Source organism: Hemitrygon akajei, chromosome 12 (genome assembly GCF_048418815.1).
Source record: "Hemitrygon akajei chromosome 12, sHemAka1.3, whole genome shotgun sequence".
Lineage (NCBI taxonomy): Eukaryota > Metazoa > Chordata > Chondrichthyes > Myliobatiformes > Dasyatidae > Hemitrygon > Hemitrygon akajei.
This window is the reverse complement of record NC_133135.1, coordinates 105,218,137-105,290,225: the sequence shown is the minus strand read 5'-3', so window position 1 is coordinate 105,290,225 and position 72,089 is coordinate 105,218,137. Positions and strand designations below refer to the sequence as shown.

Genomic DNA, 72,089 nt, shown 5'->3' with positions numbered 1-72,089 from the left:
TCAGATAGTATCCCTCTGGTTCTTTATCAATCTCTACTTCAGAAAGAGCTGATTCTTTCAACACCACAAGCTCCTCATCACGACTCTGTTCCTTTATAAAATCCCTCCTTGCTAATGGTAGATCTACCTCCTCTCCTTCACTCTCCTTAGATCCACTATCCTTTTCCTTCTCCTCCAGTAACCCCTTTTCATACAAGGTTGGCAAAAATGTCTCCGCTAAATCAACCCTGGACTTATTTAAACTGTCTCCTTTCTCAGCCACCTTTCTAGACATGCTGCGAGTTATTGCGCATGCGGGATAAATCTTGGAATCTATGGGCGGGTCCTCAGCAATTACAGGCTTACTTGTTAATTTCACTGCCGAATACACGTCACCACCTGCCAGATCGTTACCAAGTAGGACATCTACGCCGTCCATCGGTAGTTTCGACCGCACCCCTATTTCGACTGGTCCAGATACCAGGTCACATTTCAGAAATATCCTGTGCAAAGGTACGGCCTTGGTCCCTTTCCCGATACCTCTTAACACAACCTCCCCAGTCTCAGTCTCAGGACCGAAGTCTAACACCTTCCTTAGAATCAATGACTGATCAGCCCCAGTATCTCTCCAGATCCGCACTGGAACTGGGGTTTCTCCTTCCTTCACAGATACTGTCCCTTCCGAGATAAACTTCTCACGCCCCTCTTGTGCTCTATCTACCTTTGCCTTCCTCATCGATCAGCTGACCGACTCAATGCAACCTGTAGGGACTGCTGTTTTCCCTTTTCCCGTCTCCTTCTTTGGAGCAAAGCACTTAGATGCTATATGACCAGCTTTCCCACAATTATAACACGTAAAGTTGGGAACCTTCCTGCCAGCCTGTTTTTCTTCCTCCTTACCTTTTCCACTAGCTCCCGGTTTATTCTCTGCCTTAGCCAGTGGGTTTTCTCTACCGTCCCTACTGCCTCTCTGGTAGCTCTTATTTGAGGAAAACTTTGACTTGTGGGTTAAAGCATACTCGTCTGTTAACTTGGCAGTCACAGACAGAGTCTCTGTCTCCTTCTCATCCAAGTACGTCTTCATACTCTCAGGGATACAACCTTTGAACTGCTCCATCAGTATTAACTGTAATAGTTTATCATAATCTCCAACAACCCCTTTTGAGGTGCACCAATGCTCACAATACGTTTGCATCTCACGGGCAAACTCTAAATACACGTGGTTCCACAGCTTTCTCAAGTTCCGGAACTTCTGCCGGTATGCCTCTGGCACCAACTCGTAACTCCTCAATACAGCCCTTTTTACTTCCTCATAATCCTTAGACTCATCCATGGACAATGCTGAATACACTTGCTGAGCCTTCCCCCTAAGTACGCTCTGTACCAGAACAGCCCATTTCCCCTCAGGCCAGTTCTGATTCACAGCCACTTTCTCAAAATGGAGGAAGAACTTATCGACATCCATCTCCTCGAATGGAGGTACCAACTGGATCTCCTGAACAATCTTGAACCCCTCATTTGGGTCTGCCACCCGGTCTCTTCCCTGCGATGCCTTTAACTTCTCCATTTCTAGTTCACGCTGTCTCTCTTTCTCTCTGTCCTCCCTCTGCCTTTCAGCTTCTGCTCTCTGCCTTACAACCTCCAACTCCTTTATCTGGAACTCATGCTCCCTTTTCTCCTTCTCTGCAGCCAACCTTAATCTTTCCATCTGTAACTGAACCTCACTCTCGACTGGTTTCCTCTCAGGGAACAGGTCCAATGCCCCCGATGGAAACACACCTTGGGATACATAATACTCAGCTATTTCTCTCTGTATTTCCAATTTGCTCATCGACAATTTCACTGCCGAGAGATTTAATCGTTTTGCAACGCTCACCAAATCCACCTTCCTGGCATCCTCTAATACCCCCGAAGTTGGGTCTTTTAAAAAATTGTCAATTTCCATCTCTGCTGGTTTCCCTTCTGGTTATCCACACAACCAGATCAGATAAGGGACTTTTATCCCGATTCACTGCCCCCCCCCCCCAAATTTGGTAATCAAATCCCGGATGAGCCCCCAATTTGTTACGTAACCCGTAACTGGGTGCCTAACCAGCAAAGACGGAAGTATCCATTGGAGTCTGGTGGTACTATATTCAAAAGTGTTTATTAGTAAAGTAAGCAAAAAAGTACCAATAATGCAAATATACATATAACACAAGTTAGCAGTAATAAACCTAAAAGTGTAGGAATAATCATAAGCAATAATAAACAAGCTCTATCGATGTCTAGGGGTAAATGAATTGTCATAGAAAAGTATAAAGTTCAGTTCATAAATGCTGAAGTAGTTATGGTTGTTGTGTTGAAATCGTTGGAGAGAGAGAGAGAGCGAGCGAGAGGTAACAGCAACAGCAGCCAAACCTTCCTTTGCTTTCTTAATCCGTCGTATCGTTGTGGTCATTCAGTTATGACCCCTCTGTCCTTCAGCTAGACCGTTCTCCTGTGGTGGACTCGTCACTCTGGCATGAGTGGACACACACACAAGCCCCCACTGGCCCTGCTGTAACACTGTGAGCTTTACTGACCGATCTCCTGGTTCGGTCTCCGAAGCCCCCACCTTCCTGTGGGTTCCCAACACTCAATCAGTGTCCACTGGTGTGTCTGAAGGGTGTCTCTCCAGACCTGTCTTTTATCCCCACTCACGGGGTCTCAGCTATCCATCAACTCTGAATGATCGTGTCCATCAAATCAGGCCATTCCTGCTATCTCCTGAGGAATGTTAATGAGCAAAGTAAAGTCCTTATAGTGGAAGGTAAATAATCCTTGTAGAAGTCATAATACAATACATCAGCAGTCTCTCCCCCTCTTATCTGTAGCAAATGTTCTTGTCTGGGCTTTATCTCTCTCTCTCATGAGCAGCATAGTAACAGTAATAGTTCGTAGTTCTCAGGAGGGGGGTTGGGAATAGTTAACTCTGCACCCCATTGACCATCAGGTCTGTTCATCACTCATAACAGGAGAAGGCGAAGGAATACAAGCTGACAGGTGATCGGTAAGGCATCCACCTTCCCCCTCACCTGGTCTGACCAATCACCTGCCAGTTTGTATTCCTTACTCTCTGCGCACCACCACCCCCTACTCCACCTACATATTCTGGCTTCTACCCCCTTCTTCTCCATTCCTGTTGAAGGATCTCAAATTGAAAGCTCGTCCTTAGGTGCTGCCTGAATTGCAGAGGGGTGTGTGTGTGTGTGTGTGTGTGTGTGTGTGTGTGTGTGTGTGTGTGTGTGTGTGTGTGTGTGTGTGTGTGTGTGTGTGTGTGTGTGTGTGTGTGTGTGCGTGTGTGTGCGTGTGTGCATGTGTGTGTCTGTGCGTGTGTGTGTGCGTGTGCGTGTGTGCATGTGTGTGCGTGTGTGTGTTTTATGACTGTCTGTGGGATGATGAATCTCAGGGTTGTGTACTGCATACATACTTTGATTATAAATGTACTTTGAATCTTGTAAAGCTCCTGAGGCATTGGGCCAGGATCAGACAAGTTAAATCATCTAAAGCACAGATACTTTTACACGAGTAAAGCCAGGGGAATATTCAATGGATTATACAACATTACAAGGAAAACACTGCTCACAAATTGGCTCATTGGGTCCAGTCCAGAGGATCCCATCAACCAAACATAACACATCGATGGAGCTACAGAGAAGGCATGACAACGGCTATGCCATTGGGAGCTTGAAGTATTTAGTACACCAACAAAGACACTCGAAGATTTCTGCAGATGTACCATGGAGAGTATTTTAACTGGCTGCATCTCCATCTGGTATAGGGGGGCAGGCTACAGCGCAGGATCAAAATTAGCTGCAGAGAGTTGTAAACTCAGTCATCTCCATCATGGGTACTAGCCTCTGTAGTATCCAAGACATCTTCAAGGAGCGATGCCTCCATCTATCCCCATCACCCAGGTCATGCCTTATTCTCATCGCTACCATCAGGGAGGAGGTACAGGAGCCTGAAGACACACACTCAGTGATTCAGGAACAGCTTCTTCCCCTCTGCCATCAGGGAGGAGGTACAGGAGCCTGAAGACACACACTCAATGATTCAGGAACAGCTTCTTCCCCTCTGCCATCAGGGAGGAGGTACAGGAGCCTGAAGACACACACTCAATGATTCAGGAACAGCCGCTTCCCCTCTGCCATCAGGGAGGAGGTACAGGAGCCTGAAGACACACACTCAGTGATTCAGGAACAGCTTCTTCCCCTCTGCCATCAGGGAGGAGGTACAGGAGCCTGAAAGCACACACTCAATGATTCAGGAACAGCTTCTTCCCGTCTACCATCCAATTTCTGAATGGACGTTGAACCCACGAACACTAGCTCACTACATTTTTTCCTGTTTTTGCACTATTTATTTAATTCAACTGATATATGCTGTATATATATCTCTATGTATACATAGTGACTATAATTCACGTTTTTGTTATTATGTATTGCAATGTACTGCGGCCACAAAGACAACAAATTTCATGACATATGCCAGTGGCATTAAACCTGATTCTGATATTCTCCTCCTTTCCTGCTGCCCTTCATCTAACTCGGTTCCTTAAGGTTGTGATAGTCGGTGGGGGAGATGGGGTGGTAATGAGGACAAGCTCCCTTGACCTATTAAATGCTCCCAGTGGTGTGCACCTCAAACAGCCTCTGACAACCAAGTCCAGCTCCGGGCCTTCACATGTGGCTTAGCAACTAAGTCCGTTTCTGCTGGCAGGAGAGGGGGCAAAGATGGGTGACTGACACTTCAAAACCATTCACTCTGGGCAGATGGGGCTCGTCAGCCGAGGTTGGCAGTTCGCCTGAGATAAGGAAAACTCTGATCTCAAACCTCCACCGCCTGATGAATATGCCCACTCAGGGGGGAAGGCTTTAGGAGTAAATCCCTGAAGGAAGAATTCAAACCTGGAGACCCTGAGGAATTCGAGGCTGACTAGCACCTCCTGTGATGCCACTGGTACGCGATACTTTACAGTACGGGCAACGAGGTTCATTTCCCACTACAGTCTGTAAGAAGCTTGTCCGTTCTCCCCATCTCCACTTGGGTTTCCTCCGGGTGCTCTGGCTTCATCCCACAGTCCATACCCGCCGGTTGCTCGGTTAATTGGTCAGTGTAAACTGCCCTGTGATTAGGCGAGGGTTAAATCAGAGGACTGCTGGGTGGCACAGCTTGAGGGCCAGAAGGGCCTATTCCACATGTATCTCAATAATAAAAAATTAACTATCGCGAGATAGTGTTCTTGGGTCCGTGGGCTGTTCGGAAATTTGATGGTGAAGCTGTGACTAACACACTTTTTTACACATTCTCCTATTTCCCTTTGCACTAGCTCACGGTACTACCTCAGAGGCTGAGGAGCCTCGTGGAGGCCTTAGTAATGATCATTCAAGAACGAGGCATTGATCGTGTGGATAGCCAGAGGCTTTTTCCCAGGGCTGAAATGGCTAACACGAGGGGGCATAGTTTTAAGGCTCTTGGAAACAGGTACCGAGGGGATGTCAGGGGCAAGTTTTTCACACTGAGAGTGGCGGGCACGTGGGATGTACCGCCGGTGCCGGTGGTGGAACCGGGTACAATAGGGTCTTTTAAGTTACTCTTAGATAGGCACATGGAGCTTAGAAAAATAGAGGGCTATGCAGTAGGGAAATCCTAGGCAGTTTCTAGAGTAGGTTACACGGTCGGCATGACATTGTGGGCCGAAGGGCCTGTAATGTGCTGCTGATTTCTAAGTTTCTATGTTCTAAGAATCACTCGATTCTGGAAGGGTTCTGAGGGACTGAAGATTGCAAATGTCACTCCACTCTTCAAGAAGGGAGGTAGGCAGAAGAAAGGGCAGTCAGCCTGCTCTCAGTGGTTGGGAAGGTGGTGGTTAACAATGTGGTTTTGGGGTACTGGGAGGCACATGAAAAAGTAGCCAAAGTCAGCAAGGTTCCCTTGAGATGAAATCTTGCCTGACAAATCTGTTGGAATTCTTTGAGGAGGATAGACAAAGGAGAATCAGTGGATGTTGTGTATTTGGATTTTCAGAAGACCTTTGACAAGGTGCTTAACAAGATAAGAGCCCATGGTATTACAGGAAAGATCCCAGCATGGATAAAGCAGTGGCTGATTGGCAGGAGGCAAAGAGTGAGAATGAAGGGGTCTTTTCTGGTTGGCTGCCAGTGACCAGTGGTGTACCACGGAGATCGTTGTTGCAACCACTTCTTTTTACGTTATACGTCAATGATTTGGATGATGGAACTGATGGCTTTGTGGCCTCATTTGCAGATGATATGAAAATAGCGGAGGGGCAGGTAGGGTTGAGGAAGCAGAGAGGCGACAGAAGAACTTACACAGGTTAGGAGAATGGACAAAGAAATGGCAGATGGAATATAGTGTCGGGAAGTGCTTGGTCATGTGCTTTGGTAGAAGAAATAAAAGCATAGACTATTTTCTAAATGGTAATAAAATTCAAAAGGAATTGGGAGTCCTCGTGCAGGGTTCCCTAAGATTAACTTGCAGGTTGGGTCAGTGGTGAGGAAGGCAAATACAATGTTAGCATTCATTGCGGGAGGACTTGGGTATAAAAGCGAGGAGCACTGTGTACAGCTTTGGACTGGTTATCTAAGAAAGAATGTGCTGACATTGGCGAGGAAGTTCAGAAAAGTGGTTCTGGGAACGAAAGGCTTGTCATCGGTGGAGCGTTTGATGGCTCCGGGCCGATACTCACTGAAATTCAGAAGAATGAGGGGGAGGATTTCATTGAAGCCTGTTAAATGTTGAAAGGTCTCGATAGAATGGATATGGAGAGAATGTTCCCAATGGTGGGGGAGTCTAGGACTAGCAGACGCAGCCTTAGAATAGAGGGGCGTCCTTTTAGAACTGAGATGAGGAGGAATTTCTTCAGCCGGAGGGTGGTGAATCTGTGGAATTCTTTGCCACAGGCGGCTGTGGAGGCCAAGTCACTGGGTGTATTTAAGGCTGAAGTTGACAGATTCGTGATTGGTCAGGGCACGAAGGGATACGGGGAGAAGGCAGGAGATTGGGGCTGAGAGGGAAATGGATCAGCCGTGACTGGCAGAACAGAGCAAAGCTATAAGATTACTGTAAATCCCATAGTGCAAAAAAGAGTTAGTGTTCATGGATTTGCGGACCACTAAGGAAGCTGGTGACGGAGCAGAGCGGAAGAAGCAGTTGCTGAACTGTTGAATAGTGAGCGGCCTCCTCCTGCACTCTATCTGGGTCGGTGGTCACAACCCGGCTACAACAGAGCTTTTTCCCTGAAGGGCGTCAGGGAGCCAGGCAGGTCTTTGTGGCCGACTGCTGAGATCATGATAGAGTCACATGTCACAGGGACAGAGCCTTCAGCCCATCGATCTAGTCCCTGCTGCCTGCGTTTGGCAACCCATACAGCTAGCTATGAAGACGAGATTCTGCAGATGTTTACTGCTGGATTCCCTGATGTTTACTCTGCTCCGTGCTGAACCGAGGCCCAGGCTGTGGCCTGCTCCACTGCTCCAGCCTCCGTGTCTGTGGACCCAGTCTCGTTCTGAATGCTATTTGCTTAATTTTATTGTTTGCACAATTTGATTTATTTCCCTCTCTGCTCAATGTTTGCCAGTCTTTTTTTTTTATGGGTTCTTTTGTGTTTCTTGTTTTGTGGCTGCCTGTAAGGAGATGAATTCCAAGGTTACATAATGTATACATGCTTTGATAATAAATGTACCTTGAACTTCGAGAAGCCGAAATTCCAGAGCAGCACACACAAAATGCTGGAGGAACTCAGCAGGCCAGGCAGCATCTGTGGAAATGAATAAACTGTCAATGATTGGGGCTGAGACCCTTCTTCAGGATTGAAAAGGAAGGGGGAAGATGCCAGAATAAAAAGACAGGGGAAGTAGTGGAAGAAAAATGGTAATAGGTGAAGCCAGGAGGGTGGGAAAGGTCATGGGCTGGAGAGGAAGGGATCTGATAGGACAGGAGAGTGGACCATGGGAGAAAGGGAAGGAGGAGGGGCCCCAGAGGAAAGTGGCAGGAGGTCAGAGTGGGGAACAGAATGGGAGGGTGAGGGATGTAGTTATCTAGTAATCCTTTAAACGTTGCTAATGTTGGAAGTTCAAAGTAAATTTTATTATAAGAGTACATATTCAACCCCAAGAGTCATTTTCTTATGGGCATTCACAGTAACTACAAGGAAACGATAGAATCGATGAAAGACTATACAACAGGACGGACAAACAACCAATGTGCAAAAGACAAAAAACTGTGCAAATGCAAATAATAATAATAATAATAAATAAATAAGCAATAAATATTGAGAACAGGAGATGGAGAGTTCTTAGGTGAATCCATTTCAGGGATGGGGGCGAGTGAAGTTATCCCCTTTGGTTCAGGAGCCTGATGGATGCGGGTAGTAACTGCTCCTCAACCATTATTTCTGGCAGCTCGTTCCTTTGTGTGAAGAAACTTTGCCTGATCTCCCTTTATCATCTTTCTCCTCTGATCTTAAACCAACGTCTTTTTATTTGTAAGTAGCCTCCTCCCTGTGAAAAAGCCAGAGAGCTTCGGCCCTCTCTGTGACCCTCGTGATCTTGTACACCTCTATCAGGTCACCCACAGCCTCCTAGTTCCAGGGAATGAAGCCCGAGTCTCTCCTTATAACTCAGGCCCCAAGCCCAGGTAACATCCTGGTAAATATTTTCTGCACTCTTTCTGGTTTGGAATGTAGAATACAGGCCTTTCAGCCTACAATGTTGTGCTGATCCTTTAACCTACTCTAAGATCTAACCCTTCCCTTAGCTCCTCCATTTTCCATCATCCACATGCCTATCGAAGAATTTCTCAGAGGTCTCTGTCGTATCTGCCTCTACCACCACCAGCTACCCACGCACCCACCACTCTCTGTGTACAGAACTTACCTCTGACATCCCCCTATACTTTTCTTCCGATCACCTTAACATTATGCTCTCTTGTATAAGTCATTTCCTCTCTGGGAAAAAGTCTTTGGCTGTCCTCTCTACTCTATCTATGCCTCTTGTCATCTTGAATTGAATTGACTTTATTACTTACATCCTTCATATACATGAGGAGTTAAAATCCATCTAAATGTGCAATGTGCAATTTCTAGTAACTTACAATAAATTGTATGTACAAAACGATAGTCGATATAACATAGAAATACGGTTGTGTCAGCAACAGTTGATCAGTCTGACGGCCTGGTGGAAGAAGCTGTCCCGGAGCCTGTTGGTCCTGGCTTTCATGCTGCGGTACCGTTTCCCGGATGGTAGCAGCTGGAACAGTTTTTTGGTTGGGGTGACTCGGGTCCCCAATGATCCTTTGGGCCCTTTTTACACACCTGTCTTTGTAAATCTCCTGAATCATGGGAAGTTCACAACTACAGATGTGCTGGGCTGTCCGCAACACTCTCTGCAGAGTCCTGCGATTGAGGGAGGTACAGTTCCCAAACCAGGCAGTGATGCAGCCAGTCAGGATGCTCTCGATCATGCCCCTGTAGAAAGTTCTTAGGATTTGGGGGCCCACACCAAACTTCTTCAACCGTCTGAGGTGAAAGAGGCGCTTTAAGTTGTCCACCCTCTCTACCCCAGATCCATTGATGTCCATAGGGGTTAGCCTGTCTCCATTCCTCCTGTAGTCCACAACCAGATCCTTTGTTTGATGGAGTGAGCTTGTACACTCTATCAGGTCACCTCTCCTCCTCCTCCGCTCCAGATCTGTCTGTCTGTCTCTCTATCTGTCTACCTCTCTACCTGTCCATCTCTCTATCTCTATATCTATTATCTGTCCATCTGTCTGTCTGTCTATCTTTCTATCTGTCCATCTATCTACATGTCTGTCTATCTACCTATCTGTCTGTCTATTTATCTACCAATCCATCTATCTGTCTATCTTTCTAACTATCTATTCATCTTCGAATCTAGATGAGTATGCTGCAGTTGTTACCGACTTCATTAAAACCTGTGTGGATGAGTGTGTGCCTACAAAGACTTACTGTGCATTCCCAAACCAAAACCCATGGATGAACCAGGAGGTATGTTGTCTGCTGAAGGCTGGATCTGTGGCATTCAAATCTGGCAACCCAGGCCTGTACTAGAAAACCAGGTATGATTTGCGGAGGGCTATTTCAAGGGTGAAGAGACAATTTCAAACGAGGTTGGAGGTGACATCCGATGCACGGCAACTTTGGCAGGGTCTGCAAGGCATGACTTCCTACAAAGCAAAACCCAATAGTATGAATGGCAGCGATGCTTCACTACTGGATGAACTCAACGCCTTCTATGCCCACTTTGAAAGGGAGAATACAACTACAGTTGTGAAGATCCCTGCTGCACCCGATGACCCTGTGATCTCCGTCTCAGAGACCAGTGTTAGACTGTCTTTAAAGAGAGTGAACCCTCGCAAGACAGAAGGTCCCGATGGAGTACCTGGTAAGGCTCTGAAAACCTGTGAAGGTATGAGACGTGAATTAGCTAAGATAGACTGGCAAATGATACTTAAGGGGTTGACGGTGGATATGCAATGGCAAGCATTTAAAGATCGCATGGATGAACTACAACAATTGTTCATCCCAGTTTGGCAAAAGAATAAACCAGGGAAGGTAGTGCACCCGTGGCTGACAAGGGAAATTAGAGATAGTATCAAGTCCAAAGAAGAAACATATAAATTAGCAAAAAAAAGTGGCACACCTGAGGACTGGGAGAAATTCAGAGACCAGCAGAGGAGGACAAAGGACTTAATTAGGAAAGGGAAAAAAGATTATGAGAGAAAGCTGGCAGGGAACATAAAAACTGACTGTAAGAGCTTTTATAGATACGTGAAAAGAAAAAGATTGGTCAAGACAAATGTAGGTCCTTTACAGTCAGAAACAGGTGAATTGATCATAGGGAACAAAGACATGGCAGACCAATTGAATAACTACTTTGGTTCTGCCTTCACTAAGGAGGTCATAAATAATCTTCCAGAAATAGTAGGGGACCGAGGGTCTAGTGAGATGGAGGAACTGTGGGAAATACATGTTAGTAGGGAAGTGGTGTTAGGTAAATTGAAGGGAATAAAGGCAGATAAATCCCCAGGGCCAGATGGTCTGCATCCCAGAGTGCTTAAGGAAGTAGCCCAAGAAATAGTGGATGCATTAGTGATAATTTTTCAAAACTCCTTAGATTCTGGATTAGTTCCTGAGGATTGGAGGGTGGCTAATGTAACCCCACTTTTTAAAAAAGGAGGGAGAGAGAAACCGGGGAATTATAGACCGGTTAGTCTGACATCGGTGGTGGGGAAAATGCTAGAGTCGGTTATCAAAGATGTGATAACAGCACATTTGGAAAGCGGTGAAATCATCGGACAAAGTCAGCATGGATTTGTGAAAGGAAAATCATGTCTGATGAATCTTATAGAATTTTTTGAAGATGTAACTAGTAGAGTGGATGGGGAGAGCCAGTGGATGTGGTATATTTAGATTTTCAAAAGGCTTTTGACAAGGTCCCACACAGGAGATTAGTGTGCAAACTTAAAGCACACGGTATTGGGGGTATGGTACTGATGTGGATAGAGAATTGGTTGGCAGACAGGAAGCAAAGAGTGGGAGTAAATGGGACCTTTTCAGAATGGCAGGCAGTGACTAGTGGGGTACCGCAAGGCTCAGTGCTGGGACCTCAGTTGTTTACAATATATATTAATGATTTAGACGAGGGAATTAAATGCAGCATCTCCAAGTTTGCGGATGACATGAAGCTGGGCGGTGGTGTTAGCTGTGAGGAGGATGCTAAGAGGATGCAGGGTGACTTGGATAGGTTAGGTGAGTGGGCAAATTCATGGCAGATGCAAATTAATGTGGATAAATGTGAGGTTTTCCACTTTGGTTGCAAGAACAGGAAAACAGATTATTATCTGAATGGTGGCCGATTAGGAAAAGGGGAGATGCAACGAGACCTGGGTGTCATTGTACACCAGTCATTGAAGGTGGGCATGCAGGTACAGCAGGCGGTGAAAAAGGCAAATGGTATGTTGGCATTCATAGCAAAAGGATTTGAGTACAGGAGCAGGGAGGTTCTACTGCAGTTGTACAAGGCCTTGGTGAGACCGCACCTAGAGTATTGTGTGCAGTTTTGGTCCCCTAATCTGAGGAAAGACATTCTTGCCACAGAGGGAGTACAGAGAATGTTCACCAGATTGATTCCTGGGATGGCAGGACTTTCATATGAAGAAAGACTGGATCGACTAGGCTTATACTCATTGGAACTTAGAAGATTGAGGGGGGATCTTATTGAAACATATAAAATTCTAAAAGGATTGGACAGGCTAGATGCAGGAAGTTTGTTTCCGATGTTGGGGAAGTCCAGAACGAGGGGTCACAGTTTAAGAATGAAGGGGAAGCCTTTTAGGACCGAGATGAGGAGAAACTTCTTCACACAGAGAGTGGTGAATCTGTGGAATTCTCTGCCACAGGAAACAGTTGAGGCGGTTCATTGGCTATATTTAAGAGGAAGTTAGATATGGCCCTTGTGGCTAAAGGGATCAGGGGTTATGGAGAGAAAGCAGGTACAGGGTTCTGAGTTGGATGATCAGCCATGATCATACTGAATGGCGGTGCAGGCTCGAAGGGCCGAAGGGTCTACTCCTGCACCTATTTTCTATGTTTCTATGTCTATGTTTCTGTGCCAACCAACAAGTGGGAGTATTCAAAGACATTTTCAACCTCTCACTGTTATGGGTGAGTATATAGACATTAAGAAAGAGGATGTGCTGAAGTTTTTGGAAAGCATCAAATTGGATAAGTTTCCGGGACTAGACGAGGTGTACCCCAGGTTACTGTGGGAGGTGAGGGAGGAGATTGCTGAGCCTCTGGCAATGATCTTTGCATCATCAATAGGGACGGGAGAGGTTCTGGAGGATTGGAGGGTTGCGAATGTTGTTCCTTTATTCAAGAAAGGGAGTAGAGATAGCCCAGGAAATTATAGACCAGTGAGTCTTACTTCAGTGGTTGAAAAGTTGATGGAAAAGGTCGTGAGAGGTAGGATTTATGAACATTTGGAGAGGCATAATATGATTAGGAATAGTCAGCATGGCTTTGTTAAAGGCAGGTCGTGCCTTACGAGCCTGATTGAATTTTTTGAGCTTGTGACTAAACACATTGATGAAGGTAGAGTGGTAGATATAGTGTATATGGATTTCAGCAAGGCATTTGATAAGGTACCCCATGCAAGGCTTATTGAGAAAATAAGGAGGCATGGGATCCAAGGGGACATTGCTTTGTGGATCCAGAATTGGCTTGCCCACAGAAGGCAAAGAGTGGTTGTAGACGGGTCATATTCTGCATGGAGGCTGGTGACCAGTGGTGTGCCTCAGGGATCTGTTCTGGGACCCCTACTCTTTGTGATTTTTATAAATGATGTGGATGAGGAAGTGGAGTGATGGGTTAGTAAGTTTGCTGATGACACAAAGGTTGGAGGTGTTGTGGATAGTGTAGAGGACTGTCAGAGGTTACAGCGGTACATCGATAGGATGCAAAACTGGGCTGAGAAGTGGCAGATGGAGTTCAACCCAGATAAGTGTGAGGTGGCAAATTTTGGTAGGTCAAATACGATGACAGAATATAGTACTAATGGTAAGACTCTTGGCAGTGTGGAGGATCAGAGTGATTTTGGGGTCCGAGTCCATAGGACGCTCAAAGCTGCTGCACAGGTTGACTCTGTGGTTAAGAAGGCACATGGTGCATTGCCCTTCATCAATCGTGGGATTGAGTTTAAGAGCCGAGAGATAATGTTACAACTTCGGCCCTCTCTTCCCCCCCCCCCCCCGCCATTCCTGATGAAGGGTCTCGGCCTGAAACATTGGCTACTCTTTTCTCATGGATGCTGCCTGACCTGCTGAGTTCTTCCAGCATTGTGTACGTACTCCTTGATCCACAGCATCTGCAGTTGTATTTTTGTGTAATGTTACAACTATATAGGTCCCTGGTCAGACCCCACTTGGATTACTGTGCTCAGTCCTGGTCATCTCACAACAGGAAGGATTTGGAAGCCATAGAAAGGGTGCAGAGGAGATTTACAAGGATGTTGTCTGGATTGGGGAGCATGCCTTACAAGAATAGGTTGAGCGAACTCGGCCTTTTCTCCTTGGAGTGATGGAGGATGAGAGGTGACCTGATAGAGGTGTATAGATGATGAGAGGCATTGATCATGTGGATAGTCAGAGGCTTTTTCCCAGGGCTGAAGTGGCTAGCAAGAGAGGGCATAGTTTTAAGGTGCTTGGAAGTAGGTACAGAGGAGATGTCAGGGCTAAGTTTTTTTACGCAGAGAGTGGTGAGTGTGTGAAATGGGCTGCCAGCAACGGTGGTGGAGACGGATATGATAGGGTCCTTTAAGAGACTCCTGGATTGGTACATGGAGCTTAGAAAAATTGAGGGCTCTGGGTAAAGCCTAGGTAATTTCTTATGTAAGAACATGTTTGGTACAGCATTGTGGGCTGAAGGGCCTGTATTGTGCTGCAGTTTTTCTATGTTTCTATGTATCTGCCTTTGCCCAGCAGGGCATTGGACACCCTGTGTAAAAGAACTACCTCTGACATCCCCCTAAACTTTCCTCCAATCACATGTTAAAATTATGCCCCCTTGTGGCAGTTATTTCCACTCTGGGAAAAACTCGTTTTGTCGTGTACACCTCTATCAAGTGATTTCCAGAAGCTGTCGCTAGGGAGTGCTGTCTGCACAGTTAATGGTCTAACATTCTGAAAGCAGAGACAATCACTCAGTCCTGATAAAGGATCTCAGCCCAAAAGGTCAACACTTTATTCCTCTCCATAGATGTTGCCTGAACTGCGGAGTTCCTCCAGCATTTTGTGTGTGTGTGTGTGTTGCTCTGGATTTCCAGCATCTGCAGAATCTTGTGTTTATATTTCAACATGGTAGTTCTGTGTAAGTCAGGAACTTGTGCGAAGATGTTAGTGTTAACCTGGATTGTCAGTGGATTCCTGTACAGACAATTTTCCTGTTTTGGAGCAATGTACATCATAGAAGAGTACAGCACAGGAACAGGCCATTCGGCCCACAATGTTGTGCTGTACCAGCTAAAAAGCAAATCAAAAACACCCGAACACTAATCCCTCCTCCCTACACCATGTCCATATCCCTCCATCTTCCTCACATCCATGTGCCTATCCAAACGTCTCTTAAAAGCCTCTAATATATTTGCCTCTACCACCATTCCAGGCATCCACCACTCTCTGAGTAAAAGACTTACCCCTCACATCCCCCCTTTGAACCTCCCCCTCTCCAGCATCACTGTGCTCCATGGGTCATGACAGAAGGGCCATCGAGACGAAATACGAGGAGTTGCTGATCCATAATTGAGTCTGGATCACCCTCCCATCCCAGTGTCCGGTGGAAATTGCAACTGGTGCTGCTCAAACAGTTGAATCCGTGTCTGATTGTGATCCGTGTCTGGATCACCCTCCCATCCCAGTGTCCGGTGGAAATTGCAACAACTGTTGCTGCTCAAACAGTTGAATCCGTGTCTGATTGTGATCCGTGTCTGGATCACCCTCCCATCCCAGTGTCCGGTGGAAATTGCAACAACTAGTGCTGCTCAAACAGTTGAATCCGTGTCTGATTGGGCAACTCCTCCCCAGAAAGGCAGATACACTGAAGGTATTTAAGAGACTGGTAGACAGGCTCAGAGATGAGAGAAAAATAGACGACTATGTGCGAAGGAAGGGTTAGATTGATTAAAGGGTCAGCATGATGTCATGGGCTGAAGGGCCTGTACCGTGCCTGCTTTTACCACCACACCAGGCAGCACATTACACACACCCATCACTCTCTGTGTAAGGAACGTACCTCTGACACCCCCCCCCCCCCATACTTTCTCCAATCACCTTAAAGTTATGCCCCACTGGTATTGGCCATCTCCACCCTGGGAAAAAGTCTCTACCTGTCCACTCGATCTATGCCTCTTATCATCTTGTACACCTCCATCAAATTACCCCTCATCCTCCTTCACTCCAAAGAGAAAAGCCCTAGCTAGCTCAACCTACCCTCATAAGACACCCTCTCTAATCCGGACAGCATCCTGGTGACTCTCCTCTGCACCCTCTCTAATCCAGACAGCATCCTGGTAAATCTCCTCTGCACCCTCTCTAGTCCAGGCAGCATCCTGGTAAATCTCCTCTGCACCCTCTCTAATCCAGACAGCATCCTGGTGAATCTCCTCTGCACCCTCTCTAGTCCAGGCAGCATCCTGGTAAATCTCCTCTGTACCCTCTCTAATCCAGACAGCGTCCTGGTAAATCTCCCCTGCACCCTCTCTAATCCAGGCAGCGTCCTGGTAAATCTCCTCTGCACCCTCTCTAATCCAGACAGCGTCCTGGTAAATCTCCTCTGCACCCTCTCTAATCCAGACAGCGTCCTGGTAAATCTCCTCTGCACCCTCTCTAATCCAGACAGCGTCCTGGTAAATCTCCCCTGCACCCTCTCTAATCCAGGCAGCGTCCTGGTAAATCTCCACTGCACCCTCTCTAATCCAGACAGCTTCCTGGTAAATCTCATCTGCACCCTCTCTAATTCGGACAGCGTCCTGGTAAATCTCCTCTGCACCCTCTCTAATCCAGACAGCTTCCTGGTAAATCTCCTCTGCACCCTCTCTAATCCAGGCAGCGTCCTGGTAAATCTCCTCTGCACCCTCTCTAATCCAGGCAGCGTCCTGGTAAATCTCCTCTGCACCCTCTCTAATCCAGGCAGCGTCCTGGTAAATCTCCTCTGCACCCTCTCTAATCCAGGCAGCACCCTGGTGAATCTCCTCTGCACCCTCTCTAATCCAGGCAGCATCCTGGTAAATCTCCTCTGCACCCTCTCTAATCCAGGCAGCATCCCGGTAAATCTCCTCTGCACCCTCTCTAATCCAGACAGCACCCTGGCATATCTCCTCTGCACCCTCTCTAATCCAGGCAGCATCCTGGTAAATCTCCTCTGCACCCTCTCTAATCCAGACAGCACCCTGGTAAATATCCTCTGCACCCTCTCTAATCCAGGCAGCATCCTGGTAAATCTCCTCTGCACCCTCTCTAATCCAGGCAGCGTCCTGGTAACTCTCCTCTGCACCCTCTCTAATCCAGGCAGCGTCCTGGTAAATCTCCTCTGCACCCTCTCTAATCCAGACAGCTTCCTGGTAAATCTCATCTGCACCCTCTCTAATTCGGACAGCGTCCTGGTAAATCTCCTCTGCACCCTCTCTAATCCAGTCAGCGTCCTGGTAAATCTCCTCTGCACCCTCTCTAATCCAGGCAGCGTCCTGGTGAATCTCCTCTGCACCCTCTCTAATCCAGGCAGCATCCTGGTAAATCTCCTCTGCACCCTCTCTAATCCAGGCAGCATCCCAGTAAATCTCCTCTGCACCCTCTCTAAAGCCTCCGCATCCTATAATGAGGAAACCATAGAGAGCTGTGGCAGCCAGGTCACAGAATCATAGAAACTACAGCACAGAAAGAGGCCCTTTGGCCCATCTAGTCCATGCCAAACTATTTCAATTGCCTAGAGAGCTGTGGCGATCTCTAAACCCCTCTCCTGAGCACAGATCCATCTGCGACCACTGTGCAGTTTTTTCCAAAATAACTTAATCTCTTATTTCCTCGGAAATAAACTAATCTTCTCCCCGTCCCGACCACCGACCCAACCCCTCACTGCCCCACACCCCCAACCACTCACACGATCCACTCCCTGTCTCACCTCCAACTCTCCCCTCTCTTCATGTTACCCCCCACCCCCCAACCCACAAACGCAGCCCATCACCTCAGTGTGTCTGGGACTTCATTTGGAAAGACGTCATTCAGGCTGGGTCCCCCGCAGTTACCACACATCTCCACGGGGCTGGATGGTGCAAGTGTGGTCACCCCGAACCGTCCTGAGGCAGATGTGACCATGCCTCGTCCTCGGGGACCTCTGGGTAGGTTGCTAGCCCACCCCTCCACCGTGTGTGTGTGTGTCTGTGAGTGTGTGTGTGTCTGTGAGTGTGTGTGTGTGTGTGTGTGTGAGAGTGTGTGTGTGTCTGTGAGTGTGTGTGTGTGTGTGTGACTGTGAGTGAGTGTGTGTGAGTGTGTGTGTGTCTGTGAGTGTATGTGTGTGTCTGTGAGTGTGTGTGTGTGTGTGTGTGTGTGTGTGTCTGTGAGTGTGTGTATGTGTGTCTGTGAGTGTGTGTGTGTGTCTGTGAGTGTGTGTGAGTGTGTGTGTGTGTGAGTGTGTGTGTGTGTGTGACTGTGAGTGTGTGTGTGTGTGTGTGTGTCTGTGAGTGTGTGTGTGTGTGTCTGTGAGTGTGTGTGAGTGTGTGTGAGTGTGTGTGTGTGTCTGTGAGTGTGTGTGTGTGTGTGTGTCTGTGAGTGTGTGTGTGTCTGTGAGTGTGTGTGTGTCTGTGAGTGTGTGTGAGTGTGTGTGTGTGTGTGTGCGTGTGTGTCTGTGAGTGTGTGTGAGTGTGTGTGTGTGTGTGTGTGTGTGTCTGTGTGTGTGTGTGTGTCTCTGAGTGTTTATTTCTGTGTAAGGGATCTCCCCTCCCCGTGATTGAACCCGACTCTGCCCTCTGGAGGAGACACGAGGGTCTGCAGATGCCGGAATCTGGAACACAGTGGGACGTGCAGCGCCTGGAGGGAGGGTGAGGTGGAGGGGCAGTCCAACCCCGCACCCGGACTCATTTCTGCCCCCTCCCTCCACAGGTACTGCTCAACCCACCGTGCCAGTCAGTGGGAAAGGCCAAAGTGATGCAGAGGATTCGGGACAAATTTACTGAAGTTTTAAACTTCCCTCGTTAATAAATTGATTGTTGAATAAACAACATTTTTAATGTTGCTGTTAATAAGGTTGAATGCTCTTGCATTTCTAAACCCTCAGACATCTGCACCCTCCCATTGCGACTCCCTCCCCCGAACCCTGGACCACCCCCTGCCTGCCCCCCATCAGGATCCAAGGTCAACCAGGCTGGAGGTGAGGGGCCCCAGGATGGAGGCCTGCAGATGCCGGGGGTGCTGGAGCACAGGGCTGCCCAGCGGCAGGACCGAGTCCATGGGCTGGGCGTGGAGGCCGCCGGGGTACAAGATTCCGGGGGTGCCAGCCCGAGGGTCGGGGCTCAGCTCTGGCGACACCTCCTCTTCGTCCGAGCTGCTCAGGCAAAGGCCAGCGCCATGCGCCTGGCGGTGCGGCTGCCGGCCCTGAGGGTTGGAGTTCTCGCCGTTCTCCCTGTGGAGAAAGGAGCAGCCGTCAGTGAGGTGGCCATGTCGACTTGCTACAGGTCCCATCGCCTCGCGTCCACGAGCATCCCTCTCTCCACACTCCCCCTCACTCCTGAATCGCTCCCCTTTCTCCCGGATCGATCTCACTCCTGAATCGCTCCCCTTACTCCCGGATCGATCTCACTCCTGAATCGCTCCCCTTACTCCCGGATCGATCTCACTCCTGAATCGCTCCCGTTACTCCCGGATCGATCTCACTCCAGAATCGCTCCCCTTACTCCCGGATCGATCTCACTCCAGGATCGCTCCCCTTTCTCCCGGATCGATCTCACTCCTGAATCGTTCCCCTTACTCCCGGATCGAACTCACTCCAGAATCGCTCCCCTTACTCCCGGATCGATCTCACTCCTGAATCACTCCCCTTACTCCCGGATCGATCTCACTCCTGAATCACTCCCCTTACTCCCGGATCGATCTCACTCCTGAATCGCTCCCCTTACTCACGGATCGATCTCACTCCTGAATCGCTCCCCTTACTCCCGGATCGATCTCACTCCTGAATCACTCCCCTTACTCCCGGATCGATCTCACTCCTCAATCGCTCCCCTTACTCCCAGATCGATCTCACTCCAGAATCGCTCCCCTCCCTCTTTTCTCTCCTGGATCCATCTCCCTCATCTCACTCCCGGACCTTCCCCCACCCCCAACCTCTTTTCACTCCCTGTCCCCCTCCCAACAGCCAGGGCACACTCTTTCCCATCCTCAGTTCCAGATTAATCCCTGTTCTCCTTCTCACTCCTAGATCTCGCTCTCCATCTGCTCTGTCCTCACTTTATCTCCTGTTCTAACTACTGGATCAACCCCACCCCCCCAACATCAAATCCAGGATCACTCCATATCCTTTATCCCAACTCCTTACCCCTAACCTTCTTCCCGCCCCACTCCCGGATCACTCCTAGTTCACTCCCCGTCACCTTCCTCACTCCCAGATCAGTCCCCAACCCTTTCTCCAACCGCCAGACCCCTCGCATTGTCCTACCCACTCCCGGATCACCCTTCTGTTCCGCTGCACCTTACTCCCTACTCCCTACCTGTCCTTGGTCTCCGCCGCTCGGTCCCTCTGCCTCCTGAATCGCTCCCCTTACTCCCGGATCTATCTCACTCCTGAATCGCTCCCCTTACTCCCGGATCTATCTCACTCCTGAATCGCTCCGCTTACTCCCGGATCGATCTCACTCCTGAATCGCTCCCCTTACTCCCGGATCGATCTCACTCCTGAATCGCTCCGCTTACTCCCGGATCGATCTCACTCCTGAATCGCTCCCCTTACTCCCGGATCGATCTCACTCCTGAATCGTTCCCCTTACTCCCGGATCGATCTCACTCCTGAATCGCTCCCCTTACTCCCGGATCGATCTCACTCCTGAATCGTTCCCCTTACTCCCGGATCGATCTCACTCCTCAATCGTTCCCCTTACTCCCGGATCGATCTCACTCCTGAATCGCTCCCCTTACTCCCGGATCGATCTCACTCCTCAATCGTTCCCCTTACTCCCGGATCGATCTCACTCCTGAATCGCTCCCCTTACTCCCGGATCGATCTCACTCCTCAATCGTTCCCCTTACTCCCGGATCGATCTCACTCCTCAATCGTTCCCCTTACTCCCGGATCGATCTCACTCCTCAATCGTTCCCCTTACTCCCGGATCGATCTCACTCCTGAATCGCTCCCCTTACTCCCGGATCGATCTCACTCCTCAATCGTTCCCCTTACTCCCGGATCGATCTCACTCCTGAATCGCTCCCCTTACTCCCGGATCGATCTCACTCCTCAATCGTTCCCCTTACTCCCGGATCGATCTCACTCCTGAATCGCTCCCCTTACTCCCGGATCGATCTCACTCCTCAATCGTTCCCCTTACTCCCGGATCGACCTCACTCCTGAATGGCTCCCCTTACTCCCGGATCGATCTCACTCCTGAATCGCTCCCCTTACTCCTGGATCGATCTCACTCCTGAATCGCCCCCCTTACTCCCGGATCGATCTCAGTCCAGAATCGCTCCCCTTACTCCCGGATCGATCTCACTCCTGAATCGCTTCCCTTACTCCCGGATCGATCTCACTCCTCAATCGCTCCCCTTACTCCCGGATCGATCTCACTCCAGAATCGCTCCCCTTACTCCCGGATCGATCTCACTCCTCAATCGTTCCCCTTACTCCCGGATCGATCTCACTCCTCAATCGCTCCCCTTACTCCCGGATCGATCTCACTCCTGAATCGTTCCCCTTACTCCCGGATCGATCTCACTCCTCAATCGTTCCCCTTACTCCCGGATCGATCTCACTCCAGAATCGCTCCCCTTACTCCCGGATCGATCTCACTCCTGAATCGCTCCCCTTACTCCCGGATCGATCTCACTCCTGAATCGTTCCCCTTACTCCCGGATCGATCTCACTCCTGAATCGCCCCCTTACTCCCGGATCGATCTCACTCCTGAATCGCCCCCTTACTCCCGGATCGATCTCACTCCTGAATCGCTCCCCTTACTCCCGGATCGATCTCACTCCTGAATCGTTCCCCTTACTCCCGGATCGATCTCACTCCAGGATCGCTCCCCTTTCTCCCGGATCGATCTCACTCCTGAATCGTTCCCCTTACTCCCGGATCGATCTCACTCCTCAATCGTTCCCCTTACTCCCGGATCGATCTCACTCCTGAATCGCACCCCTTACTCCCGGATCGATCTCACTCCTCAATCGTTCCCCTTACTCCCGGATCGATCTCACTCCTGAATCGCTCCCCTTACTCCCGGATCGATCTCACTCCTCAATCGTTCCCCTTACTCCCGGATCGATCTCACTCCTCAATCGTTCCCCTTACTCCCGGATCGATCTCACTCCTCAATCGTTCCCCTTACTCCCGGATCGATCTCACTCCTGAATCGCTCCCCTTACTCCCGGATCGATCTCACTCCTGAATCGCTCCCGTTACTCCCGGATCGATCTCACTCCAGAATCGCTCCCCTTACTCCCGGATCGATCTCACTCCAGGATCGCTCCCCTTTCTCCCGGATCGATCTCACTCCTGAATCGTTCCCCTTACTCCCGGATCGATCTCACTCCTCAATCGTTCCCCTTACTCCCGGATCGATCTCACTCCTGAATCGCTCCCCTTACTCCCGGATCGATCTCACTCCTCAATCGTTCCCCTTACTCCCGGATCGATCTCACTCCTGAATCGCTCCCCTTACTCCCGGATCGATCTCACTCCTCAATCGTTCCCCTTACTCCCGGATCGATCTCACTCCTCAATCGTTCCCCTTACTCCCGGATCGATCTCACTCCTCAATCGTTCCCCTTACTCCCGGATCGATCTCACTCCTGAATCGCTCCCCTTACTCCCGGATCGATCTCACTCCTGAATCGCTCCCGTTACTCCCGGATCGATCTCACTCCAGAATCGCTCCCCTTACTCCCGGATCGATCTCACTCCAGGATCGCTCCCCTTTCTCCCGGATCGATCTCACTCCTGAATCGTTCCCCTTACTCCCGGATCGAACTCACTCCAGAATCGCTCCCCTTACTCCCGGATCGATCTCACTCCTGAATCACTCCCCTTACTCCCGGATCGATCTCACTCCTGAATCACTCCCCTTACTCCCGGATCGATCTCACTCCTGAATCGCTCCCCTTACTCACGGATCGATCTCACTCCTGAATCGCTCCCCTTACTCCCGGATCGATCTCACTCCTGAATCACTCCCCTTACTCCCGGATCGATCTCACTCCTCAATCGCTCCCCTTACTCCCAGATCGATCTCACTCCAGAATCGCTCCCCTCCCTCTTTTCTCTCCTGGATCCATCTCCCTCATCTCACTCCCGGACCTTCCCCCACCCCCAACCTCTTTTCACTCCCTGTCCCCCTCCCAACAGCCAGGGCACACTCTTTCCCATCCTCAGTTCCAGATTAATCCCTGTTCTCCTTCTCACTCCTAGATCTCGCTCTCCATCTGCTCTGTCCTCACTTTATCTCCTGTTCTAACTACTGGATCAACCCCACCCCCCCAACATCAAATCCAGGATCACTCCATATCCTTTATCCCAACTCCTTACCCCTAACCTTCTTCCCGCCCCACTCCCGGATCACTCCTAGTTCACTCCCCGTCACCTTCCTCACTCCCAGATCAGTCCCCAACCCTTTCTCCAACCGCCAGACCCCTCGCATTGTCCTACCCACTCCCGGATCACCCTTCTGTTCCGCTGCACCTTACTCCCTACTCCCTACCTGTCCTTGGTCTCCGCCGCTCGGTCCCTCTGCCTCCTGAATCGCTCCCCTTACTCCCGGATCTATCTCACTCCTGAATCGCTCCCCTTACTCCCGGATCTATCTCACTCCTGAATCGCTCCGCTTACTCCCGGATCGATCTCACTCCTGAATCGCTCCCCTTACTCCCGGATCGATCTCACTCCTGAATCGCTCCGCTTACTCCCGGATCGATCTCACTCCTGAATCGCTCCCCTTACTCCCGGATCGATCTCACTCCTGAATCGTTCCCCTTACTCCCGGATCGATCTCACTCCTGAATCGCTCCCCTTACTCCCGGATCGATCTCACTCCTGAATCGCTCCCCTTACTCCCGGATCGATCTCACTCCTCAATCGTTCCCCTTACTCCCGGATCGATCTCACTCCTGAATCGCTCCCCTTACTCCCGGATCGATCTCACTCCTCAATCGTTCCCCTTACTCCCGGATCGATCTCACTCCTGAATCGCTCCCCTTACTCCCGGATCGATCTCACTCCTCAATCGTTCCCCTTACTCCCGGATCAATCTCACTCCTGAATCGCTCCCCTTACTCCCGGATCGATCTCACTCCTCAATCGTTCCCCTTACTCCCGGATCGATCTCACTCCTGAATCGCTCCCCTTACTCCCGGATCGATCTCACTCCTCAATCGCTCCCCTTACTCCCGGATCGATCTCACTCCTCAATCGTTCCCCTTACTCCCGGATCGATCTCACTCCTGAATCGCTCCCCTTACTCCCGGATCGATCTCACTCCTGAATCGCTCCCCTTACTCCCGGATCGATCTCACTCCTGAATGGCTCCCCTTACTCCCGGATCGATCTCACTCCTGAATCGCTCCCCTTACTCCTGGATCGATCTCACTCCTGAATCGCCCCCCTTACTCCCGGATCGATCTCAGTCCAGAATCGCTCCCCTTACTCCCGGATCGATCTCACTCCTGAATCGCTTCCCTTACTCCCGGATCGATCTCACTCCTCAATCGCTCCCCTTACTCCCGGATCGATCTCACTCCAGAATCGCTCCCCTTACTCCCGGATCGATCTCACTCCTCAATCGTTCCCCTTACTCCCGGATCGATCTCACTCCTCAATCGTTCCCCTTACTCCCGGATCGATCTCACTCCTCAATCGCTCCCCTTACTCCCGGATCGATCTCACTCCTGAATCGTTCCCCTTACTCCCGGATCAATCTCACTCCTCAATCGTTCCCCTTACTCCCGGATCGATCTCACTCCTCAATCGCTCCCCTTACTCCCGGATCGATCTCACTCCTGAATCGCTCCCCTTACTCCCGGATCGATCTCACTCCTGAATCGTTCCCCTTACTCCCGGATCGATCTCACTCCTGAATCGCCCCCTTACTCCTGGATCGATCTCACTCCTGAATCGCCCCCTTACTCCCGGATCGATCTCACTCCTGAATCGCTCCCCTTACTCCCGGATCGATCTCACTCCTGAATCGTTCCCCTTACTCCCGGATCGATCTCACTCCTGAATCACTCCCCTTACTCCCGGATCGATCTCACTCCTGAATCGCCCCCTTACTCCCGGATCGATCTCACTCCTGAATCGTTCCCCTTACTCCCGGATCGATCTCACTCCTGAATCGCTCCCCTTACTCACGGATCGATCTCACTCCTGAATCTCTCCCCTTACTCCCGGATCGATCTCACTCCTCAATCGGTCCCCTTACTCACGGATCGATCTCACTCCTCAATCGCTCCCCTTACTCCTGGATCGATCTCACTCCTCAATCGCTCCCCTTACTCCCGGATCGATCTCACTCCTGAATCACTCCCCTTACTCCCGGATCGATCTCACTCCAGAATCGCTCCCCTCCCTCTTCTCTCTCCTGGATCCATCTCCCTCATCTCACTCCTGGACCTTCCCCCCCCCCAACCTCTTTTCACTCCCTGTCCCCCTCCCAACAGCCAGGGCACACTCTTTCCCATCCTCAGTTCCAGATTAATCCCTGTTCTCCTTCTCACTCCTAGATCTCGCTCTCCATCTGCTCTGTCCTCACTTTATCTCCTGTTCCAACTACTGGATCAACCCCACCCCCCCAACATCAAATCCAGGATCACTCCATATCCTTTATCCCATCTCCTTACCCCTAACCTTCTTCCCGCCCCACTCCCGGATCACTCCTAGTTCACTCCCCGTCACCTTCCTCACTCCCAGATCAGTCCCCAAACCTTTCCCCAACTGCCAGACCCCTCTCATTGTCCTAACCACTCCCGGATCACCCTTCTGTTCCGCTGCACCTTACTCCCTACTCCCTACCTGTCCTTGGTCTCCGCCGCTCGGTCCCTCTGCCTTCGGTTCTTGAACCAGTTGCTGACCTGGGTAGTGGTCAGTCCGGTGGCCTCCGCCAGCTCCCTCTTCTCCCGAGGGGAGGGGTAGGGATTGTGCAGATACCAGTCCCGCAGAACACCCCGAGACTTCTCCTGGACAGCGGCAAAGAGAATTAGCTTCTCCTCAGCTCAGAGATTCAACACAACATCACCTGAATGCTAACGATGGCTGCGAATTATAGGGGTATCGGCCCTTCGGCCCATCGGTTCATGCTAACCACAATGCACTCTTTCACCTTTTTTATTCGAAATGTGGCGCGTTCATGGGAAATGACTCTAATTTCTACACACTGAGCTGCGTTCTCATCCATCTGTAATGAAACTAGAATTTAGGGGGTCGTAGGTGACGGGTGCAAGGTGAAAATATTTAAGGGGAACTGGGGGGCCTCGTATTTGGTAACATATTGACACAACGGGATTCTGCAGATGCTGAAAACAGAGTCATAGAAAAGCAGGGCACAGAAACAGGCCCTTCAGCCCATCTAATCCTTGCCAAACCATTTAATCTGCATAGTCCCGTCAGCCTCCAAACTTCGCTCAAACGTTGAAATCGAGCTCGCATGCACCATTCCTGCCGGCAGCTCGTTCCACACCCTCACCAGCCTCTGAGTGAAAGAGCTTCCACGCATGTTCCCCTTAAACTTTTCACCTTTCACCCTTCTGCAAATCCAGTAGTGTAGTGGCTAGCACAGAGCTTTACGGTACCAGCGACCCGAGTTCAATTCCCGTGGCCAGCCTGTGAGGAGTCTGTACGTTCTCCCCGTGACCGTGTGGGTTTCCTCCGGGTGCTCTGGTCACCCACACAGTCCGAAGACGTACCGGTTGGTAGGTTAATTGGTCACTGTACATTGTCCCGTGACTGGGCAGGGGTTAAATAGGAGGGGTTGCTGAAGGAGACGGGCCTACTCCACACTGTGCCTCAAGAAATAAAGAGTAGTTGGTAAATTCAAGAGATTCTGTAGCTGCTGGAAGTAGAGAAATAGAAAATCACTGCAGGAAAACAGGCCCTTCAGCCCATCTAGTCTGTGCTGGATTACCTAAACTGCCCACTCCCATCGAGCTGTACCGGGACCATAGCCCTCCATCCCATCACCATCCACATACCCGTCCAAACTTCTCTTCAACATTGAAATCGAGCTGGCATGTACCACTAGTGCTGGCAGCTCGTCCCATATTCTCACCATCCTCTATGTTTCCCTTCATGTTCCCCTTAAACCTTTCACCCTTAACCCTTGACCTCTACAAATTCAGAGCAACAGCAGTGTAGTGGAACCCAGGCAGTGGTGGAGCGTACAAAATCCTTGCAGGCAGTGGTGGGAATCGAACACAGAACGCTGTCTTGGGGAGCTTGCATGTTCTCCCGTGTGTTCTGGGTTCCTCTCACAGTTCAATCTCAATAAACAGATAGACAGATGGATAGACAGATAGATAGACAGATGGATAAATAGACAGGCAGAAAGATAGGTAGACACTTAGGGAGATAGATAGATAGAAAGATAGATGGACATGGATAGATAGATAACTAGGCAGACAGATAGATAACAATAGATAGACAGATAGATAGAGAGAGAGAGAGATAAATAGACAGATAGATAAATAGACTAACAAGGGTATTGTTGGGACTTGAGGACCTGAATTGTAAGGAAAGGTTGAATAGGTCAGGACTTTATTCCCTGGAGACTGAGAGAATGAAGGGAGATTTGATGAAGGTATATAAAATTATGAGAGGTATCTTTCGTTTGTTATGTGACGTGTCGTATGACGTGGGCGCTCGTGGTCTTTAGTGACCACGATTGTTCTTGGCAAATTTTTCTGCAGAAGTGGTTTGCCATCGCCTTCTTCTGGGCAGTGTCTTTACAAGACGGGTGACCCCCACCATTATCAATACTCTTCGGAGATTGTCTGCCTGGTGTCAGTGGTCACATAACCAGGCCTTGTGATGTGCACCGGCTGCTCGTACGACCGTCCACCACCTGCTCCCCGGCTTCACGTGACCCTGATCGGGGCACTAAACAGGTGCCACACTCTGCCCAAGAGTGACCTGCAGGCTAGCAGAAGATAGGAGTGCCTTACACCTCCTTTTGGTAGAGACATATCCCCTCCCGGCCACCAGATAAGGGTTATAGAGAGGGTAAATGCTGGCAGGCTTTTCCTACTGAGTTCGGGGGAGACTAGGTGAAGGGTGAAAGGTGAAGGGGAACATGAGGGGGAATCTCTTCACTCGGAGGTGGTGAGAGCGTGGGACGAGCTGCCAGTGGATTTAGCGTTTTGGTGAAGTTTGGATAGGTAGATGGATGGGAGGGGCGTGGAAGCCCATGGTCCCGCTGCAGGTCATCATGGACTAGATGGACCGAAGGGTCTCTATGACCCCCCCGTGCACTGCCGGCACGCCCCAGCACATTACTAGCCGTGGTCTGCTTCGCTCGGAGCCCCCGGTTGCCGTGTTGAAAGCAGCGCACAGAGAACGCGGGCGGATCTCCGCGGAAAAGAGCGAACAGCCCGGACCCTTCACCGGGACCCTAGACGTCGGCTGTTCGCTCTTTTCCGCGGAGATCCGCCCGCGTTTTGTGTTCGTTGCTCTGCATCGCCGGCATCCGCGGATTTCCTCGTGTTTCACTTGGTTGAATCGCCGAATGCGTTGTAATCCCGTTACCCTGTTGAATTTAATTCGCAATACAATCGAGAGCGCTCGTCCTTTACCAGAACAGGACGGACAGTGTGAGAGGGCACGGTACCGACAGGCGGCCAGACGGAGGAGGGGAGGGCGGAGGCAGAGGGCCAAACGCTGTGGAGGGGACGGGGGCACGGAGAAACTCCCCCGCCCCGCTTCTGACATCCAGGCGCGGGGGAGAGCAGAATCGAAACGGGGGCGAATAATGGCGAGGGGACAGGACTCTGCACAAGAACCGGGAGAGACGGGTAGGGGGGGAGAAGAGACAGGCTCCGGACCCACAGAGATCGCCTGAGAGGCGTGAAGCCGAGACGAGAGGGGGAGCAGCGAATACCCGGACCCAGATACACAATCGTCACCGTTAATAAGCCCCAAACAAACACATTCAACGTGTAACATTAAACAAAGACAATATCCTCTCCCCACCCAACCTTGCAGGTGCCTCTGTAACATATTATTATTTCGAAATCTCCGTTTCTCCCCAGAGATCCCGTCGCTTGGAACTTATCGGGGGTCTCCGATCGCAGCGCCCCGGTATCCGCCGAGTGCCGCCCGCTGCTGACTCTCGGCAGGAATCCCACCTGGAACCGACTCCACGCCCGCTGACCCACGAGAATCAGCGGCGTCCCAACGAAAGCCAACCGGCCTGACAGCAAAGACCAATTCCCAACCCTCTCCAACACGGACTCCCGATGCAACCCCTCAGCAACCACTGTTGAGGCTTCGGAGTCGTTTACCAGGACGCTGCCTGGTTCTGAGGGCGTGTGACAGGCCGGATAAACTTGGGTTGTTTTCTCTGGAATACTGAAGGTTGCGGAGAGATCTGATTTATAAGATTACCAGAGGCATAGATGGAGTAGAAAGGGAGTATCTGTTTCCCAGGGTGAAATGTCTAAACCCGGAGGGCGTGCAGGGAAAGTGAGAGGGGGGTAGGTTCAAGGGGGATGTGAGGGGTAAGTTTTTTACTCAGAGTGGCAGATTCCTGGAATGCACTACCTGATAAGGTGGTAGAGGCAAATCCATTAGAGGCTTTTAAGTGACGTTTGAATAGGCACATGGATATGAGGAAGTTGGAGGGATATGGACACAGTGTAGGGAGGAGGGATTAGTGTTTGGGTATTTTTGATTTGCTTTTTAGTACAACATTGTGGGCCGAATGGCCTGTTCCTGTACTGTACTAGTCTATATTCTATAACCCTCTCCAAAATTGATCTCTAACGCCCACCTACCCCAAGACTTAACCCGAACGCCAATCCTCTCCAAAACTGGCCCCTAATTCTATCCAACTCTCACCACTTGACCACAGCAATCCAGCCCCTCTAAACTGACCCCAACACTTTCCAACCAAATCACCCGTCTGCCACCAACCCTCGCCAAAACTGACCCCAACACTTAACAACCAAATCACCCACCTGTCACCAACCCTCGCCAAAACTGACCCCAACACTTTCCAACCAAATCGCCCGTCTGCCACCAACCCTCGCCAAAACTGACCCCAACACTTTCCAACCAAATCGCCCGTCTGCCACCAACCCTCGCCAAAACTGACCCCAACACTTTCCAACCAAATCGCCCGTCTGCCACCAACCCTCGCCAAAACTGACCCCAACACTTACCAACCAAATCGCCCGTCTGTCACCAACCCTCGCCAAAACTGACCCCAACACTTACCAACCAAATCGCCCGTCTGCCACCAACCCTCGCCAAAACTGACCTCAACACTTTCCAACCAAATCGCCCGTCTGTCACCAACCCTCGCCAAAACTGAGCCCAACACTTACCAACCAAATCGCCCGTCTGCCACCAACCCTCGCCAAAACTGAGCCCAACACTTTCCAACCAAATCACCCGTCTGCCACCAACCCTCGCCAAAACTGACCCCAACACTTACCAACCAAATCGCCCGTCTGCCACCAACCCTCGCCAAAACTGAGCCCAACACTTACCAACCAAATCGCCCGTCTGCCACCAACCCTCGCCAAAACTGACCCCAACACTTACCAACCAAATCGCCCGTCTGCCACCAACCCTCGCCAAAACTGACCCCAACACTTACCAACCAAATCGCCCGTCTGCCACCAACCCTCGCCAAAACTGACCCCAACACTTTCCAACCAAATCGCCCGTCTGCCACCAACCCAACCAAAACTGACCCCAACACTTACCAACCAAATCGCCCGTCTGTCACCAACCCAGCCAAAACTGACCCCAACACTTTCCAACCAAATCGCCTGTCTGCCGCCAACCCTCGCCAAAACTGAGCCCAACACTTACCAACCAAATCGCCCGTCTGCCACCAACCCTCGCCAAAACTGAGCCCAACACTTTCCAACCAAATCACCCGTCTGCCACCAACCCTCGCCAAAACTGACCCCAACACTTACCAACCAAATCGCCCGTCTGCCACCAACCCTCGCCAAAACTGAGCCCAACACTTACCAACCAAATCGCCCGTCTGCCACCAACCCTCGCCAAAACTGACCCCAACACTTACCAACCAAATCGCCCGTCTGCCACCAACCCTCGCCAAAACTGACCCCAACACTTACCAACCAAATCGCCCGTCTGCCACCAACCCTCGCCAAAACTGACCCCAACACTTTCCAACCAAATCGCCCGTCTGCCACCAACCCAACCAAAACTGACCCCAACACTTACCAACCAAATCGCCCGTCTGTCACCAACCCAGCCAAAACTGACCCCAACACTTTCCAACCAAATCGCCCGTCTGCCACCAACCCTCACCAAAACTGAGCCCAACACTTACCAACCAAATCACCCATCTGCCACCAACCCTCGCCAAAACTGACCCCAACACTTTCCAACCAAATCGCCCGTCTGCCACCAACCCAACCAAAACTGACCCCAACACTTACCAACCAAATCGCCCGTCTGTCACCAACCCTCGCCAAAACTGAGCCCAACACTTACCAACCAAATCGCCCGTCTGCCACCAACCCTCGCCAAAACTGACCCCAACACTTACCAACCAAATCGCCCGTCTGCCACCAACCCTCGCCAAAACTGAGCCCAACACTTACCAACCAAATCGCCCGTCTGCCACCAACCCTCGCCAAAACTGACCCCAACACTTACCAACCAAATCGCCCGTCTGCCACCAACCCTCGCCAAAACTGAGCCCAACACTTACCAACCAAATCGCCCGTCTGTCACCAACCCTCGCCAAAACTGACCCCAACACTTTCCAACCAAATCGCCCATCTGCCGCCAACCCTCGCCAAAACTGAGCCCAACACTTACCAACCAAATCACCCGTCTGCCACCAACCGTCGCCAAAACTGACCCCAACACTTACCAACCAAATCACCCATCTGCCACCAACCCTCGCCAAAACTGACCCCAACACTTACCAACCAAATCACCTGTCTGCCACCAACCCTCGCCAAAACTGACCCCAACACTTACCAACCAAATCACCTGTCTGCCACCAACCCTCGCCAAAACTGACCCCAACACTTACCAACCAAATCACCCATCTGCCACCAACCCTCACCAAAACTGACCCCAACACTTACCAACCAAATCACCTGTCTGCCACCAACCCTCGCCAAAACTGACCCCAACACTTACCAACCAAATCACCTGTCTGCCACCAACCCTCGCCAAAACTGACCCCAACACTTACCAACCAAATCACCCATCTGCCACCAACCCTCACCAAAACTGACCCCAACACTTACCAACCAAATCACCTGTCTGCCACCAACCCTCGCCAAAACTGACCCCAACACTTACCAACCAAATCACCTGTCTGCCACCAACCCTCGCCAAAACTGACCCCAACACTTACCAACCAAATCACCTGTCTGCCACCAACCCTCGCCAAAACTGACCCCAACACTTTCCAACCAAATCGCCCGTCTGCCACCAACCCTCGCCAAAACTGACCCCAACACTTACCAACCAAATCGCCCGTCTGCCACCAACCCTCGCCAAAACTGACCCCAACACTTACCAACCAGAATACCTGATCCAACACACATCTTCACATACAGCTGCCCCTCCTGAACCTTGACCCAAGCAACACCCCACTTCCCAGCACTAATTCCATCCCCCCCCCCCACAAAAACTGACGGCCCCAACACTGACCAGTTCTCATCCCCAAACACAGACTGTGTTGGTGGCACCTCATCTTAAGACACAGGAGCAAAATTAGGCCATTCAGTCCATCGAGTCTGCTCCGCCATTCCATCATGGCTGATTTAATTTCCCTCTCAACCCCACTCTCCCGTCTTCTCCTGTGATCTTTGATGCCCTGACTAATCAAGAACTCATCAACCTCGGCTTTAAATACCCTCAATGACTTGGCCTCCACAGTTTCGGTGGCAATGAACTCCACCCTCCGGTGAGAACAAATCCTCCTAATTTCTGTCCGAAAGGGGCACTCTTCCATTCTGAGGATGCCCCAACCGTTCCTAGACTCTCCCCCCCCCACATCCCCTTTGCCCCCACTCTATCGAGGCCTTTCAATATTCCATCAGTTTCAGTGAGATCTTCTAAACGCCCCAGAGACCTCAGGCGCTCCTCATATTGACCCTTTCATTCCCGGGACCCCTCCTCTCCAATGTCAGCACATCCCAAGGGGCCCAAAACTGCCCTCGGTACTCCAAGTGCGACCTGACCGGTGCCTCATAAGGCTCCGGCAGTACGCCCTTTCTTGTATACCCTTGTCCTCTGGAAATGAGTGCTAACGCTGGGCTTGCCTGCCTCACCACCGACTGTAAGTTAACCTTCGGGGAACCCTGCTCGGAGCCTCACCTTGAAGCAGTAGCTGGTCTCCTCTCCGTCCCAGATGGTGCGGGGCAGTGGGAACTTCCTGCGGACCCTGTACTTGCCCACGGCCCCCAGGGGCCGCCCCCTCAGCTTCTCGGCTTCGGTGTAGTGCGCCTTCAGCCACAGCTGCTGCAGCTTGGGGTGGTTCTGCGCCGAGAAGTGGCAGCTCTCCAAGATCTTGTAGAGCTCTCGGAAGTTGCCCCGGTGGAAGGCAACGGTGGCCTTGGCCTTCAGGACGCTCTCGTTCTTCTGCAGGTGGTCGCAGGCCGGCAGGGACCACAGGAACCGGCCCAGCCTCTCAATGCTGCCTCCCTGCTGAAGCACCTCGCACACGCAAGCCACCTGCTCCTCGGTGAAGCCAAAGGAGGCGAACACCGACATGGTGGAGGTGGCCGGGGCTCGCCCGTCTCCGAAGCCCTCACCTGCACTCTGCGTCCCGGTTGCAAAGCCCAAGCTCACCTGCTATTGGCTGCCCGTCCGCTCGATGCGGGGAGGAAGCGGGATCAAATGTTCTTCAATAATTCACCAGAGAGGCTGTGTCAGTAACAGAAACCCGATCCACAGTCCCGCGTCCTCGGGCACATCAGCGGAGCCGCCCTGACAAGGCAGTTACTGCATTTGCCTAGCCGCCCCCCACGGACGGAGCCCGCTCACAGCTTCACAGAGGCTGGCCCGAGGTCACTGGGCATTCATCGAGATGGTGGCTTTGTGGCCAAGTTTGCCAACAAGACAAAGAGAGGTGGAGGGGCAGGAACTATTGAGGAAGCAGGGGGGGGCAGCAGATTAGGAGAATGGGCAAAGGAGTGGCAGATGGAATTCAGTGTCCCAGATGCGTATGGTAGAAGGAATGAAAGCATAGACTGTTGTCTAAGTGGAGAGAACATTCAAAGCCTACTCGGGAGTCCACCAGCTGGGGGGGATTCCCTGAAGGTTCACTTGCAGGCTGAGTTGGTGGTGAGGAGGGAGAATGCGGTGTTAGCGTTCATTTTGAGAGGATGGGAATATAAAAGCGAGGATGTAATATCGAGGCTTTATTAAGCTGGTGAGAGGCCTCTCCTGGAGAACTGAGAGCAGTTTGCGGCCTCTGAGAAAGGATGTGCTGATGCTGGAGAGGATTCAGAGGAGGTTGGCAAGAATGATTCCAGGAATGAAAGGGTTATCGTATGAGGGTTTGATGGCCCTGGGTGGGTCCGTACTCACTGGAATTCAGAAGGATGAAGGGGGCTCTCTTTGCAACCTATCGAATGTAGAAGGGCCTAGATAGAGTGGATGTGGGATGCTTCCTGTAGCGGGAGAGTCTAGGACCAGAGGCCACAGCCTCGGGATAGAAGGATGTCCTTTCAGAACAGAGATGAGGGAAAATGGATGATGAAATGGTGGAGCAGACTCGATGGGCCAAATGGCCTAATTCTGCTCCTATTTCTTATGGTAAACAATTCAGGTTCCTGACTTCGGAATTGTCTTTTCTCTTCTCCAAACCTGCCTGTCACCTTCCTCTGGTTCCCCTGCTCCTTTCTCCCATCGTCCGCTCTCCTCTCCTATCAGATTCCTCCTTTTTCACCCCTTTACCTTTTCTACCTATCGCCTTCTTACTTCAACCCTCTCCCCTTCAACTGGTCTCAACCATCACCTGCCATCCTGTACTTCTTCCCCCCCCACCCCCCACCTCCTACCTTCTTGTCCTGGCTTCACTCCCCCCCCCCATTCATTTCCAGTCTTGAAGAAGGGTCTCGGCCCAAAATGGTGACTGTTTGTTCTTCTCCACAGATGCTGCCCGACCTGCTGAGTTCACCCAGCATTTTGTGTGTGTTCTGCTCTGGACTTCCAGCGTGTGGAGAATCTCGTGTGTTTCTGATGAAAGAATGTCGGTCTGGAACGTTAACACTATTTCTCTCTCCACAGACGCTGCCAGACCTGCACTTTCTGCACTTCCAGATTTTTAGCGTCTGCAGTGTTCTGCGTTGTAACTCAGTTTCGGGGACCCCCTCCCTCTCTCACTCGGCCACTCCAGCCCCACCACCCTTGGAGAACTCTGTCCTCCTCCCACTCCTCTACCCGTTTCCGTTCCTTTGCCAGTGGCGGCCATGCCTTCGCACCTGTGCTCCCAGCAAGAGGAATTCCCTTTCTGTCTCCCTCCATCCCCATCCCACCCATTGAGCCACACCTCTCCCGGCCCAGTATCTCCTGACGTGCCTCAAAGTCGGAATTTGTGAAGTCTCATGGGACGTTTAGTGATGTTAGTATCACCTTTATGAAAGAAAGCTTGCCTCGGGTAACCCATCCCCCTCATGTTGCCATGGGAACAGGGGTCCAGCAACCAGCAGGTATTGTTCCGTCACTACTAGGGCTAAGACCTGGTTGCCAGGGGAGACCAGATCAACTTACATTTCAGGACAGAACAGCTCCCAAATACAAAACAGCCTCCTCAAGTTTCCCCGATACAATGCAGCTTGAAATAGTTCGGATATAATTACCTGTGTGCAGCAAAATTAGGCCGGTTGTCATGGTGACTTTGGAGGTGACGCTTGGCGCTCCCTGCACACGACCTCGCCGGCTCATCGCAAAAGGATTCATAAGGCATTGTACTCGCCAGAGTTGAGAAGAATGAGGGGGGGAATCTCATTGAAACCTATAGAATATCGAAAGGCCTAGATAGAGTGGACGTGGGGAGGACATTTCCTACAGTGGGAGAAGTTCAGGTACAGAGGGTACAGCCTCAGAATAGAAGACATTGGTCAGACTGCACTTGAAGTTTTGTGGGCAGCTTTGGACCCCTTATCTAAGAAAAGATGGGCTGGCATTGGAGAGGGTACAGAGGAGATTTATGAGAATGATGGAAGGGTTAATGTATGAGGAGTGTTTGATGGCTCTGGACCTGTACTCACTGAGATTTAGAAGAATGAGGGGAGATCTCATTGAAACCTATCGAATGTTAAAAGAACTAGATGGAGTGGATGTGGAAAGGATGTTTTCTGTTGTGGGGGAGTCTAAGACCAGAAGGCAGAGCCTCAGAATTGAAGAACATCCCTTTAGAACAAAGATGAGGAGGAATTTCTTTAGCCAGAGGGTGGTGAATCTGTGGAATTCATTGCCACAGACCACCGTGGAATCTAAGCTATTGCATGTATACAAAGTGGAGGTTGACGGGTTTGAGACTAGTCAAGGAGTCAAAAGTTACAGGGAGAAGTCAGGAGAATGGGTTTGAAAGGGATAATAAATTGGCCATGATGGAATGGTGGAGCAGACTCAATGGGCTGAATGGCCTAATTCTGCTCATATGTCTTACGGTGTTAATCCAATAATCCGTAATGCCATTATTCAAAGGTCCAAGTGGATCATAGAATCATAGAAAGGTACAGCACAGAAACAGGCCCTTCGGCCCATCCAGCCCATGCTGAACCATCAATTTGCCTAGTCCTTTCAACCTGCACCCGGACCATATCCCTCCGTACCTCTCCCATCCACACAGCTATCCAAACTTCAAATGTCCAGATGCTGAAATTGAACCTGCAACCACCACTTGTGCTGGCAACTCGTTCCACACTCTCACCACCCTCTGAGAGAAGGAAGTTCCCCCTCAGGTTCCCCTTAAACTTTTCACCTTTCACCCTTAACCCATGACCTCTAGTTGTAGTCCCATCCAACCTCAGTGGAAAAAGCCTGCTTGCATTTACCCTGTTTATACCCCTCATAATTTTGTATACCTCTTTCAAATTTCCTCTCAATCTTCTATGTTCCAAGGAATAATGTTCTAACCTATTCAATCTTTCCTTATAACTCAGGTCCTCCAGACCTGGCAACATCCTTGTAAATTTTCTCTGCACTCTTTCAATCTTATTTACATCTTTCCTGTAGGCAGGTGACAAAAATTTCACACAATTCTTCAAATTAGGTCTCACCAACATCTTAAACAACTTCAAAATTACATCCCATCTCCTGTACTCAGTACGTTGATTTAGGAAGGCCTACATTTGTAGAAATTTGCTAGAGTCTTTGGAGACGTACCAAATCTCCTCAAACTCACAACCAAGTAGAGCTGTTGGTGTGCCTTTGTCATGGCCCTATCAGTGTGTTGGCCCGGGTTAGATCCTCTGAGATCCTCTCTCCACAGGCGCTGTCTGACCAGCTGAGAGTTTCCTTCATTATCTGTGGATATTTGACTTTCACTCTCATATTCGTTCCCCCATCAAAAAAAACCCCACGGTCCTCGATCCTCCACCCGCAACTTCCACAAGATGGCGCCAGTGCCCAATGGCGACATCTTGCAGGCAGTTTACGAAACTGCTGGATATTGTATAGTGTATATGCCTTCTTCTAGATATCATTCTTCTGAACTTCATTCGATGGCAGCCTGTAATTTCCCTTTTAAGAATCTATTGGTTGAGTGAATGATCTGGCACTTCTGGGAGATTTGGCGTGGAGTACAACTCTGCATGCCCCAGGGGGTGGCTGCGTCAATTTCTAATGGCAGAAGCGTTGAACATGATTAAAATCGACAAGGATGGGAAGGGGGAACAATCAGGCATTCGGTGTCGTCCGCCTGCGCTGGACCGGTCTCCATCTTGGGTCCCACGTTCGATTGCCTCATCAGCGAGAGGTCGTGGACTTACTTTTGGCTGGGGATTGAGGTGTCCTGTCCTCCGAAGAGAACGGGCTTTACTATTTCAGTGATTTGACCGTGGCGCTTCGGTACGGAACTGGATCTGCGGCTGTGGCCTGCAGTCGTCGACACAGCGCTGACGCGGTAGCTGCGGCCGCGATCATCGGCTCCTGGTCCGGCTTCACTCGCCTTGGCGGCTCGTGCGGCTGTGGACTCACTTTTGGGGGACTCTGCAGTTTGAGGTTTAGTGTTTCGTGCGCTGTTTGGTCGCTTCTTGCTGTCTGCGTGATTTGTTCCTTTTTGCATGTCTGATGGTCTCACTGTGTCAGGGTATTCCTTCAAGTGGGTTCTGTGGTGTTTCTCTGATCCGTGGCTGCCGCAAGACGACAAATCTCGAGGTTGAACACTATATGTACCTTAAACTTTGAACTTAATGACTGGATTTTGAATCCTCAATTAGAATCAGAATTCAGCTTTAATATCACCGGCATATGTCATGAAATTTGTTAATTTTGTGGCACCTGTATAATGCAATAGGTGATAATAGAGGGAAAAAATAAATAAATGAATTACAGTAAGTATATATATATATAATATACTAATATTAATATATATATATTAAATAGTTGAATCAAGAATAGTAGTGCAAAAACAGAAATAATAAAAAAGTAGTGAGGTAGTGTTTACGGGTTCAATATCCATTCAGAAATCAGATGGCAGAGGGGAAGAAGCTGTTCCTGAATCACTGAGTGTGTGTCTTCAGGCTCCTGTACCTCCTCCCTGATGGCAGAGAGGAAGAAGCTGTTCCTGAATCACTGAGTGTGTGCCTTCAGGCTTCTGTACCTCCTCCCTGATGGCAGAGGGGAAGAAGCTGTTCCTGAATCACTGAGTGTGTGCCTTCAGGCTCCTGTACCTCCTCCCTGATGGCAGAGGGGAAGAAGCTGTTCCTGAATCACTGAGTGTGTGCCTTCAGGCTCCTGTACCTCCTCCCTGATGGCAGAGAGGAAGAAGCTGTTCCTGAATCACTGAGTGTGTGTCTTCAGGCTCCTGTACCTCCTCCCTGATGGCAGAGGGGAAGAAGCTGTTCCTGAATCATTGAGTGTGTGTCTTCAGGCTTCTGTACCTCCTCCCTGATGGCAGAGAGGAAGAAGCTGTTCCTGAATCACTGAGTGTGTGTCTTCAGGCTCCTGTACCTCCTCCCTGATGGCAGAGGGGAAGAAGCTGTTCCTGAATCGTTGAGTGTGTGTCTTCAGGTTCCTGTACCTCCTCCCTGATGGCAGAGGGGAAGAAGCTGTTCCTGAATCACTGAGTGTGTGTCTTCAGGCTCCTGTACCTCCTCCCTGATGGCAGAGGGGAAGAAGCTGTTCCTGAATCATTGAGTGTGTATCTTCAGGCTCCTGTACCTCCTCCCTGATGGCAGAGGGGAAGAAGCTGTTCCTGAATCATTGAGTGTGTATCTTCAGGCTCCTGTACCTCCTCCCTGATGGCAGAGGGGAAGAAGCTGTTCCTGAATCACTGAGTGTGTGTTTTCAGGCTCCTGTACCTCCTCCCTGATGGCAGAGGGGAAGAAGCTGTTCCTGAATCGCTGAGTGTGTGCCTTCAGGCTTCTGTACCTCCTCCCTGATGGTGGCAATGAGAAGAGGGCATGTCCTGGGTGGTGGGGTCCTTAATGATGGACGCCCCCTTTCTGAGGCATCGTTCCTTGAAGATGTCCTGGAGACTAGTGCCTATGATGGAGCTGACTGAGTTTATAACTCTGCAGCTTATTTCGGTCCTGTGCAGTAGCACCACCTCCCCCCCCCCCCCCCCCCCATACCAGACAGTGATGCAGCCTGTCAGAATAATCTCCACAGTACATCTGCAAAGATTTTGAGTGTTTTAGGTGACAAAATCCTGATGAAATATCACCACTGTCTTTGGGAGCCACGTGGTTGTGCTTTAAAGCATGATAATGATCGAACTTCACAGGGCCATCTGCCCTCGTAGAACCGCCGCGTATAATCAGAGACGTGGAGCAACCCGCAGATGATGCCCCTCTGAGATGAATCTCAAGATTATATACTGTACATACAATGTACTTTGAACTTTGAACTACAGAGGGTGATCTTGGATAGAACACCAGCAATACCAGCTGATCGAGTGGTGTCGCAGCAACAAACTTGAACTCAATGTCAGTAAGAACAAAGGACTGATCGTGGGCTTCAGAAAGACGAGGGAACACACACCAGTCCTCATAGAAGGATGAGGAGTGGAAAGAGTGAGCAATTTCAAGTTCCTGGGTGTCAATATCTCTGAGGATCTAACCCGGACCCAACATATTGAAGCTACAAAGAAGGCAAGACAGTGGTTATATTCCATCAGAAGATTCGGTATCACCAAAGACAATGGCATATTTCTACAGATGTACCGTGGAGATCATTCTAACTGGCTGCATCACCGTCTGCGTGGGAGTGGGGGCACTGTACAGGATTGAAATACACTGCAGAGAGTTGTCAACTCAGTCCGCTCCACCATGGGCAGTGGCCTCCCCAGCATCTCAGCATCCATCATTACGGACCCCATCACCCAGGACGTGTCCCTCTTCTCGTTAGCTGCCAAGAGGAAGGAGATACAGGAGCCTGAAGACGCACACTCAATGATTCAGGAACAGCTTCTTCCCCTCTGCCATCAGATTTCTAAATGGACATTGAACCCATGAACACTACCTCACTACTTTTTTATTTCTAATTTTTCACCACTTATTTAATTATATAATATACTTACTGTAATTCACATTTTCTTTCTATTATCATGTGTTGCATTGTACAGCTGCCACCAAATTAACAAATCTCATGAGGTATGCCGGTGATTCTGACTCCGATTCACCGACGAGGCCACATTTGGAGTATTGTGTTGAGGCTTGGTCACCCTGCTGTAAGAGGAGATGCGGGTGAGGGCATCATTGATGACCGCAGAAGGGAACCTCACCCGCATCTCCTCCATTTCCCGCACTTCGGCCCTCACCCCATCCTCCCGTCACCCAAACAGGGACCGAGTTCCACTCGCCCTCACCTACCACCTCACCAGCCTCCGGATCCAGCATATCATCCTCCGCAACTTCCGCCACCTTCAATGGGACCCCACCACTAAGGACATCTTTCCCTCTCTACCCCTCTCCGCTTTTCACAGGAATCGCTCCCTCCGCGACTCCCTGGTCCACACGTTCCTCTCCATGGATCTCCCACCTGGCACTTATCCCTGCAAGCGTTAAGTGCTACACCTGTCCCTACACCTCCTCTCTTACCACCATTCAGGGCCCGAAACAGTCCTTCCAGGTGAGGCAACCCTTCACTTGTGAGTCTGCTGGAGTCTGCTGGAGTCGTCTATTGCATCCGATGCTCCCGGTGTGGCCTCCTCTACATCAGCGAGACCCGACGCAGATTGGGGGACCGCTTCATCGAGCACCTCCGCTCCATCCAACACAACAGACAGGATCTCCCGGTTGCCACTCACTTCAACTCTGCTTCACATTCCCATTCGGATATGTCCATACGTGGCCTCCTCTACTGCCATGATGAAGCCAAACTCAGGTTGGAGGAGCAACACCTCATATACCATTTGGATAGTCTCCAGCCCCTTGGTATGAACATCGAATTCTCCAACTTCCGGTAATTCCCTCCCCTTACCTTCCCCCATCCCACTTTCACTCTGCCTCCTCTTCCAGCTGCCTATCACCTCTCTCATGACTCTGCCTTCTTCTACTACCCATAGTGCTTTCCCATAGATTCCTTCTTCACCTCTCCTGCCTATCCCCTCCCCCACCCCTTGATCTTTCCTCTGATTGGTTTTTCACCTGGCACATTCCCCCCTCCCCCCACCTTCTTCATAGGGACCCTGCCCCCTCCTTCTTTAGCCCTGACGAAGGGTCTCGGCCCGAAACGTTGACTGCTCCTTTCAACGGATGCTGCCCGACCTGATGAGTTCATCCAGCTTGTTTGTACGTGGAGAATTGCGTTGAGGTTTGGTTGCCCTGCTGTAAGAGAGTTACCACTCTGTTTGAAAGCGGGCAGAGGAGATTCACAAGGACGTTGCTGGGGTTCTGGGGACTGAGCTGTAGGGGGGATCTGGGCAGGTTGGGACTTTATTCACTGCAATGTTGGGCAATGATGGGCGATCTCATAGAGGTCTATCAAAACCATGTTGAGCATAGATACGGTTAATGTGCAGAGCGTTTATCCAGGGTTCGGGAATCCAGAGGATACAGAGGGGAAAGATTTAATAGGAACGTGACGGGCAGAGGGTGGTCAGTGTATGGAATGAGCTGCTAGAGGAAGTAGTTGAGGCAGGTACATTAAGAACATTTAAAAGTTACTTACTTACTTACCACCTGCTATATCACTGGCGTTCAGGGCAGCAATGAAGGTTCTCCATCTCTGGTGGTGTTCAAGGCTTCCTTCATCATGAAGTAGCTTCCTCTCGGTTTTCACCACGGTCAGTCATACAAGTCTCGTGTGGAGACTCAGGAATACCGTCACACTCAGATAAAGAAGGATTCTTCATTGCTGTTTTTTGACTAGTCGGGGTTGTTGGCCCTGAGCTGAACCCCCGACCCTGGAGGACTGATGGACCACTCTTAGTCTGGCCTCTACCCTTTGACCTGTTTGGCCATGGGTGACCCTACCGAGAGCCAAAACATAAAGTCCTGACTCCAGCCAACATATCTCTCCGGGTCATTGAGGCACGCAAGCCTCCACACCCTACAACAAGTTGGTGGTCCTCTTGGACAGGCACATGGATAGAGGTTTAGAGGGCTATCTATTGAATATTGAAAGGCCAAGAGAAGCTGAACGTTTCCTATAGTGGAGGCGTCTAGGACCAGGGGACTCAGCCTCAGAATAGAGGGACATCCGTTTAGAATGGAGATGAGGAAGAATTTCTTTAGCCAGAGGGTGGAGAATCTGTGGAGGTCAAGTTATTGGGTAATTCAAAGTGCAGGTTGATGGGTTGTTGATTATCAAAGCATCAGAGATTATGGGGAGAAGGCAGGCGAATGGGGTTGATAGGGATAATAAATCAGCCGTGATAGAATGGCAGAGCAGATTCAATGGGCTGAGCGGACTAATTCTGCTTCAATGTCTTCTGGATATGGTCCAATCATGGGAATATGGGGCTGGTTCAGGAGGTGGTGGCAGGGATTGCTCAGCATGGGACAGTTGGGCTGAAGGGCCGCTGTGACTCATACTCTGATAATACTGCACCCTTGGGACTGTATAATCTCGGGGTTGATAATGAATGTATTTTGAATGTTACCATGTGATGCACCATCAATAACTCTCGGAGACTGGAAGTGAACGATAGGCTTTTATTAACAGCGAAAAGGGAGCACAACCATCTCGGAGACTGAGGGAGAAGCAGTGCCTCCAATCGTCTTTATACAGGGGTCTGTGGGAGGAGCCACAGGAGCAGTCAGCAGAGGGGCGTGTCCAGACAGGTATACACATAGTTTACCACATTCACCCCCCCCCACTTTGTTTTAAAAGAGAGTCCCCACGGGGCGAAGTTTCTCACAAGTATATTTACAGGTTAAGTCTATCAGGTGGTCGAGTCTGTCGCTGCGATCTACGTAGCACCGGTGGTGATTGCACCGGAGACGGTGGTTGTGCTGGTTCCGGCCTGACTTGAGGTGCCAGCCCGTTAGGCATCAATAATCCCTCATGCGTGTGCGTGGCACCCAGTATGGGAGTGTCGTGAGGAGTCTGTGTAGGGCTTGGTGTGCGTGGTGTCTTGTGGGTATATACATTGGTGGGTACGGGGTTCATAGTCACCGTGGAGTTTTCGGGGTAGGGGTCTGCTGCTCCTGCGGGCACCAGGTCGCGGACGGAGACCGTGTCCTCCCGCCCATCAGGTAAGACCACGTAGGCATACTGGGAGTTCGCATGAAGTAGGTGAACCCTCTCGACCATCGGGAAGTATTTATTGCTCCTCGCATGTTTCCGGAGCAGCACTGGCCCTGCGGACGTCAGCTAAGCCGGTAGGGTGGTCCCAGTGACAGACTTCCTGGGAAAAGAAAAGAGTCACTCGTGAGGGGTGGCATTGGTGGACATGCATAACAGGGAGCGGATGGAGTGGAGTGCCTCGGGGAGGACCTCCTGCCAGCGAGAGACCGGCAATCCCTTTGACCTAAGGGCTAAGACTGTGGCCTTCCACACCATGGTATTCTCCCTCTCCACCTGTCCATTCCCCCGGGGATTATAGCTCGTGGTCCTACTAGTAGCAATGCCCCTACCCAGCAGGTATTGGCGCAGCTCGTCACTCATAAACGAGGACCCTCTATCACTGTGGACGTAGCAGGGATATCCGAACAGAGTGAAGAGCTGGCGCAGGGCTTTTATGACGGACGTGGCAGTGGTATCGGGGCAGGGGATGGCAAAGGGGAACCGCGAGTACTTGTCAATTATGTTAAGAAAGTACACATTGCAGTTGGTGGAGGGAAGGGGGCCCTTAAAGTTGACAGTCAGTTGCTCAAAGGGGCGGGTGGCCTTGATAAGTTGTGCCTTTACAGGAAGGTAGAAGTGCGGTTTGCAGTCAGCGCAGACTTGGTAGTCCCTGGTCATCGTCCTGATGTCCTTAAGGGAGTAAGGCAGGTTCCGGGCTTTCACGAAATGGTAAAGCCGGGTGACCCCCGGGTGGCAAAGATCTGCATGGAGGGCTTATAGCCGGTCGAGCTGCGCGCTGGCACATGTTCCCCGGGATAGGGCATCAGGGGCTCATTGAGCCTTCCAGGCCAGTACAGGATATCATAATTGTAGGTGGAGAGTTCGATTCTCCACCTCAAAATTTTATCATTTTTGATTTTGCCCCGCTGTTGGTTGCTAAACATGAACGCAACTGAGTGCTGGTCGGTCAGCAAGGTGAACCTTTTGTCGGCGAGATAGTGCCTCCAGTGCCTAATAGCTTCCACTATGGCCTGGGCTTCTTTCTCTGCCGCGGAGTGCTGAATTTCAGGGCCTTGAAGGGTACGAGAGAAGAATGCTACCGGCTTTCCTGCCTGATTGAGGGTAGCAGCCAGCACAAAGCCGGAGGCGTCACTCTCTACTTGGAAGGGAATGGTCTCGTCCACCGCATGCATCGTTGCTTTGGCAATGTCCCCTTTAATGCAGCTGAAGGCCACGCAGGCCTCAGCAGAGAGGGGAAAAGTGGTAGACTTGACCAGGGGGCGGGCCTTGTCTGCGTAGTGAGGGACCCATTGGGCGTAATAGGAAAAGAAGCCCAGGCACCGTTTGAGGGCTCTGAGGATGGTGGGAAGAGGGAGTTCCAACAGGGGGCGCATACGGTCAGGGTCAGGGCCAATGACTCCGTTCTCCATGACATACCCAAGGATAGCAAGTCGGGTGGTTCCGAACACACACTTGTCCCTGTTATAAGTAAGGTTCAGGGCTTTGGCCACTTGGAAAAATCGTTGGAGGTTGGTGTCGTGATCCGACCAGTCGTGACCACAGATGGTGATGTTATCCAGGTAGGGAAATGTGGCCTTCAGTTGGCACTGGTCCACCATCCGGTCCATTTCCCTCTGGAAGACAGAGACACCATTCGTGACACCAAAAGGGACGCGCAGGAAGTGATAGAGCCTGCCGCCTGCCTCAAAGGCGGTGTAGGGGTGGTCCTCCGGGCGGATGGGGAGCTGATGGCAAGCGGATTTTAGGTCTATGGTTGAGTACACCTTGTACTGAGCTATCTGATTGACCATATCCGCGATGCGGGGTAGGGGGTACGCGTCAAGCTGCGTGAACCTATTGATGGTCTGGCTATAGTCCACGACCATCCTATTTTTCTGCCCGGTCCAAACAACGACCACCTTGGCCCTCCAAGGACTTGTGCTTGGCTCAATGATCCCCTCCCTGAGCAGCCGCTGCACCTCCAACTTAATGAAGGCCCTGTCCCCCATGCTGTAACTCCTGCTTTTAGTTGCCACAGGTTTACAGTCGGGGGTCAGGTTGGCGAACAGCGGTGGGGGAGGGATCTTGAGGGTGGAGAGGCTGCAAGTGGTGTCAGTAGCGCAGCTGTCGGCATGGTGCTGGGTGGGATGTGTGGGTCGGTGTGTGTGTGTGGTCAGTAGTGGGGTATATGACGAAGTCCCACAGAACTGAGGATTTCTGACAGTGATTGGTGGGAGGGGCCCGTCATACTCCATTGTCATGCTTTTCAGGTGGCTCTGGAAGTCGAGCCCCAATAGCACAGGGGCACACAGTTGAGACATGACCTGTAAGATAAAGTCCCAATATTCTGTGCCCTGCACCACCAGTGTCGCTACACAACCCCCCCCCCCCCCGCCCCGGATGTCTGTGGAATGCGATCCAGAAGCCATGGTGACCCTCTGGCTTACCGGCCGTGTCACGAGTCCGCAGCATTGCACCGTGTCCAGGTGAATAAAACTCTCAGTGCTGCCCGTGTCAAACGGGCAGCTAGTCCTGTGCCCCTCCACCAGGATGTCCATCATTGACCTTGCGAGCTGGTGTGGAGCGCTTTGGTCGAGGGTCACAGAGGCCAGAATTGAATCACCGTCTTGGTCTGGCGCGGTGGGATGCCCTGTAAGCACCTGTGGGTCGTAGGCGGTGCGAGGTGGCACCGACCAAGATGGCAACCCCCATGCCTCACACACAGCGGGCAGGCGAGATGGCGGCGACCAAGATGGCAACCCCCATGCCTCGCACGCGGCACTGCTCGACCCCGCTCGCTGTTTGGACTTACAGGCCTTGGCGAAATGGCCCTTCTTTCCGCAGCTGGAGCAGGTAGCTTCTCGGGCCGGGCAGCGTTTTTGGGGGTGCTTCTCGAGTCCGCAGAAGTAACACTTGCTGACTCGCGAGTGGCAGCACCCGAGGTCGATTCGCCGGCGGGTTGCGGGGTCTGCAGTGTCCACAGGGCCGGCGGGAGATCGCGTGCCTGGAGAGCGTCAGCGTCGTGCAGAGTGGCCTCCAGCGTGTCAGCCAGCTCGATCGCCGAATGTAAGGTAAGATCAGCGTGTTCCAGCGGCCGCTGGCGCATGTACACTGACCTGATCCCCGTGATGAAGGCGTCTCGTACCAGGAGCTCCGCATGCTGTTCTGCTGTCAGCCCCCTGCAGTCGCGTGCCCGCACGAGTGTCTATAGGGCCCAGACAATCTCAGCACTCAACTCTCCTGCCCACTGCTGCCGTGTTGCTAAGCGATGCCTTGCGTAGACGGTGTTCACCGGCCGCAGGTATTGTCTTTTGAGGGCATCCATCGCACCCCGGTAGTCCGTTTGGTCCCTGATCATGGAGTAGACCGTGGACTGACCCTGGAGAGGAGAACTCCGTGCATTGTGGCAGGCTCGGTCACTTGACTCTCCTCCAGGTATGATCCGAAGCAGGCTAGCCAGAGTTCAAAAGCGTTGCCGGCCTCCTGGGATTGAGGTTCGATATCCAATCTGTCGGGTCGTAAAGTGGATTCCATGTTTTAAAAACGCTGTTAATGAAATTGATGCACCATCAATAACTCTCGGAGACGGGAAGTGAATGATAGGCTTTTATTAACAGTGAAAAGGGAGCACGACAACGTCAAAGACTGAGGAAGGAGCAGAGCCTCAATCGCCTTTATACAGGGGTCTGTGGGAGGAGCCGCAGGAGCAGTCAGCAGAGGGGCGTGTCCAGACAGGTATATGTAGTTCACCACAGAGGTAGAAAAGGCATGTAAGAAAGGTAATATTTCAGTGGCCATGGGGGAAATGACAGAAGGGCCTATTCTTCGCTGTACCTCAATAAACAAATAAATAACTAAATCTTCTGCTCATTTTTTCTTGGTACTTGGTAAGGCGACCTGCACCAAACTCCTTCCTTTAATTAGGAAGAAAATTTATGCCCAGTTGTCATTATTAATTAATTCAAGCTGCCATCTGTGGCAATGTGTAACCATTATTAGCTGGATGAAATGTTTTTACACAAAACAGGCACTGAATTTCTAATACAGTCACAATGCCTAATGCTCTTAAATTAATTTGGACGACTTTGTAAAGAAATCCAAGCTTGGAATCTATTCTCCTCAGTTCCACAGTGGTATTTCTCAACCCCTCGGAGTGCTACGACATGCCGTAGCCCTGAACTCTCTCCTGTTCCGAAGACAGAATAAAACAGGAATTCTCTTTGCTCACACACTAGTTATGCCACAGCTCTGCTGAAGCACTTACTTTCAGAGTTATGAGCAGAATCAATCATAGAAACCCGCAGAATGACAGCAATGAGTCTGTAACGTGGATCTCACCCTAATATCACCTGCCATTAGACTTTCAGTCTTAATGTCAGTGTGATTCCACAGATAATGCATGAAACTCTGACCCTGAGGTATATCAGCTCTTCAGGAGGTTTTGAAGATGGGCTATGTATCACCCGGAGTTTCAGGAGATTTGTTATATCGCCAAATATCTCACAAATTTCTATAAATGTACCATGGAAAGCATTCTAACTGGCTGCATCTCCATCTGGTATGTGGGGGCGGGGGCTAATGTACGGGATCGAAATAAGCTACAGAGAGTTGTAAACTTAGTCTCATTCATCATGGGCACTTGTCTCACCTGCATCCAAGACATCTTCAAGGAGCAATGCTTCAAAAAGGTGGCATCCATCATTAAAGACCCCCATCACCCTTGCTACCATCAGGGAGGAGGTATAGGAGCCTGAAGGCACACACTTCAACGATTCAGGAACAGTTTCTTCCCCTCTGCCATCTGATTTCTGAATGGGCATTGAAACCTTGAACACTATCCCACCACTGTTTTTCTCTCTCTTTTTGCACGACTTATTTAATTTAATGTTTATACGTATAGCTTTTGTTACTATGTATTGCAATGTACTGCTGCTAGACAACAACAAATTTTATGACATACGCCAGCGATATTAAACTTGATTCTGCTTTAGAGAACATAGAACATTCAACATAGAACACACAAAGGCACAGAAATCTCTTCCCTCGGTAACTGGGATATATCCTACCCGGCCCCAGGGGCTTATTTCCCCAACGTTTTTCAAAAGCTCCAGCACATCTGCTTCTTCATGTGAACATGTTTCGGCATTTTAGCCTGTTCTATGCCATCCTCACATTCATCAAGGTCCCTGTCAGTGATAAATACTGAGACAAAGTATTCAGTAATGATCCTCCCCAACTCCTCCACTTCCAGGCACGGGTTTCCTCTTTTATCCCTGAAAGGATCTACCCTTTCTCTAGTCATCTTTCTGTTCTTCACATATATATAGAATGTCTTCAGGTTTTTCTTAATCCTATTTTCAAAGGCCTTCTCCTGTCCCCTTCCAGCTCTCCTAAGTCCCTCCTTAAACTCCTTCCAGGCTATCTGATAACTCTCAAAAGCCACATCTAATCTTTGCTTCCTAAACCATAAGTATGCCTTCTCTTTTCTCTTGACTTCAAAGGAAATTATGGGCTGCCTATTGCAGTAATAGTAGTTCAGAAGTATATCTAGAAGTTTTGTGAGCTGCTTGTAAAACATTGCCACGCGTCACCAGTGCTGTCTTGAAACCTTGATTTGCTCCCTTGAAAGTCCTAATCATTTTGGATTGGCACCAACATCTCCTCCACAATTGCTATCAGCACAGGTGCCTCACGAGGATGTGTGCTTGGCCCCCTGCTCTACTCGCTTTACACCTACGACTGTGTGGCGAAGCACTGCTCCAAGGCTATATTCAACCTTGCTGATGACACCACTGTCGATGGCCAAGTCAAAGGTGGTAATGAATCAGCATATAGGAAGGGAATTGAAATCTGTTTGGATGACGGCCACAAAAGCAACCTCTCACTCAATGCTAGCAAAACCAGATAACTGATTACTAACTACAGGAGGAGGAACCTGGAGATCCATCAGCCAGTCTTCATCAGGGGATCAGAGGCGGGGAGGATCAGAAACTTCAAGTTCTTTGGAGTTATCATTTCGGACGATACGTCCCGGGTCCAGCACTTAAGTATCGTTACAAAGAAAGCACGGCAGCAACTCTGCTTTCTCAGAAGTTTGTGAGGATTCAGCATGTCTGGAGAATGGGATAATAAATCAGCCATGATGGAATGATAGAGCAGACTCAATGGGCTAAATGGCCTAATTCTGCTCCTAGGTCTTATGGTGCGGAGTGTTGCTCACAGTTCAATACCATAAACCCAAATAAACTTATCTCTGAACCCCATCTGGATGCAGCGTGTAGTGTAAATGTCCGTGATGGCGGGAAGAGAGACCCCGATGATCTTCTCAGCTGACCTCACTCTCCGCTGCAGGGTCTTGCGATCCGAGATGGTGCAATTTCCGAACCAGGCAGTGATGCAGCTGCTCAGGATGCTCTCAATACAACCCCTGTAGAATGTGATGAGGATGGGGGGTGGAAGATGGACTTTCCTCAGCCTTCGCAGAAAGTAGAGACGCTGCTGGGCTTACTTTGCTATGGAGCTGGTGTTGAGGAACCAGGTGAGATTCTCCGCCAGGTGAACACCAAGAAATGTGGTGCTCTTAACGATCTCTACCGAGGAGCCGTCGATGTTCAGCGGAGAGTGGTCGCTCTGTGCCCTCCTGAAGTCAACAACCATCTCTTTTGTTTTGTTCACATTCAGAGACAGGTTGTTGGCTCTGCACCAGTCCGTTAGCCGCTGCACCTCCTCTCTGTAAGCTGACTCATCGTTCTTGCTGATGAGACCCACCACGGTTGTGTCATCGGCAAACTTGATGATGTGATTCGAGCTGTGTGTTGCAGCACAGTCGTGGGTCAGCAGAGTGAACAGCAGTGGACTGAGCACACAGCCCTGGGGAGCCCCCGTGCTCAGTGTGATGGTGTTGGAGATGCTGCTCCCGATCCGGACTGACTGAGGTCTCCCAGTCAGGAAGTCTAGGATCCAGTTGCAGAGGGAGGTGTTCAGGCCCAGTAGGCTCAGCTTTCCAATCAGTTTCTGAGGGATGATTGGGTTGAAAGCTGAACTGAAGTCTATGAATAGCATTCGAACGTACGTGTCTTCTTTTTCCAGGTGGGTTAGAGCCAGGTGGAGGGTGATGGCAATGGCATCATCTGTTGAATGGTTGGGATGGTACGCGAACTGCAGGGGGTCCAGTGAGGGGGGCAGCAGGATCTTGATGTACCTCATGACGAGCCTCTCGAAACACTTCATGATGATGGATGTGAGTGCAACGGGACAGTAGTCATTTAGGCAGGACACTGAAGACTTCTTCGGCACGGGGACGATGGTGGCGGCCTTGAAGCACGTTGGAATGGTGGCGCTGCTCAGGGAGATGTTGAAGATGTCAGTGAGAACATCTGCTAGCTGGTCTGCACATCCTCTGAGCACTCTACCAGGAATGTTGTCTGGTCCAGCAGCCTTCCGTGGGTTGACCCTGCACAGGGTTCTTCTCACATCGGCCACGGTGAGACACAGCACCTGGTCATTTGGAGGAGGGGTGGACTTCCTCGCCGCCACGTCATTTTCCACCTCAAAACGAGCGTAGAAGAAAATAAAGAAATACAATAGAATTCATGGAAAAAAACAAAATCTGCGAAACAACCAATGTGCAAAAAAAGACAAACTGTGCAAATAAATAAATATTATTAAGAACAGGAGTTGTCGAGTCCTTGGAAGTGAGTCTGTAGGTTGTGGAATCAGTTCAGAGTACAGAATTCTGCTCCTATATTACAGGCCCTTTGGCCCATGATGCCTCACTGACCGTTGAGGGTGATCTTCACTCACAGACTCCTTGCCTTTTGGATTTTGATCTTCACCAGGTCTCAATCCATCTTCCGCTCCATCTCTGAAGGATGCAATGGTGGCCATTGCTGCTGCTCCCTGGCTCAGCAGCTCCACCTGGTGGCAGAGAGAGGAGTCTGCAGCTGGTGAGAAACTCCCCACTTTTAGATCACAATCAGAATCCGGATGAAGGGTCTCAGCCCAAAATGTTGACTGTTGATTCATTTCCATGGATGCTGCCCGACTGCTGAGTTCCTCCAGCATCTTGTGAGCGGTGCTCGCATTTCCAGCATCTGCAGAATCACTTGTGTTTGAAGATCACAGTTTGTGAAGATTCAGCATGGCATCTAAAACTTTGACGAACTTTTATAGATGTGTAGTGGAGAAGGTACTGACTGGCTGCATCCTAACCTGGTATGGAACCACCAATGCTCTTGAATGGAAAAGCCTACAAAAATTAGTGGATAAGGCCCAGTCTATCACAGGTAAAGCCCTCCCCACCACTGAGCACATCTACATGAAACTTTGTCACAGGAAAGCAGCATCCATCATCAGTGACCCCCACCACCCAGGACATGCTCTCTTCTCACTGCTGCCATCAGAAAGAAGGTACAAGTAACTCAGGACTCGCACCACCAGGTTCAGGAACAGTTATTACCCCACAACCATCAGGCTCCTGAACCAGTGTGAGTAACTTCACTCACCACAATGAGCCTCAGGTCCCACACCACCAGGTTCAGGAACAGTTATTACCCCTCAACCATCAGGCTCCTGAACCAGTGTGGATAACTTCATTCACCACAATGAGCCTCAGGTCCCACACCACCAGGTTCAGGAACAGTTATTACCCCACAACCATCAGGCTCCTGAACCAGTGTGAGTAACTTCACTCACCACAATGAGCCTCAGGTCCCACACCACCAGGTTCAGGAACAGTTATTACCCCTCAACCATCAGGCTCCTGAACCAGTGTGGATAACTTCATTCACCACAATGAGCCTCAGGTCCCACACCACCAGGTTCAGGAACAGTTATTACTCCACAACCATCAGGCTCCTGAACCAGTGTGGATAACTTCACTCACCACAATGAGCCTCAGGTCCCACACCACCAGGTTCAGGACCAGTTATTACCCCTCAACCATCAGGCTCCTGAACCGGTGTGGATAACTTCACTCACCACAATGAGCCTCAGGTCCCACATCACCAGGTTCAGGAACAGTTACTACCCCACAACCATCAGGCTCCTGAACCGGTGTGGATAACTTCACTCACCACAATGAGCCTCAGGTCCCACACCATCAGGTTCAGGAACAGTTATTACCCCACAACCCTCAGGCTCCTGAACCAGTGTGGATAACTTCACTCAACACAATGCCACAGTCCCTTTAAAACTCAGACTGCTGATTATTGCCTGCCACATTCTGTCATGAAAAGTCTGTACTTAAAGGCCTCATGCTGAGTACTTCTTAAGACCATAAGCTATAGGAGCAGAATTAGGCCATTTGGCCCATTGAGTCTGCTCCACAGTTTCATCATGACTGATCCAATTTCCCTCTCAGCCCAAATCTCCTCCCTTCTCCCCGTATCCCATCATGCCCTGACTAATCAAGAATCTATCAACCTCTGCTTTAAATGTATGTAACGACTCGGCCTCCACAGATTCACCTCTCTCTGGCTAAAGAAGCTACTCCGCCCATGCCTCTTTATTCTGAGGCTGTGTCCTCTGGTCTCAGACTCCACAACCAAAGGAAACATCTTCTCCACATCCACTCTATCGAGGCCTTAGAACATTCAAAAGGTTTCAATCCCGCTCATCCTTCTAAATTCCAGCAAGTACAGACCCAGAGCCATCAAGCGTTCCTCGTATGATAACCCTTTCATTCCCAGAATCATCCTTGTGAACCTCCTCTGAATCCTCTCCAATACCAGCACATCTTTTCTTAGATGAGGAGCCCCAAACGGTTCACAATACTCAAGGTGAGGCCTCACCAGTGCCTTATAAAGCCACAGCATCACATTTCTGCTCTTGTATTCTAGACCTCTTGAAATGAATGCTAATATTGCATTTGCCTTCCTCAGCACTGTCTCAACCTTCAGGATATTCTGCACAAATCCCTTTGCATCTCGGATTTTTGGATTTTCTCCCCATTTAGAAAATAGTCTGCACATTTATTTCTACTACGATGGTGAATGACCATGCGTTTTCCAACATTGTATTTCATTTGCCACTTTCTTGCAAATTCTCCTAATCTGTCTAAGTCCTTCTGCATCCTACCTGTTCCTCAACCCTACCTGCCCCTCCACCAATCTCTGTATCAACTGCAAACTTGGCAACAAAGCCATCTATTCCATCATCTCAATCATTGCTATGCAGCATAAAAAGAAGCAGTTCCAACACTGACCCCTGCGGAACACCACTAGTCACTGGCAGCCAACCAGAGAAGGATCCTTTTATTCCCACTCGCTGCCTTCTCCCGATCAGCCAACGCTCTAACCATGTTTGTAACTTTCCTGTGATACCATGGGCTCTTAACCTGGTAAATAGCCTCATGTGTGGCACCTTGTCAAAGGCCTTCTGAAAGTCCAAATATACAACATCCACTGCATCCCCTGTATCTATCCTACCTGTAATCTCTTCAAAGAATTCTAACAAGTTTGTCAGGCAAGATTTTCCCCTAAGGAAACCATGCTGACTTTGTCCTATCTTGTCCTGTCCCACCAAGTACTCCATAACCTCATCCTGAACTATTGACTCCAGTATCTTCCCAACCACTGAGGTCAGTCTATAATTTCCTTTCTGCAACCTTCCTCCTTTCTTGAAGAGTGGAATGGCACCATGCCAGAGTCCAATGATTTTTGAAAGATCATTACTAATGCCTCCACAATCTCTACCACTACTTCTCTCAGAACCCTAGGGTGCAGTTCATCTGGTCTGGATGACCTTTCAGCTTTTTAAGCATCTTCTCCTTTGTAATAGTAACTGCACTCACTTCTCTTCCCTCACACCCTTCAACATCTGGCACTCTGCTAGTGTTTTCCACAGCGAAGACTGATGCAAAATACTCATTTAGTTCATCTGCCATCTCCTTGTCCCCGTTATTATTTTTTCCAGCTTCGTTTTCTAGCGGTCCCATATCCACTCTCATCTCCCTTTCATTTTTTACAAACTTGAAAAAGTTTTTACTATCCAGTTTGATGTTATTTGCTAGCTGTCTTTCATATTTCATCTTTGCCCTCCAAATGATTCTTTCAGTTGCTGTCTGTAGGTTTTAAAAGCTTCCCAATCCCCTGTCTTCCCACTAAGGGAGCTAGGGCTTTACTCTCTGGAGAGAAGGAGGATGAGGGGAGACACGATAGAGGTGTACAAGATATTAAGAGGAATAGACAGAGTGGACAGCCAGCGCCTCTTCCCCAGGGCACCACTGCTCAGTACAAGAGGACATGGCTTTAAGGTAAGGGGAGGGAAGTTCAAGGGGGATATTAGAGGAAGGTTTTTCACTCAGAGAGTGGTTGGTGCGTGGAATGCACTGCCTGAGTCAGTGGTGGAGGCAGATACACTAGTGAAGTTTAAGAGACTACTAGACAGGTATATGGAGGAATTGAAGGTGGGGGGTTATATGGGAGGCAGGGTTTAAGGGTCGGCACAACATTGTGGGCCGAAGGGCCTGTACTGTGCTGTATTGTTCTATGTTCTAATTTTTGCTTTGTTGTATGCCCTCTCTTTTGTTCTTACATCAGCTTTGACGTCCCTTGTCAGCCACGGTTGTACTATTTTGCCATTTGAGTATTTCTTCATTTTGGGAATACATCTATTCTGCACCTTCCTCATTTTCCCCAGAAACTCACACCATTGCTGCTCTGCTGTCATCCCTGCCAGCATCTCCTTCCAATTTACTTTAGCCAACTCCTCTCTCATACCGCTGTAATTTCCTCCACTCCACTGAAATACCACTATGTCAGAATTTACTTTCTTTTACCTTAAGCTTCCTAATCAGCTCCGGTTCATTACATAACACCCAATCCAGTATAGCTGATCCCCTATTAGGCTCAATCAGCCTGCATGCTGAAATCTCCCCACAACTTCTTAACATTGCCCTTTTGACGCACCTTTTCTATTTTCTGTTGTAATCTGTGGTCCACCTCCCAGCCACTGTTGGGAGGCCTGTAGATAACTACCATAAGGGTCCTTTAACTCTTGCAGTTTCTTAACTCAACCCACTGGGATTCAACATCTTCCGATCCTACATCACATCTTTCTACTGATTTGATGCCATTCTTTACCAGCAAAGCCACACCACCCCCTCTGTCTACCTTCCCATCCCTCTGATACAGTGTGTAGCCTTGGACGTTCAGCTCCCCACTACAACCATCCTTCAGCCATGATTCAGTGATGGCCACAACATCATACCTGACAATCTGTATTAGTGCAAGAAGATCATCCACCTTATTTCTTACACTCCGTGCATTGAGATATAACGCTATGAGTGCTGGATTTGCTACCCTTTTTGATTCTACATCCCTAATGCACTGATGCTCACCCTACTGGCTGTAATTTTGTCCCATCATCTGCCTGCCCTTCCTGACATTCTGACTGCACGCTATCTTTGCTTTTTTACCATCCGTCCTATCCTGAGTCCCTTCACTCTGGTTCCCACCCCCTGTCAAATTAGTTTAAACCCTCCCCAACAGCTCTTACAAACCTGACCACGAGAATATTGGTCCCCCTCAAGTTCAGGTGCAACCCGTCACTTTTGAACAGGTCATACCTCCCCCAGAAGAGATCCTCATGATCCAAGAACCTGAAGCCCTGCCCCCTGCACCAGCTCTCTCAGCCACGCATTTATCTGCCAAATCATCCTGTTTCTACCCCCACTGGCACGCGGCACAGGCAGTAATCCAGAAATTACTACCCTGGGGGTCCTGTTTCTCAGCTTTCTGTCTAGCTTCCTAAGTTCTCTTTTCAGGACCTCTTTGCTTTTCCTCCCTATGTCATTGGTACCAATATGTACCAAACCATCTGGCTGCTCTCCCTCTCTCTCCAAAATGCTGTGGACACAATCCAAGACATCCCTGATCCTGGCACCGGGAGGCAACATACCATCCAGGTGTCCTGTTCACGTCTACAGAACCTCCTGTCTGATCCCCTCACTATCGAGTCCCCTATCACTACCACTCCCCTCTTCTCCCTCTTTCCCTTCTGCACTACGGACCCATGCTCAGGGCCAGTAACCCGGACTCTGTGGCACCCTCCCAGGAGATCATTCTCCACAACGGTATCCGAAGCGGTATACTTATTCCCAAGAGGCGGCACGGCACGGCAGCAGCGGCCTTTCAGACCTGGTGTTACTTTAAGTTAGTTTTCTATTTTAAGTTTGATACACAATTTTCGATTAGGGCACATGGATAACAGAGCGGCTATCTGCCATCGCCAGATACAATAGAGAGATCGCCCAAAAACAAACCTCCATAAAGATCTGCTGGCTGAATTACGTGACCTCGGCTTGCTTCCCCCAAGCTATCAGACTCCTCAATACCCAGAGCCTGGACTGACACCTTACTGCCCTACTGTCCTGTTTATTATTTATTGTAATGCCTGCACTGTTTTTGTGCACTTTATGTTGTCCTGTGTAGGTCTGTAGTCTAGTGTAGCTTTCTCTGTGTTGTTTATTTTTACATAGTTCAGTCTAGTTTTTGTACTGTGTCATGTAACACCATGGTCCTGAAAAACATTGTCTCATTTTTACTATGTACTGTACCAGCAGTTATGGTCGAAATGACAATAAAAGTTGAGTTGACTTGACTTGACTTTTATTATTGAGAGGAATGGCCACAGGGGGGCTCTCCTCCAGCTGCCTATTTCCATTTCCATTTCTCCCAGCTACTCGCCTCCTGCAACTTTGCGGTGACTACTTCCCTGTAACTCCAGTCAGTGATCTCCGTACTCTCCCGTACGGGCCGAAGGTCATCCAGCTGCTGGTCTTCAAGCTTTTAGAATGGAGATGAGGAGGAATTTCTTTAGCCAGAGAGTGGTGAAGCTGTAGAATTCTTTGCCACGGTCAACAGTGGAGGCAGTCTTTATGAATATATTAGGCAGTGGTTGGGGGCTGAGAGGAAAATTGGATCAGACATGTTGAAATGCTGGAGCAAATCTCCTAATTCTGATCCTGTATCTTATGGCCTTATGGTTACAAAGGACAGCCGTGGAACCAACCCTGTCGAAAGAGAACATCAAACTACACTCACCCCGCACACAAACAAAACATGCAAAACACAAAATCAAAAGCATGTTTAGCCTGCAGGCAGAAGTGCCTGTCTTTTAAAGATATTATTATTTTTCCCGCCTCAGCCACTTCTTCGGACAGCTTGTTCCAGATACCCTTTCACCTCAGCATGAAGAAGTCACCCCCCCCCCAGATATCTTTGAAGTCTTTCCCCCTCTCACATTCAACCTCTGCCCTCTTGTTGATTCCCCAAAGGCTGCGTGCAATCACCATATGTTTGATATGTTTATTTTTGAGACAGGTCTGGGTGTGCTCAGGCACAAATCACTGACAGTGGACAGACAGAACGAGCAAGTATTTGCACAACCAATAGCGTGTTGCCATTTATTACAAGTGAATTAAAAAACACCTTACTATAATTATAGAGTGTTTCATAGGCAACACCCAGAATACTGTGTGTAGTTTTTGTCTCTTTACCTAAAGGCACGGCGGAGATACGTCTCCACCAAAGGAGATGTAACTCCAAGAGGACCACAATCTTGCTGTAGTTTAGAGGCTTGTATGCCTCAGTGACCCGGACAGCAATGTTGGTTGGAGTCAGGGCTTTGCGCTTTAGCTCTTGGTCGGGTCACCCATACCGATACAGGCCAGACTAAGAGTGGTCCACTGGTCCTCCAGGTTCGGAGGTTCAGCTCAGGGCCAACAACCCTGGCTGGCCAAACAAATTTGTTACAGAACCAGCAATGAAGAATCCTTGTATATCTGAGTGTGATGGTATTCCTGAGTCTGCACCCGGGATTTGCAGGACTGACAGTGGTGAAAACTGAGAGAAAGCTACTGACATGATGAAGGAAGCCCTGAACACCGCCAGAGATGGAGAACCTTCATTGCTGCCCTGAACACCAGTGGGCAGTAAGAAAGGAGGTGTAAGGCACTCCTTCCTTCTGCTAGCCTGCAGGTCACCCTTGGGCAAGGTGAAGCACCTGCTTAGCCCCTCTCGCACCCCCACCACCCCCACCACCCCCGATCAGGGTCACATGAAGCCACGGGAGCAGCTGGTGCATATCACAAGTCCTGGTTATGTGACCACTGACGCCAGGCGGACAATCTCTGAAGGGTATTGATAATGGCTGGGGTCACCTGATTGTAAAGACCCTGCCCAGAAGAAAGCAATGGCAAACCACTTCTGTAGAAAAATTAATCAATCATGGTGATGGATAGACCATGTTCGCCCACGTCATACGACACAGCACATAAAGATGATGTCATACGACATGACACGTAACAATGATGATGGTGGTAGTGACCTAAGGAAGGATGTACTCAGCGGCCAGTTTATTGATTACATCCTACACCTAATAAAGTGGTCACCAAGTCAATGTTAAACACAAGAAAATCTGCAGATGCTGAAAATCCAAAGCAACGCACATAAAATGCTGGAGGAACTCAGCAGGCCAGGCAGCGTCTATGCAAAAGAGTAAACAGTTGACAATTTGGGCCGAACGTTCATCAGAACACTGAGTGAGTGTCTGTGGTCTTCTGCTGCTGTAGCCCATCCACCACAGGGTTCAGTGTGTTGTACATTCAGAGACGCTTTTATCTACACCACTGTTGTAAAATATGGTTATCCGAGTTAATGTCACCTTCCTGTCAGCTTGACCCAGTCTGGCCATTCTCCTCCGACCGCTCTCATTAACAAGGCATTTTCGCCCACAGACCTGCTGCTCACTGGGTGTTGTTTTGTTTGTCGCACCGTTCTCTGTAAACTCTAGAGACTGCCCACGTCATATGGCATTGCACATGATGATGGTGATGATGAGATTTAATTTGTTGAGATAATTTATGAAGGGCAAGGTCCCACATATCTGAGCTCTGTGGAGTGTCATTGGTTAACTGTAGTCCAGTCACCAACTTCATTCAAATTTACGCTCACAAAATTATGAGCCGTATAGATAGGGTAAATGCAAGCAAGCTCCTTCCACTGAGGTTGGGTGGGATTAGAAGTAGAGGTCGTAGGTTAAGGGTGAAAGGGGAGCCGTTTAACAGGAACCTGAGGGGGAAACCTCTTCTCTCAGAGGGTGGTGAGGATGTGGAATGAGCTGCCAGTGGAAGTGATGGATGAGGGTTCAATTGCAACATTTAAGAGAAATTTGCATAGATACGTGGATGGGAGGGGTTTAGACAGGTCGTTGGGTCTTAATAGTTTGGCATGGACAAGATGGCCCAAATGGTCTCTGTCTGTGCTGCAGTCCTCCACGACTCTATGGGGCTGAGGGGGGAGGGCGAACAGAATGTCTCTGATTCCAAAAATAAGGTTCAGTCAAACTTATTGTCACATGCACAGGTAGACATTCCCGCTGCTGCCTGTAAGGAGTTTGTACGTTCTCCACGTTGGCCACATGGCTTTCCTCCCACAGTCCAAAGACCAACTAGTTGGTAGGTTAAATTCTTTTTTAACGCCACCGGAGGACAGATGGACCACTCTTAGCCTGTCCTCTACTCTTCAACCTGTTTGGCATGGGTGACCCTACAAGAGCCAAAGCACCAGATCCTGACTCCAGCCAACAGGATTCTCCAGGTCACCGAGGCACACAAGCCTCCAAACCCCACTCAGAATCAGAATCAGGTTTAATATCACCGGCATACGTCATGAAATCTGTTGACTTTGCAGCAGCTGTACATTGCAATAAGAACATAAGATATTAGAGCAGAATCTGGCCCATCGAGTCTGCTCCGCCATTTCATCATGGCTGATCCATTTTCCCCCTCAGTCTCAATCTCCTGCCTTCTCCCCGTATCCCTTCATGCCCTGACTAATCAAGAATCTATCAACCTCTGCCTTAAATAGACCCAATGATTTGGCCTCCACAGCCACCTGCGGGCATTGAATTCCACAGATTCACCACTCACTAGCTAAAGAAATTCCTCCTCATCTCTGTTCTAAAAGGACACCCCTCTATCCTGAGGATGTATCCTCTGGTTTTAGACTCTCCCAAAATAGGAAGCATCCTCTCCACATGCACTCAATCAAGGCCTTTCACCATTTGATAGATTTCAATGAGGTCACCCCTCATTCTTCTAAATTCCAGAGAATACAGGCCCGGAGTCGTCAAATGCTCTTCATATCACAAGTCATTCAATCCTGGAATCATTTTTGTGAACTTCCTTTGAACCTTCTCCAGTTTCAGCACATCCCTTCTAAGAGAAGAGGCTTGAAACTACTCATGATACTCCAAGTGCGGCCTCACCAGTGCTTTATAAAGTCTCAACATTACAGCCTTGTTTATATATTCTAATCCTCTTAAAATGAATGGTAACATTGCATTTGCCTTCCTCACCACAGACTCAACCTGCAAATTAACCTTGAGGGAATCTTGCACAAGGACTCCCAAGTCCCTTTGCACCTCAGTTTTTAGTATTTTCTCTCCGTTTAGAAAATAGTCAACCCTTTCATTTCTTCTACCAAAGTGCATCATCACACAATTCCCGACACTGTATTCCATCTGCCATTTCTTTGCCCATTCTCCTAATCTGTCTACATCGTTCTGTAGCCATTCTACTTCCTCAAAACTACCTGCCCTTCCACCTATCTTTGTATCATCTGCAACCTTAGCAACAAAGCCTTCAATTCCATCATCCAAATCATTGCCATACAATGTTAAAAGAATTCGTCCCAACACAGACCCCTGTGGAATACCACTAGTCACTACAGCCAGCCCAGAAAAAGCTCCCATCACTCCATCCTTTGCCTCCTGCCAATCACCCACTACTCTATCCATGCTAGAATCTTTCCTGTAATACCATGGGCTCATAGCTTGTTAAGCAGCCTCATGTGTGGCACCTTATCGAAGGCCTTCTGAAAATCCAAGTACACAACATTAAGCAATTCTCCTTTGCCTATCCTGCTTCTTATTTCTTCAGAATTCCAACAGATTTGTCAGGCAAGATTTTCTCTTGAGGAAACCACATTGACTATGGCTTATTTTATAATGTGCCTTCAATTATCCTGACACTTCATCCTTAATAATCAACTCCAACATCTTCCCAATCACTGAGGTCAGTCTAACTGGCTTATAGCTTACTTTCTACTGCCTCTTTCCCTCTTGAAGAGTGGAGTGACATTTGCAATTTTCCAGTCTTCCGGAACCATTCCAGAAACAAGTGATTCTTGAAAAATCAGTACTAATGCCTCCACAATCTCTTCAGCCACCTCTTTCACAACCCTGGGGTGTACACCATCTGGTCCAGGTGACTTATCTACCTTCAGGCCTTTCAGTTTCCCAAGAACCTTCTCTCTAGTTATGGTAACTTCACACACTCCATAACCCCTGACTCCTGGAACTTCCACCATAGTGCTGGTGTCTTCCACAGTGAAGACTGATGTAAAATACTGATTCAGTTTATCTGCCATTTCCTTGTCCCCCATTACTACCTCTCCAGCATCATCTTCCAATGATCTGATATCCACTTTCGCCTCTCTTTTACACTTTATGTATCTGCAAAAACATTTGGTATCGTCTTTAATATTATTGTTTAGCTTACTTTCATGTTCCATTTTTACCTTCTTAATGGCTTATTAGTTGCTTTCTGTTGGTTTTTATAAGCTTCCCAATCCTCTAACTTCCCACTAATGTTTGTTCTGTTATAGGCCCTGTCTTTGACGTTTGTGTTAGCTTTGACTTCTCTTGTTAACCACAGTTGTGTCATCTTTCCTTTAGAATACTTCTTCCTCTTTCAGATAGATTGTGTGCCTTTTGAATTGCTTCCAGAAATTCCAATATTGCTGCTCTGACGTCAATTGCTGTTCTTTTTCAGTCAATTCTGGCCGACTCCTCTCTCATGCTTCTGTAACTCCCTTTACTCCACTGTAATACTGATACATCTGACTTCAGCTTTGCCTTCTCCAGTTTCAATATGAATTCGATCATGTTATGATCACTTGATCCTAAGGGTTCCTTTACCTGAAGTTCTCTAATCAATTCTGGTTCATTGCACAACACCCAATCCAAAATAGCCGATCTTCTAACAAACAAGAGAAAATCTGCAGATGCTGGAAATCTGAGCAACATACACAAAATTTAAGAAGGGTGGGAGGCAGCCGAAAGGAAACTATAGACTGTTAGCCTGACATCAGTGGTTGGGAAGTTGTTGGAATTGATTGTTAGGGATGAGATTACGGAGTACCTGGATGCACATGACAAGATAGGCCAAAGCCAGCGTGGTTTCCTGATAGGAAAATCCTTCCTGACTGGCCTACTGCAATTTTTTGAGGAAATTATATAAGCAGGATAGACAAGGGAGATGCAGTAGATGTGGTGTACTTGGATTTTCAGAAGGCCTTTGACAAGGTGCCGCACATGAGGCTGCTTAGCAAGATAAGAGCTCATGGAATTATAGGGGAGTTACCAGCACGGGTGGAGCATTGGCTGATCAGCAGAAAACAGAGAGTGGGAATAAGAGGATCCTATTCTGGCTGGCTGCCGGTTACCAGTGGAGTTCCACAGGGGTCGGTGTTGGGACCACTGCTTTTTACGATGTATGTCAATGATCTGGACTATGGGATTAATGGATTTGTGGCTAAATTTGCTGATGATACAAGGATAGGTGGAGAAGCGGGTAGTGTTGAGGAAACAGAAAGCCTGCAGAGAGACTTAGTTAGTTCAGGGGAATGGGCAAAGAAGTGGCAAATGAAATACAATGTTGGAAAGTGTATGGTCATGCACTTTGGTGGAAGAAATAAACAGGCAGACTATTACCTTGATGGGGAGAGAATTCAAAATGCAGAGTTGCGAAGGGACTTGGGAGTCCTTGTGCAAGATACCCTAAAGGTTAGCCTCCAGGTTGAGTCGGTGGTGAAGAAGGTGAGTGTAATGTTGGCATTCATTTCTAGAGGTATAGAGTATAAGAGCAGGGATGTGACGTTGAGGCTCTATAAGACACTCCTGAGACCACACTTGGAGTATTGTGTGCAGTTTTGGGCTCCTTATTTTAGAAAGGATATACTGACATTGGAGAGGGTTCAGAGAAGATTCACAAGAATGATTCCAGGAATGAAAGGGTTACTGTATGAGGAACATCTGGGAGCTCTTGGGCTGTATTCCCTGGAGTTAAGGAGAATGAGGAGGGATCTCATAGAAACATTACGAATGTTAAAAGGCCTGAACAGATTAGATATAGCAAAGTTATTTCCCATGGCACGGGATTCTAGGACAACAGGGCACAATTTCAGGATTGAAGAACGTCCATTTAGAACAGAGATGTGGAGAAATTACTTTAGTCAGAGGGTGGTAAATCTGTGGAACTTGTTGCCACGAGTGGCTGTGGAGGTCAAGTTATTGGGTGCATTTAAGGCAGAGATAGATAGGTTCTTGATTAACCAGGGCATCAAAGGCTATGGGGAGAAGGCAGGGGAGTGGGGATGACTGGAAGAATTGGATCAGCCCATGATTGAATGGCAGAGCAGACTCAATGGGTCAAATGGCCTACTTCTGCTCCTACATCTTATGGTCTAAAATGCTGGAGGAACTCAGCAGGCCAGCCAGCATCTACAGAAAAGAATACAGTTGATATTTCAGACCTGCTGAGTTCCTCCAGCATTTTGTGTGTGTGTAGCTAATCCTCTTGTGGGCTCAACCATGAGCTGCTCTAAAAAGCCATCTTGCATTCTGCACTCCAGAAATTCCCCCTCCTGTAATCCAGCACCAACTACCTACATATTGAACGTATACAATACATACATTGCCCTTTTGGCATGCATTTTCTATCTCCCATTGTAACTTGTAGGCCACATCCTTAATACTGTTTGGGGGTCTATATACAACTCCCAGCCGTTCCTTAGCTCTATCTACAATGATTCAACATTCAATGATTTAGCCAGAGAGTAGTGAATCTGTGGAATGCTCTGCCACAGACTGCAGTGGAGGCCAAGTCCATGGGTATATTTAAAGTGGAAGTTAATAGTTTCCTGATTGGTCAGGGCTTCAAAGAATATGGGGAGAAGGCAGATGTAGTGGCTTGAGTGGGATCTGGGATGGTGGAGCAGACTCGATGGGCTGAACGGCCTAATTCTGCTCCTAGGTCTTCTGGTTTAACACCTTCTGACCCTATGTCACCTCTTTCTAATGATTTGATTTCATTTTATGCCAACAGAGCCATGCTACCCCCTCGGCCCGTCCTTTCGATACAATGTGTATCCCTGGACACAGAGCTCCCAGCCATTATCTTTCAACCATGATTCAGTGATGCCTACAACATCATACCTGCCAACCTGCAACTGTGCTGCAAGTTGCTACTGTGCGATTGGAGAAATCTCTGGGAGGAAGGCCCTGAATCCTCAGCTTTGCCTGTTGCTTGGCGGCTGGTGCCGGGGTCGAAGCGCTCGGAAGAGATGGTGCTTGGTGTCGGAGGGCTGGTTGGAGGCTCGAAGTTTTCGGACGGACTCGGAGTTGGCTGTGGTCGGAGCTCTCAAAGTGCTGTATCGGCAAGCTGCGGCGCTGGAGGTTCATGGCAGGGAGAGTTTTTCTTCCTTCTACCGTCTGTGTGAGATGATGGGCTGTCCGGATTTTGAGACTTTCTTTTAAACCGTGCCATGGACTGCTCTTTATCAGATTATTGTATTGCTTTGCACTGTTGAAACTATGTGTTATAATTATGTGGTCTTTGTCAGTTAGTCTTTTATCAATTATGGTATTGTCTGCACTGTTGAAACTATATGTTAACTATAACTATATGTAGTCTATGTGGTTTTGTGTAGGTCTTGTAGCTTTAGGTTTGTCTGATGGGTTTGTAGTTCCTTTCCGGGGAACGTGCTAAGACGGTAGCGCGATATCGATATGCAGCAGCCTCTCCGTACTCTGGATTGGGGATTACCAAACGTTATGTGGTTTTTCTTGCATGGTCTGTTTTGTGCTTTTTCGTAATATCATTCCGGAGAACGTTGTCTCATTTTTTAACTGCATTGTATTTGTGGTTTATAAATGACAATAAACTGAATCTGAATCTGAAGTTCATCGACTTTATTCTGTATTCTGTGCACATTCAAATACCACACCTTCAGTCCTGTATTCACCCTTTTCAATGTTGTTGCACCATGCTCAACCTTCTTCCTAGCTTTGTCTGATATCTTATCAACATCTGCCTCCACAACCTCTAGTGGGATTTAAACTAGAGTTCTGGTACTCTGGTTCCCATCTCCCTGCAACTCCAGTTTAAACCCCACCGTGCAGCATTAACAAACCTTCCCGCTAGGATATTAGTCCCCTACTAGTTTTTAATTTTTTTTTAACTATTTAATTATATATATACTTATAGTAATTCACATTTTTCTCTATTATTATTGTTACAGCAGACATACTCAGAGTGGTGATCCGAAGGCTTTAGTTCTTTGAGGCTTTAGTGAAGAGTGGCTTCACTCAGAGAAAGCAAAGGAAAGAAAAGGTAAAGGTGTTTTTCCTTCTCGTCATTATCAGAATCAGAATCAGACTTTAATCGCCAAGTACCTATGCACATACAAGGAATTTACTTCCGGCAGATGTTATCTCTCTGCTCATAACAATAATAATGACAAGTATAAATGAAAATATAGATTATACATACAGGTAGTGCAATCCAAGTAATAGTTAGCTGACAGTTAACCGGCAGTTAACTGTTCAGCAAAGTGACCGCAGTAGGGAAAAAACTTCTCCAGTGCCTATTAGTCTTAGTCTGGAGGGATCTGAAGCGCCTACCAGACGGAAGCAGATCAAACAGTCCGTGCGCAGGATGGGAGGAGTCCTTTATGATGTTAAACTAGGACACTAGAGATGCAGGATAGTACAATGCTCCTCTTGCGGGATATGCAGGGAGACCTGACCACGACAACCGCGAGAAGTGCACCCAGCCGCAGCTTCGAACAAACTGTATCACGGAGCTGCAGCTGAAACTGGATGAACTCCAGATCATTCAGGAGGCTGAAAGGTGATAGATAGGACACATAGAGAGGTAGTAACACCCAAGGTGCAGGACACAGGAAACTGGGTGACAGTCCGGAAGGGGAAAGGGGTTAAGGAGCCAGTACAGAGTACCCAACCCCTCACCAACAGGTTTATCACTTTGGATACTGTTGGGTGGGGGAGGGGGGTAGGGTGTGACCTAACAGAGGAAAGTAGGAAAGTCACAGTGGTTGGATCTCTGGCACTGAGTCTGCCTCTGTGACTCAGGAGGGAAGGGGGAAGAAGATTTGTTAGTTAGGGGAACCAAAAGGAGGTTCTGTGGGAGAGAACAAGATTCCCGGATTGTATGTTGCTTCCTGGGGGCCAGGGTCTGGGATATCTCGGATCGAGTCCTCAGCATTCTTAAGTGGGAGGGTGAACAGCCAGAACTCATGGTCCATGTAGGTACCAATGACATGGGTAGGACAACTGGCGAGGCTCTGCATTGGGCGTTCAGGGAGTTGAGTGCTGAGTTAAAGGTCAGGACCTCCCGGATTGTAATCTCAGGATTGCAACCTGTGCCATGTGTTATAGGAGGAAGATTTTTGGATGATTGGGCTCTCTTCCAGGAAAGGTGGGACCGGTACAGAAGGGATGGTTTGCACCTGAGCTGGAGGGGGACAAGTAGTGCAAAAAAAACAAAAAAGTCATGAGGTGGTGTTCCCAGGTTCAATGTCCTTTCAGAAATCTGATGGTAGAGGGGAAGAAGTTGTTCCTGAATCATTGAGTGTGTGTCTTCGGGCTCCTGTACCTCCTCCCTGATGGCAGAGGGGAAGAAGTTGTTCCTGAATCATTGAGTGTGTGTCTTCAGGCTCCTGTACCTGAAGCAATGAGAACAAGACATGTCCTGGGTGATGGGAGTCCCTTATGATAGACGCTGCCTTTTTGAGGCATCGGTCCTTGAAGATGTCCTGGTTACTATGGAAGCTAGGGTAGGTTAATTGGTCATTGTAAATTGTCCTGTGATCAGGCTTGGGTTAAATTGAGAATTGCTGGGCAGTGAGGCTCAAAGAGGCAGTTGGGCCTATTCCACACTGTATCTCAATAAAATAAATACAGATACAACAAAAAACGCACCAGCGTCACAGACAACAGAAATAATGTAAATTATATGTTAATTATACCACAGAGTGACATAAAAGCCTGTGCAAAAGCAAACCCTTAGTGCTAAAAAAACCGCAAAGACACAATCAATGATGAGTCCATGGTCGTGCAGGAGGTTATTGGTAGTGTTCATTGCTGAAGTCATAATTTGGGTCATGCAGGTCGTTCACAACACTAATGGTTGAAGGGAAGTAGCTGTTCCTGAACTTGGGGGTGTGGAAGTTCAGGCTTCTGTACCTCCTGCCTGATGGGAGCTGTGAGGAGGCAACATGGCCTGGGTGGTGAGGGTCCCAGATGACAGATGTTGCCTTCCGAAGACATTGCCTGTGGTAAGTGTCCTCGATGGAAGAGAGAACTGTCCCCGTGGCCTCTTGCTCACACTATAGTTCACATCCCAGGCTGTGATGTATCCAGTCAGATTCAACGTTCAATGATTTAGCCAGAGAGAGTAGTGAATCTGTGGAATGCTCTGCCACAGACTGCAGTGGAGGCCAAGTCCATGGGTATATTTAAAGTGGAAGTTGACAGTTTCCTGATTGGTCAGGGCTTCAGAGGATGTGGCGAGAAGGCAGGTGTATGGGGTTGAGTGGGATTTGGGATCAGCCATGATGGAATGGTGGAGCAGGCTTGATGGGCTGAATGGCCTAATTCTGCTCCTACGTCTTACGGTCTTATGGTCTATCACCTTCCGACCCTATGTCGCCTCTTTCTAATAATTTAATTTTGTTTTCTACCAACAGAGCAATGCCACATCCTCCGTCTTCTTACCTGTCCTTTTGATACAATGTGTATCCTTGGACATTAAGCTCCCAGCTATTATCTTCTTTCAGCCATTATTCAGTGATGCCTACAACATCATAACTGCCAATCTGCAACAGTGCTGCAAGTTCATCTACCTTATTCCGTATACAGCGCGGGGTGGAGGTACGTCTCTACCAAAGGAGGTGTAAGGCACTCTGTCCCTCCGCTAGTCTGCAGGTCACCCCTGGGCGAGATGTAGCAACTGCTTAGACCCACCTCCCCGCTCCTCCCAATCAGGGTCATGGGGGCAGCTGGGTGTTCTTAAGAGCAGCTGGTGCACATCACAAGTCTTGGTTGTGCAACCACTGGACACCAAGCAGACAATCTCTGAAGAGTATTGATAATGTCTGGGGGTCACCCATCTCATAAAGACACTGCCCAGAAGACTGCAATGGCAAACCACTTCTGTACAAAAACTTGCCAAGAACAACCTTGGTCAAGAGACCACAGTCACCCACGGCACGTAATGACAATGACCTCCTGTCTGATGGTCGCAGCGAGAAGGGGGCACAAACCAGATGGTGGAGGGCCTGGCTGAGAAACGCTGCCTCCTTGAGCCAGGGCCTCCTGTAGATGTTGTCAGCGATGGGGAGGGATGTGCCCATGAAGGACCAGGTTGTATTCACTACTCTCTGCTGCCTCTTGCATTCCTGTGCATTGTCATAGTCAAAATAAATTCATTATCAAAGTGTGTACACACTATGTCACCATATACAACCTTGAGATTCAATTTCTTGCAAGAAAATAAAGAAATACAATAGAATTTATGTAAAAACTATAAAGTACAAAGACTGACAAACAACTAATGTGCAAAAGAAGACAAATTCAAAGTTCTACATAAAAGTACAGATATGTTACTATATACAACCCAGAGATTCGTTTTCTTGCAGGCATATGCTGTAAATCCCAGAATAGAATCAATGAAAAACCGCACCTGACACGGTGGACAAACAACCTACGCAAAAGGCAACAAACCTGCAAATACAAAAATAATAATAATAATAATACTAAGTAAGCAATAAATATCAAGAACATGAGATGAAGAGTTCTTGAAAGTGAGTCTATAGGTTGTGGGAATATTTCCGTGATGGGGTGAGTGAAATTGAGTGAAGTTATCCCCATGGTTCAAGAGTCTGCTGGTTGTGGGGTAATAACTGTTCCTGAACCTGGTGGTGTGAGTCCTAAGGCTCCTGTACCTTCTGCCTGATGGGCAGCAGTGAGAAGAGAGCCCGGCCTGATTGGTGTGGGTCCCTGATGATGGAGGCTGCTTTCCTCTACTCCATGTAGATGTGCTCTGTGGTCGGCAGGGATTTACCCATGAATGACTAGACCATGCCCACTACTTTTTGTAGGAATTTCCATTCGAGGACATTGGTGTTTGCCTACCATGCTGTAATGAAACCAGTCAATATACTTTCCACCACACATCTACAGAATTTGTCAAACTTTTAGATGTCATACTGATTCACCGTAAGCATTGCCGTGCTTTCTTCATAATTGCACTATGTGCTGGGCGCAGGAGATCAAGAATCCATTTGCACAAGGAGATACTAAGGACAAGATCTTGAAGCTTATAGATTATAAGCACAAGAGATTCTGCAGATGCTGGAAATCCAAAGCAACACACACAGGAACTCAACAGGTCAGGCAGCATCCATGGAAATGAATAAACTGTTGACATTTCAGGCCGAGACACTTCTTCAGGACTGAAAAGGAAGGGGGAAGACACCAGAATAAAAAGGTGGAGGGGAGGGGGGAAGAAGGCTAGTTGGAAGGGATAAGTGAAGCACAGTGGGTGGAAAAGATAGGAGAGGAGAATGGACCATTGGAGAAAGAGAAGAGGGAAGGAGGAGGGAGCCCAGGGGAAGAGATAGGCTTACTGATTAGTTCTGAAGAGATAATAGTATTGAAATTGTTCAAATAAAACATACTGAAAACATGAGTCTTGGAAGTGAGTCTATAGGTTATGAAATCAGTTCAGAGTTGTGGTGAGTGAAGTTATCCACACTGGTTCAGGGGTCTGCTGGTTGTGGGGTAATAACTGTTCCTGAACCTGGTGGTGTGGGACCTGAGGCTCATTGTGGTGAGTGAAGTTATCCACACCGGTTCAGGAGCCTGATGGTTGTGGGGTAATAACTGTTCCTGAACCTGGTGGTGTGGGACCTGAGGCTCATTGTGGTGAGTGAAGTTATCCACACCGGTTCAGGAGCCTGATGGTTGTGGGGTAATAACTGTTCCTGAACCTGGTGGTGTGGGACCTGAGGCTCATTGTGGTGAGTGAAGTTATCCACACCGGTTCAGGAGCCTGATGGTTGTGGGGTAATAACTGTTCCTGAACCTGGTGGTGTGGGACCTGAGGCTCATTGTGGTGAGTGAAGTTATCCACACCGGTTCAGGAGCCTGATGGTTGTGGGGTAATAACTGTTCCTGAACCTGGTGGTGTGGGACCTGAGGCTCATTGTGGTGAGTGAAGTTATCCACACCGGTTCAGGAGCCTGATGGTTGTGGGGTAATAACTGTTCCTGAACCTGGTGGTGTGGGACCTGAGGCTCATTGTGGTGAGTGAAGTTATCCACATTGGTTCAGGAGTCTGATGATTGAAGGGTAATAATTGCTCCTGACCAGGTGCTGTGGAGCCTAGGGCTCCTGTACCCATGTTGTCTCTGCATGGAAGTCCATGGAAGTGGAGCTACACTCTGTACTTAACTCCTGCCTCCCCTGCCCTAGGACCTCCCTGCATGGCCCCCACCACTGACTGGGAGCTGTCTCTTCTGGAATATCCTAAATTGCAGGATTTTTTCCCTGCGCAGAGTGCGGTGATATCAGGTGTAGCCTTGGTGTCAAGTGAATCAATGAGGCAGAGATCAGGAACAAGACAGACACCCGAGTGACATGGTGACATGAGAACGACCTTTCTCTCAGTGTCAACGAAAGAGCAGGTTGTGGTCATCAGGAAACGGGTGGGCACAGACTGCTGGCTAAGTGGTGCTGAGGTCAAAGGGGTCGAAAGCTTCAGGTTCCTGGGGTGGAAAAATCACACAGCCTGTCCTGGTCCAACCACCAGTACCTCTGCAACACACACAAAATACTGGAGGAACACAGCAGGGCAGGCAGGATCTATGAAAAACAGCAAACAGTCGACCTTTGTGGTGAACTACATATACCTGTCTGGACACGCCCCCTGCTGACTGCTCCTGTGGCTCCTCCCACGGACCCCTGTACAAAGGCGATTGGAGGCACTGCTCCTCCCTCAGTCTCCAGGATGTTGTGTGGTGGTCTCTTGCTGCTAATCGTGTACAACCTTTCAGGCCAAGTCCCTTCACCAGGACTGCAAAAACTGAG

At 49.2% G+C, this 72,089-nt stretch overlaps 1 protein-coding gene across 1 annotated transcript; it reads right to left on the bottom strand.

The window, feature by feature from the left end:
- Positions 1–18,832: 18,832 nt before the first annotated feature.
- Positions 18,833–33,813, bottom strand: LOC140736617 (homeobox protein six1a-like). Its single transcript, XM_073062436.1, has 3 exons — positions 33,321–33,813; positions 25,800–25,963; positions 18,833–19,213 (listed from the first exon to the last, which is right to left on the bottom strand). Exons 1-3 carry the CDS (start codon positions 33,714–33,716, stop codon positions 18,934–18,936), a joined length of 840 nt encoding a protein of 279 aa, XP_072918537.1. The 5' UTR covers positions 33,717–33,813; the 3' UTR covers positions 18,833–18,933.
- Between the last annotated feature and the right edge of the window lie 38,276 nt (positions 33,814–72,089).

Excerpts from the sequence above, each read along its gene's own strand:
- LOC140736617 (XM_073062436.1), bottom strand. The coding sequence starts at position 33,716 with ATGTCGGTGTTCGCCTCCTTTGGCTTCACCGAGGAGCAGGTGGCTTGC. Across the intron at positions 25,964-33,320 it reads AGACCAGCTACTGCTTCAAG|GAGAAGTCTCGGGGTGTTCT; the intron begins GTGAGGCTCCGA and ends GCCGCTGTCCAG. Across the intron at positions 19,214-25,799 it reads GCGGCGGAGACCAAGGACAG|GGAGAACGGCGAGAACTCCA; the intron begins GTAGGGAGTAGG and ends CTTTCTCCACAG.